General features: G+C 39.4%; 1 long non-coding RNA gene and 1 gene segment (V, D, J or C); one reads left to right on the top strand and one right to left on the bottom strand.

Annotated features, from left to right (window-relative positions):
* Positions 1-23,890: 23,890 nt before the first annotated feature.
* Positions 23,891-31,420, top strand: LOC135232599 (uncharacterized). The gene is made up of 3 exons (XR_010323136.1): positions 23,891-23,990; positions 26,000-26,169; positions 30,051-31,420. It is a non-coding gene; the product is annotated as an uncharacterized LOC135232599 (long non-coding RNA).
* Positions 31,421-33,247: 1,827 nt separating this feature from the next.
* LOC135232598 (T cell receptor alpha variable 8-2-like) lies at positions 33,248-41,052 on the bottom strand. The segment is given in 2 exon segments: positions 33,248-34,664; positions 34,779-41,052. Coding segments are annotated over 2 exon segments (321 nt in total).
* Positions 41,053-72,089: the final 31,037 nt, after the last annotated feature.

Below are 72,089 nucleotides of genomic sequence, written 5' to 3'. Positions count from 1 at the left end.
CACCCAGGGACTTTATGTGTATCCTTTTATTTAAGCTGTCACAAAAATCAGAACCAATAAGTTACAAGTGTATATATAGAGAGAGATTGACTTCAAGGGGTTGGCTCACATGATTGGGAAGGTGGGGGCTGGCAAGTCCAAAATCCATAGGTCAGATGACACAGTGGAGATTTCTGTACGCTTGCAACTCAGGATCCCTAGGTCAAGTGACAGGAAGAGTGCAGAGTGGAGAGAGAGGGAGAATTCTTCCAAACTAAGAATTTATAGCCTGGAGGCAGACCTCACCCTAAGGAACTCTTCTTTCCACTGACTGATTACATTACATTAGATAACTTTATGGAAGGTGATTACATTACTTTAAATTAGATTATACTATGGCACAGCAACTAGTCTTAGTATTAGGCCAAACCATTGAAAACAACAGCCTAGCCAAGCTGACACCTACAATTAAGCATTACAAGATCTTTTAATATTCTGTGTGATAAAATGGGAAGTACACACAAAGCCCATGTGAAGTATACTGAGTATGACGGTTGTCTTAAGGAAAAGCGTGGGTACAGTTGTTTGTGTCGCAAGCTGAACTACCCGCTTTCTCCTGGTACTCTACTTTCTACCTTAAAGCATGACTGACAGAAAAGCAGACTTGGGTGTTTGGTAGATAGTTTCTTGAAAATCAATGCTTCCAGATCAAGGAAAACAATTGACATTGGTTGCTGACAATGCTAAAATTAGAGCTTCCACAGGAAAATTGGAATTTTTGGAAAACTTGTATCCCCTAACATGGACTTGACACTTTCCCAGTTCTTAAAGATTTCCCTGAAAAATGGGTGTTGAGGAGAAACCCCGAGAGTACAGCCCCCCATCACCCTCATAGCTCAGGTTGAGATTCACCCTTCAGCCAAAGATTAGACAGGCCCATAAAATAAAATGAGACCAAATGGGCACACCAGCCCAGGGACAAGGACAAGAAGGCAGGAAGGGACAGGAAAGCTGGTAATAAAGAACCCAAGGTCGAGAAGTGATGAGTGTTGGCATGTCCTGTAGTTGGCAACCAATGTCACAAAACAATATGTGTATTAATTGTTTAATGAGAAACTAGTTTGCTTTATAAACCTTCATCTAAAATGCAATTTAAAAAATTAGAAGATTGGTGAAATAGTAAACTATTTATTTTGACAGTATTACAGATTCACGAGAAGATGATAAAAAAGATCATAGAGCTCTATGTACTGTGAGGACATCTTATATAACAGCCGTATGATATCAAAACCAGGAGATTGACGTTGATACAATAAGTTAACTAGAGTGCAGACCTTATTCAGTTTTTACCATCCATTTTTTACAAGCACTTCTGTGTGTGTGTGTGTGTGTGTGCAATTCTGTGTGTGTGTGTAATTTTATCTCATGTCTAGATTCTTGTTACCACCGCTGCAATCAAGATACAGATCTATTCCATCACCACAAAGAAATTCCCTCACGGTGTACCTTTATAATCACAACTCTCCCCCATCTCCGTCCCCAGCAACCATTAATTCTCCTCTATTGTTTTGTTGTTCTCAGAATATTATATAGATGGAATCATACCATATGTGTGCAATTGACTATTTTTTCTAAGAGTAATGCCCTTGAGACCCATCCAGGTTGTTGCATGTATCAATAGTTTGTTTCTTTTTATTGTTGAGTAGTATTCCATGGTATGAACTTACCAGTTTATACCATTCACTCATTAAAGAACATCTGGGTTGTTTCCAGTTTTTTACAATTATGAATAAAGCTGCTATAAACATGTGTGTACAGGATTTTATGTGAATATAAATTTCATTCCTCTGCAATGCACTGTGATAGGTGCCAAGATGAAAACAAGTGCAATGATTATGAAGGTGATGGGAATGTAGCTCCATAGGTCAGGAGGTGCTTAAAATATAAGAAACCATTTGAGTTGGAAATTAAGCAATGAGTAAAAAAACAATGAATAGGTATGGCAAAAAACCCCACAAAAAATACCCAAGAGTGTCATTGCTTGGCTATATAAGTGCGTGTTTAGTTTTTTCCAGAGTGATTATACTATTTTACATTCCAACCAACAATGTGTGAGATAACTAGTTTGTCCATATCTTTACCAATATTTTGTAAAATTACTATTTTTATTTTAGTTGTTCTAATGTGTTTACAATGATAGCTTTTTGCAGTTTTAATTTACATATTCCTAGTAGATAAAGATGTCCAACATCTTTTCATTTACTTATTCTCCACCTATATTTCTTCTTTGGTGAAATGTCTTTTTTTTTTTCTAGTGGGATTGTTTATTTGTTGCCATTGAGCTATGAGTTTCTTTTATGGATTCTGGATATAAGGCCTTTGTCAGATAAGTGGTTTGCAAATATTTTCTATCTGTAGGTTGCCTTTTCATCCTCTAGACAGGGTCTTTCACGGCACCAAAGGTTTTTATTTTGGTGAAGTCTAGCTTTTCTTTTTTGTTTTTCCTGTATGAATTGCCCTTTGGTGTTATGTCCAGAAACTCTTTGCCTTGCTTTAGGTATAAAAGGCTTTCTCCTACATTTTCTATTAAAAGTTTTATGTTTCATATTAGTAGTTTCTCAAAAGGGATAGGTTAAAGAGGAGGGTATTTACAAGGTTTTTTGTTTTTTTTTTCTGAAATAGTTTAAGGCGGATCTCTCAAGGTAGAGAACCAATTTAGACTGGGCAAAATTCATGACATAAGAGTTTAGGATTGGTGGATTCCATGTGGCAAAAGTCTTAAGATGAGTTCTAATGAAAAAACTAAGCAAGTCATTTGCCCAGATAGGCAAACTACCATCCTGATTAGGCAGCTATGTCCCCAGATGAACATACTGTTTGTTTAGATAAACTGACCTGTCACAATTTCCTGACGAACCTAGTAAAGTCACCTTGCCAGAGGTAGTCGCAAGTGCTCATAGGGAAGGATTTTTGCTTTTTTAAGTTTACCCTCCATGGGTTTATTTAACATGCTTTTACTGAGTATGTACTGTATGCTGCTTACTGTTAGAAGCTTAGGTTAGAACCAGAGAGAACACCTGATTCTGCTCTGAAGTAGACAGTCCACAGGGAAAGAGACAAGATAAAGGTTCCACGCACTATGATAGATGCCAGGATGAAAATAAACATATCGTACAGCAGTTATAAAGTGAATGGGAATGTAGCCCCAAAGGTCATGAGATGCTTAAAATATAAGAAACCACTTGAGCTAGAAATTTAACAATGAGTAGGTATCGTAGTTAACTAGTGCTGCTATAACAGAAATACCACAAGTGGATGACTGTAACAAGCAGAAATTTATTCCTTCACAGTTTAGGAGGCTAAAAGTCCAAATTCAGGGTGCCAGCTCCAGGGAAGGCTTTCTGTCTCTGTCAGCTGTGGGGGAAGGTCCTTGTCATCAATCTTCCCCTGGTCTGAGAGATTCTCGGAGCAGGGATCCTGCGTTCAAAGAGCATGCTCACTCTCGGCTCTTCTTTCTTGGTTGTAGGCAATCCCTCTCCTCTCGGCTCAATTCGGTCTTTCATATCTCAAAAGAGATTGACACAAGATGCACCCTAATCCTGTGGATTGAGTCCTGCCTCGTTAGTATAACTGCCTTTAATCCTTCCTCCTTAACATCATGAAGACCCATTAGACCCTTTGCCATGGAGTCAATTCACAGTGAGCTATACATGACAAAGTAAAAACTGCCCCATAGAGTTTCCAAGGAGCAGCTGGTGGATTTGAATGGCCAAGTTTTTGGGTAGCAGCCAAGCTCTTAACCACTGTACCACCAGAGTTAGTATTTACAACAGATAGGATTATCAGATCACAAAATGGAGGACAACCACACTATACTGGCAATCATGGCCTAGCCAAGTTCACACACATTTTGGGGGAACACAATTCAGTCTATAACAATAGATATGGCAATAAACCCCACAAAAATTCTTGCCACCTCAGTCAAGTTTCTAGGGGTTCAGTGCTGCAGGGAATATCAGGACATTCCCTCCAAAATGAAAGACACATTGCTGCACCTCACACCACCTATCCCCCCAAAAAAGGCATAATACTTGCTAGGTCTTTTTGGATTATGGAGGCAAGCTATGCCACATGTGGGTGTGTTACTTTGACCTATTGACAAAATCATCTGTAAAGTTACCAGTTTTGTGTGGGAATCAGAGAAAGAAGAGGCTCTGTAGCAAGTTTAGGCTTCAGTGAACTTGGGTCTTATGATTCATAACATCTGAATCGATACTGGAGGTTTCCATGGCAAATAGAGATGCTGTGTAGAGATTCTGGGAAACACCAATAGGGAAATCACAGTGTAGTCCTCTAGTATTTTGGAGAAAAATATATGCTCTTTTACTTCAATTAACTATTCTGCTTTTGAAAAACAACTTCCAGCTTGCCGATTGACCTTGGTGAGGAAGGAGTGTCTAATTTAGGGAAAACAAGTGACTGCGCAGTATGAACTTCCATCATGAACTGAATGTTGTCTGATCTATTAAGCCCTAAGTTTGGGCATGATCAGTAGCAATCTATCATGAAGTGGAAATGGTTTATAAGAGAATGAGCTCAGGAAGATTCAGAAGTAAGTTTCATGAGTAGGTGGATTTGATTCCTTTGACAACGATTTTTCTTGAACTGTCTTCTCTCCTTTAATCCATGCCTATGGCATCCTAGGGAATTTCTTACAACCAGTTGACTGAGGAGGAGAAACCTCAAGCCTGCTTTTCAAGTGAGTTTGCCCATTATGCTGGTACCACACAAAAGTAGCATTGCAGCCACATTGACTGACAGTGGTCAAGGAAAAATCCCCCAGTGGACAAAATATCGAGGGTACATTTGGTTGCTCACCTTGGCTGGAGTTCAGAACTACTGATCTACATTGATCCATAGGCAATGGCTAATGATTTGGCTAGGTGTTAAGAGACATGCAAGAAACAGGATTGGAAAGCTGGTGACAAGAAAATCTGGGGAAGAGTTATCTGAATGGACCTCTCAGAACGGGCACAGACTATGAAAGTAAATATGTCCTATGTGAATATACACCAAGGGCAAACCAGTGCAGTGGGAGCTCTTTGACATGGACAAAATGTCATACTCTATGGATGGGTCAACATCTTTCCTTTGGCACTCCCATGCTTACTCAATGAGCCCATGAACAAAAGTGGCCTTGGTGGGAGAGATAGAAGTTATGTGTCAGCTCAGGGGCTTGACGTCTCCCTTATCAAGGCTTATCTAGCTAATGGTACTGTGGAGAGCCTTATCTGCCAACTACAGAGGCTGACTCTAAGCCCCTGATATAATGCCATTTCCCAGGGGAATCAGTCAGACACACGGTGACAGATTGATTGCATTAGCCCTCTTTCATCATGAAGATGGCTGAGGTTTATGTTCTCTGTAATAAACACATATACTTGTATATGGATTTGCCTTCCTTGCTTCTAATTCTTCTGCCAGAGTCATCTTAATAAACTCACAGAATTGCTAATCCACCATGAAGACATTCCCCATAGCATTTTTCCTGATGAAGGAACTATTTTCATTACAAAAGATGTACAGCAGTGGTCACATACCCATGGAATTATCTAGTCTTACCACATACCTTATCACCTAGTAATGACTGGCCTATTAAAAAATGAAACGGCTTATTGAAGACTCAGTTATGGCGCCAGTTGGAAGAAAACACTCTGAAAAGATGAGAGCCTATCTTAGAAGATGCAGTATATGCTTTATGTCAGAGACCATTATATGGTGTTTTGTCCCCCATAGACAGAATGCATGGGTCTTAGAATCACAGAAGTGGACATAGAAGGGGATCCTCTCACTATTATAACCAGTGACGCACTGGCAGATTTTCTGTCTCCTGTCTTTGTAACTTTGAGCTGTGCTTATTTGTAGGTCTAGTTCTCCAAAAGGACGAATGCTTCCACCAGTGACATAACAGTGGTTTCACTGAATTGGAAGATGGGGGAGCCATGTGGCCATTTGCGCTTTTGATGTCACTGGACCAACAGGTAGAAAAAGAGGTTATTCTACTGGCTAGAGTAATTGCTATCAATTCCCAAGGAGGGGTTGTGTTGCTGCTACACAAAAGTTGTAGAGAAGAGGACTATGTCTGAAACCCCAGGGCACTTCCATACCCAGTAGGTGGCACAATGATTAAGCACTTGGCTGCTAACTGAAAATTTGGCAGTTCGAACCCACCAGCTGCTCTGTGGAAGAAAAGACCTGGCAATCTGCTCCTGTAAAGATTGTTATTGTTGTTGGGTGCTGTCAAGTCAGTTCTAACTCATGGTTACCTTAGGTACTACAGAACGAAGCACTGCCCAGTCCTGCGATTTTGACGTTCATTATTTCTTTTTTGTGTGAGCTTTATGGTTTGTATTATTATTATTATTGTACTTTAGGTGAGAGCTTGCAGCCCAAGTTGGTTTCTCACGCAAAAATTTATACACATATTGTTATGTGACACTAGTTGCAGTCCCTGTCATGTGACAGCACACTCCCCCTTTCCACCCTGGGTTTTCCATGTCCATTCAACCAGCTTCTGTCCCTTCCTGCCTTCTCATCCTGCCTCTGGATAGGAGCTGCCCATTTGGTCTCCTGTGTCTTCTTGAACTAAGAAGCACAGACTTAAGGAGTATTATTTTATGCTTTACAGTCCAGTCTAATCTTTGTCTGGAGAGTGAGCTTTGGGAATGATACTAGTTCTGAGTTAACAGAGCTTGGGCGGCAGGGGGAGGGGAGCTGGGGGGTATCCATGGCTTCAGGGGTTCATTCAGTCTCAGTCAGACCATTAAGTCTGGTCTTTTTACGTGAATTTGAGTTCCGCTCCACAATTTTAACCACTCATGCAGGGACTCTCTGTTGTGTTCCCTGTCAGGCCAGTCATTGGTTGTTGCCAGGCACCATCTAGTTCTTCCGGTCTCAGGCTGGTGGAGTCTTTGGTTTATGTGGCTCCTCTTGGGCTAATATTTACCTTGTGTCTTTGGTGTTCTTCATTCTCCTTTGCTCCAAGTGGGTTGGGACCAATTGATGCATCTTAGATGGCTGCTCGCAAGCTTTGAAGACCCCAGATGCCACTCACCAAAGTGGGATGCAGAACATTTTCTAAATAAACTTTGTTGTGCCAATTGACCTAGATGTCCCCTGAAACCATGGCTCCCATCCACCAGCTCCAGCTACTCTGTCCCTCAAAGTGTTTGGTTGTGTTCAGGAAACTTCTTAGCTTTTGCTTTAGTCCAGTTGTGCTGACTTTCCCTGTACTGTGTGTTGTCCTTCCCTTCACTAAGATGATTCTTGTCTACTATCTAGTTAGTGAATTCCCCTCTCCCTCCCTTCCCACCCTCATAACAATCAAAGAATGTTTTCTTCTGTGTTTAAAGCTTTTCTTGAGTTCTTATAATAGTGGTATCTTACAATATTTGTCCTTTTTTGACTGGCTAATTTCACTCAGCATAATGCTTTCCAGATTCATCCATGTTATGAGATGTTTCACGGATTCATCATTGTCCTTTCTCATTGCATAGTATTCCATTGTGTGAGTATACCATAATTTGTTAACCTTTCATCTGTTGATGGACACCTAGGTTGTTTCCATCTTTGTGCTATTGTGAACACAGCTGCAATGAACATGGGTGTGCATATATCTCTTCGGGTGACTGCTCTTATTTCTCTAGGATATATTAGTGCCAAATCAATTTCCAAAGTGGCTGTACCATTTTTCAATCCCACCAGGAGTGTGTAAGTGTTCTAGTCTCTCCATAACCTCTCCAATAGTTTTTATTTTTTGTATTAGCACCAACCTTGTTGGGGTGTGATGGTATGTCATTGTAGTTTTGAGTTGCATTTCTGTAATGGCTAATGATCATGAACATTTCCTCATGTATCCGTTAGCCACCTGAATGTCGTATTTGGTGAAGTGTCTGCTCATATCCTTTGCCCATTTTTTAATTGGGTTATTGGTCTTTTTGTTGTTGAGGCGTTGCCAGTATCTTGTAGATTTTAGAGACTAGGCCCTGATCGGATATGTTGTACCTAAAATTTTTTTCCCAGTCTGTAGGTTGTCTTTTTACTGTTTTGGTGAAGTCTTTGGATGAGCATAGGTGTTTGATTTTTAGGAGCTCCCAGGTGTCTACTTTCTCTTCTGTCATTTGTGCATTGTTAGTAATGTTTTGTATACTGTTTATGCCATGTATTAGGGCTCCTAATGTTGTCCCTATTTTTCTTCCGTGATCTTTATCATTTTAGATTTTATATCCAGGTCTTTGACTCATTTTGAGTTAGTTTTTGTACAGGTGTGAGGTACGGGTATTGTTTCTTTTTTTCCAGTTAGGTCAGCCGCATTTTAAAGAGACTGTCTTTTCCACATTTAGCTGACTTTGGGCCTTTATCAAGTATCAGCTGCTCTTAAGGGAATGAATTTACATCTAGATTCTCAATTCTGTAACATTGTCTATATAACTGTTGCTGTACCAGGCTGTTTTGACTACTGTGGCAGTATAATGGGTTCTAAAATCAGGTAGTGTGAGGCCTCCCACTTTTTTCTTCTTTTTCAGTAATGCTTTACTTATCTGGGCCTCTTCCCTTTCTATCGAAGTTGGTGATTTTTTTCTCTATCTCATTCAAAAATGTCTTTGGAGCTTGAATTGGGATTGCATTGTATTTGTAGAACGCTTTGGGTGGAATTGACATTTTCACAATGTTGAGTCTTCCTGTCCATGAGCATGGTATGTTTTTCCATTTATGTAGGTCTCTTTTGGTTTCTTGCAGTAGTGTCTTGTAGTTTTCTTTGTATAGGTCTTTTACATCTCTGGTTAGGTTTATTCCTAGGTATTTTATCTTCTTGGGGGCTATGGTAAATGGTATTGATTTGTTGATTTGCTTTTCGAATTTCTCTTTGTTGGTGTAGAGGAATTCACCTGATTTTTGCATGTTTATCTTGTATCCCGATATTTTACAGAAATCTTCCGTTAGGTTCACTAATTTTCTTGTGGATTCTTTGGGGCTTTTCTGTGTATTCTTCCTTACTAATTTGGATGCCCTTCATTTCTTTTTCTTGCCTTATTGCTCTGGTTAGGACTTTCAGCACAATGTTGAATAAGAGTGGTGATAAAGGGCATTCTTGTCTGGTTCCCGTTCTCAAGGGGAATGCTTGCAGTCTCTCTCCATTTAGGATAATGTTGGCTGTTGGCTTTGTATAAATGCCCTTTATTATGTTGAGGAATTTCCATTCTAATTCCTATTTTGCTGAGAATTTTTATCATGAATGAGTATTGGATGTCATCAAATGCCTTGTCCGGGTTGATTGATAGGATCATGTGGCTCTTATTTTTTGTTTTATTTATGTGATGGGTTACATTGATTGTTTCTCTAATGTTGAACCATCCCTGCATACTTTGTCATGATGAATTTTTATATATATATATATATATGTATATATATATATTGTTGGATTCTATTGGCTAGAATTTTATTGAGGATTTTTGCATCAATGTTTGTGAGGGATATCGGTCTGTAATTTTCTTTTTTTGTGGTGTCTTTTTTACCAGGTTTTGTATCAGGGTTATGCTGGCTTCATAGAATGAATTTGGAAGTATTCCACACTTTTCTGTTCTGAAATACCTTTTGTAGTACTGGTGTTAACTCTTCTCTGAAAGTTTGCTAGAATTGTCCAGTGAATCCTTCAGGGCCAGGGCTTTATTTTTGTTGGGAGTGTTTTTTGTTTGTTTTTTTTTTACCTCTTCAATCTCCTCTATTGTTGTTGGTTTATTTAGGTTTTTTTTTTTTTTTTTTCACCTTGGTTCATGTTAGTTTAGGTAGGCAGTGTGTTTCTAGAAATTTCTCCATTTCCTCTAGGTTTTCAGATATGTTGGAATACAATTTTTCATAGTATTCTGTTATGATTCTTTTAATTTTAGTTGAGTCTGTTGTGATATTGCCCATCTCATTTCTTATTCAGCTTATTTGCTTCATCTTCTGTTTTTCTTTTTTCAATTTGGCAAATGGTTTATCGAGTTTGTTGACCTTTTCAGAGAACCAGCTTTTGTTATTGTTGACTCGATTGTTTTCTATTCTCTATTACATTTATTTCTGGTCTAATTTTTAGTATTTCCTTTCTTCTGGTGACCATGGGCATCTTTTGCTGCTCTCTTTCTCTTTGTTCAGGTTGTAGGGTTAATGTTTTGATTTGGGGCCTTTCTTCTTTTTGGATGTGTGCATTTATTGCTATAAATTGACCTCTGAGCACTGCTTTTGCTGTGTCACAACGATTCTGGTAAGATATGTTTTCATTCTCCTTTGACTCTATGAATTTCTTTTTTCCATTCTTGATTTCTTCTTTAACCCAGTACTTTTTGTGGAAAATGTTTTTCGGTTTCCATGTGTTTTTTTCCTTACTTTTTTTCTGTTATTGATTTCTACTTTTATAGTTTTATAGTCAGAAAATAAGCTTTGTAACATTTCGATATTTTGGATTCTGTTAAGACTTGCTTTGTGGCCTAATGTGTGGTCTATTCTGGAGAGTGTTCCATGAGCACTGGAAAAGTAAGTATACTTGGCTGCTGTTGGATGGAGTGTTCCATAAATGTCTATGAGGTCAAGTTGGTTGACTGTGGCATGCAGATCGTCTGTGTTTTTTTTGTTGTTGTTGTTGAGCTTCTTCCTAGATGTTCTCTCCTCTACCAAAAGTGGTGTGTTGAAGTCTCCTACTAGTATTGTGAAGCTGTCTATTTCTCTTTTCAGTGCTGTTAGGGTTTGTTTCATGTATTTTGGAGTCCTGTTGTTGAGTGTGTAAATATTTTTTATGGTTATGTCCTCTTGGTGTATTGACCCTTTAATCATTATATAGAGTCTCCTGGGGTATTAACCCTTTAATCATTATATAGTGTCCTTCCTTACCCTTGTGGTGGATTTTGCTTTAAAAACTATTTTGTCAAAGCTTCATATTGCCACTCCTGTTCTTTTTTTATTGATTTTTGCTTGATATGTTTTTTTCCATCCTTTGAGTTTTTGTTTGTGTCTTTAAATCTAAGGCGTGTCTCTTATAGGCAGCATAAAGACAGATCAAGATTTTTATTCATTCTGCCACTTACTGTCTATTGGTGCATTTAGTCCATTTACATTCAGTGTAATTATTGATAGGTGTGAGTTTAGTGCCATCATTTCTATGTATTTTTTCTTTTTGTGGTGTTGACGGTTCTTTGTTCACTTAATTTTTCTTCTTTTTTGTTTTGATGGTATATTTGTTAGTTTCCTTTGTGGTTACATTAATATTTACCTCTATTTTTCTAAGTTTAAATCAATCTTTTATTTCTCAATATCGCCTTAACTTCCTCCTCATATGAAATTTCTGTGATTACACTATTTAGGCCCTCTTTTTTGTTTTAATGTTGTCATCTTTTACACATTGATGTCTCTGTTTCCTTATTTTCATTGTTTTAGCTCTGACTTATATTTGTGACTTCCCTCTCTGGGTTGATATCTGGTGGCTCTGTTGTGTGTTCTAGTCTTGGGTTCTTATCTCATATTATTGGTTCTCTAGTCTGAGGGCTCCCTTTAGCTTTTCTTATAATTTTGGTTTGGTTTTTACAAATTCCCTTAACTTCTGTTTATCTGGAAATCCCCTAATTTCACCTTTATATTTGAGAGACAGTTTTGCTGGCTATGTAGTTCTTGTCTGGCAATTTTTTTCCTTCAAGGCTTTATATATGTCATCCCATTACTTCAATTCTGCTCCTATGACTTTATAATGAGTTGTCCAATTCTGAAATTTTATTCTTAATCTTTTGTGTTTCTATTTGTTGCCTCTTTATGGAGTCTAGCAGCCTGTTAAATTTGTCATTTTGCTCTTGTATAAAAGAAATAGCTCTCCTAAATTCCTCTATTGCTTTGTCTTTGTGTTCCTTGGCTTGGTCTGAGTTTTGCCTGCTCTCCATCCTGATCCCTGGAAGAGCTCTGTATATTAATCTTTTGCATTCTACCTCTGGTAATTCTAAGACTTTCTTTTCCTACAGGAAGTTTCCTGTTTTTTTTTTTTTGTTTGTTTGTTTGTTTTGTTTTTGTTTTGCTTGCTTCCTGAAGCCAACATGGTCTGCCTCTTCATGTGATTTGACATCTACTATTTTCTCTGAGCCGTCAATAAGTTATTTTATTTATTGTATGTTTGCTTACTGTGTCCGAGCTTTTTGTTTTGTTTTCGTTTACCTAAATAGGGTGGGCGCGTGAGCTACGTTGGTTATTGGTGTCTTTGAAGTGCTCACATCCTGTTATCTGGTGGTTAGAGCTGCTATGAGGTATGTGAGCCCAGGAGTCCATTTTCTTTTCTCATGTGGATTCAGCTCAGGTGTCCCAGCCATCGGTCACTGAGCGTGTGGTGCAGGCTTTCACCTATAGTCCTAGACAGGCAGAGCTATGTAGGGGTGAGGGTGACTGGAGCAGGCACAGTTATCTGGCTACAGTAGGGAGTTATGTGCTGAGCAAGGTAGGGGACTGATAGCTGCCTGAGTACCTAGGTAGAAGGCATGTCCCTCTCCCCTACAGCCGGCAGGTGGGTGAGTTTTGCAGTGAGACTTCGGGCACCCAATGCAGTTGGCTGTAAGGACTGGGAGGCACCACCTATTCTTGGACTCCTGTTGTGGGTGGCTAGGTGGAATGGGTGAAGCTACCAGTCCTTAGGCCCCTGATGTGAGTGGGTTGAAGACCCTGCTTAATGGGTAGGGTGGTGTCAAAAGTTACAAATCTGCCATTGCCCCTTAGCTGTTGCAGTTGAAAACAGGCTTCAGGTATATACCCTGTTGTGCTATGCTAATGAGGGCCTGTTCTTTTGAATGGGTCCACACAGGCCTAGGTATGGGTGAAAGGTATTTGAAGTCCATGGATCCCTAATGTCTGTGCCTAGGCAAAGGGGCAATGCCTGCCCTGAGTTCTGGCTTAGGGGGCATGATGATTTTTTAAAGCCGCAAGACTGGTTTGGGCACGGTTAGACCTGAGCACCCAGCTTAGGGGAGCTGAAGGTTTCTTTTTTGTTTGTTTGTTTGTTCGTTCCCTCTGCAAAGCTAGGAGACTGACTTGGGCACAACAGGTCCCACTTCTGGCCTCAGGGGTGTGGCAACTGCTGAACACTGCCAGGTTAGCACCAGAGCTGAGCGGGGAGAGGGCAGGTAGGGGAAGAGTGGCACTTCTCCATTTCAGAAGGCCCAGAGGCGGAAGGTTATTTTGATCCTGCGTGGTAGGTTAGATGCTTGCACTTAACTTTTGCAGATCCAGTACTGAATCCTCCTGGTTCTGGAGGCTTATGCAGACTCTCCATCTTGGTAAAATGTGTCCCGAGCACTACTCCTTGCCTCAGCCAATCCAGCCTGCAGGGTATGGGCTAGCTCAAGTCTGGCACTTCTTTACTTCTTCTGAACTGTCTCTCCTTTACCCTACTGCTTGGTCAAACTCTTCAACTTCATCATGTTCAGGGCTCCCAGATTGTCATATGTAATTGATTCACTTGTTTTTTTTGGTGGGGGGGGCCTTTGTTGTAAGAGGGACCACAGGAAGCTTCTGACTATTCCTCCATCTTCTTCCTGCCTCCTGACTTCCATTATTTCTGATGAGAACTCAGGCATCATTCTAAATGTTGTTTCCCAGAATACAATGTATCATCTTTGGCTGTGGCCAAGAATTTTTCTCACTTGAATATACAATCTGAATATGGATTTTCTATCCATACCTGCAATTCTCCTTCCCAAAACACATTTGGTGAACTTACAGACTTCCTATTCAGCTACATGATAATCCACATAGCATTGCTCCTGATCAAGGAGCTTATTTTATAGCAAATCAAGCGTAGCAGTGAGTAGAGGTGATTTCTGAGAGCAAAGGGATCATAGAACACATGACAATGTGCAGAACCAAGGACTATAATAGCCATGAACATTTCACCTTCATTTGATATCAGCATATTTGTGTACATATTAGCCATTTTTTTACTCCCTCTCCCATTTGCCTACCTGTAAAAGTAACATAAAATGTGCTAATAAAAGCTAATGTTATATCTCAGCAGTTAAGCTACAGGAGATCAAAAGGGAACTATGACTGCACTAGAGGAGGAAAGAACATCAGCCAAAGACGGATAAACAGATTTTGTAAACTCTTTGGAGGAGTTAGCATGTTTTTGATTGAATAACTTGTAGTTGTATCATGTTAGGGGAAAGCCTGATTTTTATTGTCTTTATTTGGAAGTTAAGTGTTGTTAAAAGAGATGCATATGATAAAAGAAATTCCATGGTGGCATGAAATGTACTGTGGTAGCTTTGTACCGTGCCCACTTAATTAAGCTGAAAATACATTTCCAAGAATTTGCTTTCCTATATAGTCTGGATTAGGGTGGACCACAAGAGAAATCTGTCCAAGATTCGGGAGGCAAGAGTAGGAGGCAATCATATTTCTTATACACTGCAGGTTGATGCAGGGCTCAGGGCACTGTGGCAGCTCACATATGTGGTCACTCATCTCTGCTAGGTCATCTTGTTGGTGACTCACAACTTCACCCAATCTCCTCCTTCAGTTTCTCTTTGTCCTGGGCCAAGTGTATGGCATGACAGCAAATGTGACTAGCTTCTCCCAAATATCACCAGCCACTAGGAGACTAAAGGAAGTGAGAGACAGACAAGTTTCAGTTTGACCTTCTGGGTTCCAATTGTCTTCATGGGTTCCAATTTGTCCTCACAAGCCGTAGTTCGCCCATGCTCTTGTTCACATGCAGCTTTCCTTCTCAAATGTTGGTCTAGGTGACCTATAGTAACTTCAGGCTTAATACCAGATGCAAAGAAAACAGCTTTGCCTAGACTCCTCCACCAGCTCCAGCAGTTGCATCAGGTGTAATCCTTAGAATTAACCTCTTATTCTATATCACTCATGGTGGCTCTACTTCTCTGGTTGTGCCCCATCTGACAAAAACCCTGAGGAAAGGGCTAAGGAAGTGATCCTCGTGGCTACTCCAGATAGAAAGACCCAGTCTTGTTCTGTGAATGTCTTGAAGTGAAACTGCCACTTCATTAAGTTAATATAGGGCAATTTTTTTTCAAGGTTAGACAACCTGACACATGTTCTGTCTGACCTATTTTTAGTCAAAAATTCAAGATTGAGAATGTATATGAAGAATGTTACTCTGGACACCTGTTTCCAAGTGAGCTTTAGGGAACTTTTATTTAGAATGAAATCCTCTGATCTGGACCACATATGAAGCCACCACAGTCACTACCATTTCTTGTCTGGGATCTGCAGGTGCGCATTTCCGCCCCGACCCTGCAGCAGCGAGAGCTCTGTTATTGAGCCCTGGGGTTTTTGTTCAGCTTTCACTGTCACTTCAAACACTGTGGGTTCCCGGAGAGCACAGAAGTACTTTGCTGAATCTTCCAGCTGTAAGGTTGAAATGGTGAGGCTGATAGATTTATCTTTTTTTTGGAAATCTAGAGAATAGCGACCATCCTTTGAGTTCGGCTTAGAAGAATACTGAAGAATAAGGAAAATGATCTCACCACTGGGAAGTTGCTTGTACCAGAAAATATAGTAATTCGTCTCACTTGTTTCATAGAGACACCCCAGAGTGACGGCTGCCCCCTCCTCTGTGGATATAGCTGGCTGGACTTGGGTAACTTTCTGGGCCACAATGGATCCTGTGGGAAAAATCAGAGGACAGAATTGATCCTGTGGTGTAGTGAATAAAATATTGTAACAATTAGACTAATTGAGGACCCAAACACAAACCAAATTGACATTTTAGTATACTTGCTTTTCTCCAATTCCCTGTTCTGCCTCAATCCATGCAAAGTACCATATGCTGTGTGCAATCTTTTCATCCTTAACATTCTTCCCCACGTTTGGAACCTTCCTTACCAGAGTAGATCAAGGCCAGGAGTACCCACAGTGGTCTGGAGAGTAGCATGTGGCATGTATTCCTCTACACAAATGTGTTTTGTTCCACTTGGAGCTCAGAGTTCAGTATCTCAAGTGGCGCACAGTGTATATAAGTAGTTCCTGGGCTCTGATGCTACTCCCCCAAACAGGAAGCAGGATTTCTTATGTGCACAGACCACATTGCCTATGCACAGATGAGAAGGAAATCTGGCTCACCCTGAACATTGACTTTGCTTTCTTGTCTTTCCTTGGTAATTAAATTAGGCAATACCTGATAATGGACTTGAAGAAAAACAAGTCCTATTGAGCGTTGGAGCTGAGGGGAACTGAAGATTGATTCAATTGTTTACATGGATTATTCAGTGGAACGATTTGGGGAACTCATTCAAAACAGAATTTAATATGGGCCGTGGACTTTCTTTGTAATCTACTTACTATTCATTTGTTTTGCCTATACTTTTCTCCAACCAGAATCCAAAAAAAAAAGAAAAAAACCTCACAGATTCTTGGCTTTGTCAGTGTAAAGCGATTCTATCCGATACAATTACCTTATTTTAGGCAAATAACCGGTGCCTTCTACCTTTGTTTGCCAAAGGATCCCTCCGTCCTCAAGGTATTTTCCTAAACCCCAGCCACTAAGGTCAATTTTATTTGCATGTTATTGTTAAACAAGTTAGCATAGCACACTTTCGAAAATACCTCCTGTGCACTGATGAAATGCCTTGCGGACCGGGTTGCGGGAGCGAGAGGGGAGGTAGAGGTTGGCAAAGAAACAAAGAAGGCAGCATTGTTTGCCTAAGAATACAGCACTGCACCTCTTTCTCCTGCCTTCCTGAGTTCCAGGGCTTTACTGAAGTGGTACAATAAATAAAGCTACTTCGAGTCAAATGGTATAAACTCAGTCTTTCTGACTTGCAGAATCTATTCAGTCGTTTATGTTTTTGTAACATTGTAACAGGAATAATATATTACTCTTTCAAAATATGACATTTAGTTTTACTTATTAGATTCTGAAGAGCATCAACACATTGACTTCTGTTGCCTCCACATTAGACTTGTTCTTATCAGATCATGTGTTCTAGAATTACCCTGGTATCACATTTTCTATCCCGTTGAAGCAAAGTGTTCAGTCTCACTTGTTAAATTCTGTGGCTCAGGATTTTATTTGTAAAATAAAGTCACAACAAGCATACCAGATCTCTCTGTGGCCCCATGCTAGAATCCACTCATACAGAATGAGATCTCTATAGGCTCAAGCACTTAGTACCACAGAAGTTGGTGGCTGAACTTTTGTGTATTGTTAGGTTGTGTGGAATGCAGCTGTCAATCTTCCGTTTGGTTTCACTATTTTAATGGCTTGATTAATATACAGGGATCAAAGGACAAATAAAACCATCCTCCTTGCTGTTGGATCCATTCAGACCCTGTGTGTTACAGAGCAGAACTGCTCCATAGGATTTTTTTAGATGTAATCTCAATGGAAGCAGATTATGGCACCTCTGTGTGCATTTGAACCATTGACCTTTAGGTTAATAGTCAAGTGTAAGCCTGTTTGGGCCACTTGGGGACCTAAGAGGCAAATAGACAACTAGAAAAGAAAATCTAGACCACGTCTCGAAAATAATGCCAGTTCTTTGATGCATGTGCAAAATAACATATCAAATGAATGGTGCAAGGAAGAGAGCCTCTAGCTATTTGAGACACCTACTCCTCTGCCCCATTCCACCTCTGTGTACTGACAGGCAGCTGGCTCTCTGGTTTGTGATTATTTCTGCCTAAGCAGATGGAGACCACGAATACCCACAGCATCCAGGGGATCAGCAGGAAGGCAGGGCTTCCCCTTCTTGAAGTGGTCCCACTCTGTGTTCCTGACAGGGCAGGTGCAGAGCCTCCAAAATGTGGTTACGGGTGAACCACGTACGAATGTGTTATGACACACAGGTTGGGAAGTTTGGCTTATCTTAAACATGGTTTTGCCTCTCCTTGTGGTAACCACTATACTGAGAAGACTCCATGCATTAAAAATTTTTTTTTTACCTTTATAGAGATGTATCAAAAAAAAATACACTATATTTGTATTTTGACATTTCTCATAAATTGTGTCATGTGTTTTTGTTGTTGTTGTTAGCTGTCACCTGGCCGGTTCCAACTCATGGCAACCCTATGCACAACAAAACAAACCACTGCCCAGTCCTGTGCCATCCTCACAACTGTTGCTATAATTGAGCCCATTGTTGCAGCCACTGTGTCAATCCATCTCATTGAGGTTCTTCCTCTTTTTTGCTGACCCTCTATTTTACCAAGCATGACTGGTCCGTCCAGGGACTGATCCCTCCTGATAATATGTCCAAAGTATGTGAGACATAGTCTTGCCATCCTTGCTTCTAAGGAGCATTCTGGCGACACTTCTTCCAAGAAAGATTTGCTCGTTCTTTTGGCAGTCCATGGTATATTCAAAATTCTTTGTCAACACCACAATTCAAAGGCATCAATTCTTCTTCAGTCTTCCTTATTCCTTGTTCAGCTTCCGCATGTATATGAGACAATTGAAAACACCATGGCTTGAGTCAGGCACACCTTAGTCCTCAAGGTGACATCTTTGCTTTTCAAAGCTTTAAAGAGGTCTTTTGCAGCAGGTGTGCCCAATGCAATGAGTCTTTGGATCTCCTGACTGCCACTTCCATGGGTGTTGATAGTGGATCCAAATAAAATGAAATCCTTGACAACCTCAACCTTTTCTCCATTAATCATGATGCTGCTTATCGTTCCAGTTTTGAGGATTTTTGTTTTCTTTATGTTGAGGTGTAACTCATACTGAAGGCCGTGGTCTTTGATCTTCATCAGTAAGAGCTTCAAGACCTCTTCACATTCAGCAAGCAAGGTTGTGTCATCTGCATAACGCAGGTTGTTAATGAGTCTTCCACCAATCCTGATACCACATTCTTCTTTATACGGTCTAGCTTCTTGGATTATTTGCTCAGTATACAGATTGAATAGGTATGGTAAAATGATACAACCCTGACCCACACCTTTTTTGATGTAAACCATGCAGTATCCCCTTGTTCTTTCGAACAACTGCCTATTTATCCATGTACAAGTTCTTCACGAGCATAATTAAGTGTTCCAGAATTCCCATTCTCTGCAACATTATCCATAATTTGTTATGATCCACACAGTCGAATACCTTTGCATGGTCAAAAAAACAGATAAATTTCTTTCTGGTAGTCTCTGCTTTCGATCAGGATCCAACTGACATCAGCAATAATATCCCTGGTTCCACATCCTCTTCTGAATTTGGCTTGAATTTCTGGCAGTTCCCTGTCGATATACTGCTGCAGCCGCTTTTGAATGATCTTTAGCAAAATTTTGCTTGCATGTCATATCAATGATATAGTTTGATAATTTCCACATTCAGTTGGTTCACCTTTCTTGGGAATAGGCATAAATATGGATCTTTTCCAGTCAGTTGGCCAGGAAGCTGTCTTCCATATTTCTTGGCATAGATGAGTGAGCACCTCCAGCACTACATCTGTTTGTTGGAACATGTCAATTGGTATTTTGTCAATTCCCAGAGCCTTGTTTTTTGCCAGTGCTTTTTTGTTTTCTCAGATCAGCTTGGGCGTTTTCCTTCAGTACCATCAGTTCCTGACCATGTGTTACCTTCAGAAAGGGCTGAATGTCTACCAGTTCTTTTTGGTATAGTGACTTGGTGTATTCCTTCCATCTTCTTTTAATGCTTCCTGTGCTGTTTAATATTTTCCCTGTAGAATCCTTTGGTATTGCAACTTCAGGCTTGAATTATTTCTTCAGTTCTTTCAGCTTGAGGAATTCTGATCATGTCATATGGTGTGTATCATTTTCCAGTTGCTCTTTACAGTCAACGTTTTATTTTTAAGGTTCGTCTAAAAAATACATATAAACCTACTTCTTTTCACTGTTAGTCACTAGATTGTGTTCTTCTTTTTTGAATAAATTACTTCCATTCCATTATTGAGTGATTATAATTATTATTGTTAAAAGTGTTGCAGTGAACATCTTTGTAAATGTCTGCTTGTTCATATATTTGAACTTCTTCAATGTAGATATCAGGAATTCGAGTTGCTGGATTTTCAGCTACGTATTTTTTCTTCTTTTGTAGTTGAGGCAAACTGTTCTCCAAATAGTTGTTTTTCTCCATCTGAAAAAGTATGAGTCCCCATCTCCTTATATCCCAGCCAATACTTAATGTTATCAGACTTTATAAACTTTGCTGATCACATCAAAGAGAAATAGTAACTTCTTCCCATTTTATTTCCTCTGATTACTAGGGAGTTTGATGTTTTACATGATCACTGGCCATCCCTATCTCCTCTTCTTTGAATTGCCTTCTGTTTTTATGTGTCTTTATTATTTTATTTTTCCTTTATTGATTTGTAATAGTTCCCTGTTGTTGTTGTTGTTAGGTGCTGTCGAGTCATTTCCGACTGATAGCGACCCTATGCTCTGGGGGCATTTTGATCTATGAATTGATGAGAGGATGGAAATTTTGCAAGGAATTTAGAAGATATAGGGCCATGACCATCTAATACTGCAGCATTTTTGGTAACTATCACCCTGAGTTTGAACAAGTATTTAATATTTTCTTCACACTTTATCTTCATGAGTGAAATATGAAGAATCAACTTAGCTTTTAGTGTTAACACAGGCAAGATAGAGAGGCAGAAATTAAGGTTAAATTCAGAAACATCCCTAAAAATAGGGGTGGTCTGTGCCATATATGGAGCGTTGGTGGTGCAGTGGTTAAGATTTCAGCTGCTAACCAAAAGGTGGGCAGTTGGAATCCACCAGTCACTCCTTGGGAACACTATGGAGCAGTTCTACTCTGGCCTACGGGATTGTTATGAGTGGGAATCGACTCTATGCCAACAGATTTTTGTGCCATAAATAATACAATTTAAAAAATGTAAAGAGCACTTTTTTTTTCCTGAAGTACAAACAGAATTGTATTCTATCTATATTTGATCCCATATCAAATCCAAGCAAATAAAAACACCACCACAGCCCAACAAGAGACAATATAAGAGATTGTTGCTGTTGTTACGTGCCCTCAAGTTGGTTCTGACTCATAGCAACTCTATGCACAAAAGAACGAAACACTGCCCGATCCTGTGACATCCTCACAATTGTTGCTATGCTTGAGCCCATTATTGCAGCCACTGTGTCAATCCATCTCACTGAGGATCTTCCTCTTTTCCGCTGACTCTCTACTCTACCAGGCATAATGTCTTGCCATCCTTGCTTCTAAGGAGCATTCTGGTTGTACTTCTTCTAAGACAGATTTGCTCCTTCTTTTGGCAGTCCATGGTATATTCAATATTCTTCACCAGCACTTCTTCATCGACGCCACAATTCAAAGGCAGGAATTCTTCATTCTTCTTATTCATCGCCTGGCTTTCACATGCTTATGAGGGGATGGAAACACCATGGCTTGGGTCAGGTGCACCTTAGTCCTCAAGGTGCTTTTCAACACTTTAAAGAGGCCTTTTGCAGCTGATTGGCCCAATTCAATGCATCTTTTAATTTCTTGACTACTGCTTGCATGGGTGTTGATTTAAGGAAGAGATTATATTCTTTAACCTACACGACAATCCCATTCTCCTTCAATCTTCCAAAGGAATTTTTTTTTATTATTTTTATTATTGTTTGCTTTGGGTTTTGTTATGTTTTCTTTTTTATTTAATTATTTATGCACATCTTCCATATACATTTACTGAGTTCCTACTATATGGGCAGTACTTGGATCTCACTTATGAATGCAACAGTTCCAATCTTCAGTCAGCCTAGTCCCAACACTCACGTACAGCCAGATAACATGTACCAAAGAGATCTGTGTATATATACAAAGAAAAGGGTAATGAACTCTACTTCTGAAGTTGGCCTTAAATAATGGATAGATTTATCAGCTACAAGAGTGAGACAAGGAAATCCATGCACAGATTGTGGTTGGAGGTTGGACTGTGTATGGGTGGAAACAACACGAGTTTATATTACAGAAGCTTGTGTGGCCCTGACTTTGCAGGACGGCATGTATCATTCAAAGATGAACTGAACTCCAAAGTCATTTTTTTTCTACTCTATTGGACTAGAATAAACACAGATGTTGTTTAGGAAAATGGATCAATGGCCAACCAATATAAATTGAAGCAACGCGGGAGATAATATTTTGTAAATTAGATTCTTTTAAAGATAATCTGGGGCTACTTGATGAATACATATATATGAGACAAATTTTAATCTTCTCTGAAGCAGCTTTGCCCCTTTGTGGCCATATAGGGAGGTTACACTGAGCAATTTCCTACAGCTTCTGAGAAGTTCAGTACCTATTGCAACTACTCAGTTCTGGCATTGTAACATGAAAAAAGCTATTGAAAACATGCAAACAAGCGAGCTTGACTGTGTTCCAATAAAATTTTATTTACAAAAATTTGTGGCAGATTGGATTTGGCTCACGATATAGAGTATCTCTTCATGTGCTTATTAGTCATATATCTCACTTTGTGAAAAATCTACTAAAATACTTTGCCCATTTTTAATTGGATCATTTGTCTTCTTTCATTAAGTTTTAAGAGTTCTTTATGTATGAGATACGCAATTCATTTGAATGATATATGTATTTCCAATATTTTCACTTATTTGGTGGCTGGTCTTTTTGTTCTCTTAAAGATATCTAAGACCTCTGCACCAAAAAGTTCAAAACAGAACTGACAGAAATGTTAAAAAGCTTAATCAATGGAAAGATATACCACGTTCATGAGTTAGAAGACTCAGTAGTTCTAAGATGGCCATTCTCCCCAAATTCCTCCATAAAATCAATTCAATCCTACTCAAAATTCAGCAGGGTTTTTTGGTAGAAAATAACAAATTGATTCTAAAATTTATATGGAAATGCAAAAGATCTACAATAACCAAAGCCATTTTTTAAAGAAACAAAATTGGAAGATTCACCCTACTTGATTTTAAGGCTTATTATAAAGAACAATAAACTAGACAGTTTGGTACTGGTGAAAATAGACATATAGATCAATGGAACAAAACAAAGATTACAAAAATAAGCTTGAAAATACATGTTTAATTTTGAAATTTTCAACAAAGACGACAGGCAATTCAATGGGGGAAAACGTATTTTCAGGAACTGGTGATGTATCGGCTAGATATCTGTATAGATAAAAATGATCATTGACCATTACCTGAACTGCAAATGGATTATAGACTTAAATGTAAAACCTAAAACTATAAAACTTTTAGAAGAAAATTTTTGCAAAAGTAAGATAGGCAAAGTTTTCTTAGAACAGGGATAACATGAAGCATAAAAGAAAAAAATTAATAAACTGGGCTTCATAAAAATAAATGCAGAGTGATACTTCTCAAACATAAATTCAGTAAATATAACTTCTCTACTCAAAATCCTCCAACAGCTTTATTTCACTTACAACAAAAGCCAAAGTCTTTACAATGTTCTAAAAGCCCCTATACATTCGGGCCTCCTTTGATTGTATCCTCTGCTACTCTCTGTCTTAATCACTCCATCTATGACGGCGACGTTACTTTTCCTCCAACATGTTAACACACTTCTCCTTCAGGAACTTCAACTTGTTATTCCCTCTGCCTAGAATAGATTTGCCTCAGATATTTTCTAACTTGCTTCCTCTCCTCTCTCTGGTGTTTGCTAATTTGCCACCCTCTCGGTATGGTCTTGCCTCTCTCCTCTCTATAAAATTACAAACAATAGTGCCTACAAATACCCTGGACTTGTGATGCTGGGCAGAGCTGGAAGAAAGCAGGCTGCACCTAGAGGCAGGGTTAGAGAGAAGGCAATGGGGACAACGATTGATCAGCTGACCAGTTACAATGTCAGTGTTTCACAATGAGGTAGAGATGAGAACTTGCGATAATACTTGCACCTCGGAAACATCGGAAACATGGCTTTATCCCTGCCACATGGGGATCAATTACTTACCACCAAGGGAGATTAGAGGATGCGGAAGACATTACAAAGGGCCCCAGCTGCCTCCTTTTTATAAAGGTGATTTAAAGCAAAGGTAAGAAACACTCAGTCCCTTCCTCTAAAAATATTATTGGTTAAATGCTGACTAAATTTTCAGATATTTAAACCCTGAACAATTCAGGATGGGATAAGACAGAAATGTCTAATGCGAAGTTATAGATTTCTAGCATGGGGATAACATTTTGTTATTTTCTGTACCGATATAGAGTGTACATTTTTTACATTGGGTGCTGTGTTAATACTTAATTAAAGAAGTAAGCTAACACAAATGTTATACTTGGAACAGTGCTTAAGATTTTTATTTGAAACAGTCTAAAATTTCTAGAATTAAAATGAGTGTAATTTCAAAATAGTTCTCCTTCGTGTCATTATTTTTATGAGTTAAAATTTAATTATTCTGATACCCACTTCTTAACACCATCATCTATATCAAAGTACTTAGTTTCCCTTTGAAAACGGGAATGTCATTTGTCTTCCTTGTCCAGGGAATTCCGAATAGACCTTCCTCTGAAATTTGATGTTAACTTTGGTGTTCCAAACCTAAAAAAAATAGTTATCTGATGAGTATTAAAGTTGTGTCCCCTGCACCAATCTAGTCACTTTAATCTTATTAAGAGAATATTCTGTGTTTCTCTGTAACACTACATGTATAGAGTGAAAGGCATAGCTTTAAGACAATACGTAGTAATTTCACAGTTCCTCAAAATCTAGCCATCGTTGTGTAATAAACACTTCCTAAAAACTAGAACAGGATAGAAAGACAGGCAAGAGAGGTAAAATTTGTCAAAAAAAAAAAAAAAAAAGAATAAGAGAAGCAAAACAGGTCAAATTGGAAAATGAAATACTTGAACGAACCTTCTAGCCGAGAGCAAGTAACTGGGGACTTACAATAAAATATGTGCATGTTATTTTTGACCTCTAGTATCATCTATTCAGTCATTTAGGTGAAGGTATAATTAATCACCTAAAAGTTGTATGCTGGAAGAACTTGGTATACGATGTGAAATAAGAAATATTTCTAGTACAGTAATTTTTTCAAATGGCATGTTCTTGATGCAGTGAAGACTATCATTGCTGTGTGACACACAACCACCCTAAAAATAATCTACGACTGCTTTGCAAAAGCTGGCTTTGGAACCAGCAGATCCAGAGTAGCAAACAGAATGACTCTGACTGGAATGAGCTGCAAAAAGCAATGTATTTTTCCATGCTCATAAATGTTGATTATGCTGTAAGTTCTGATAGCACACCAACCACTTTTGCTGATGGTGAATTTCAAACTAGAACAGACATCTTTGATGCTAGAACTGTGGAAATTTGTAGGAGATAAACAGTAAGAAAAGAAGTTCAAGTTCAAAATGTCCCCCAAGAAAATATACACTGACAGCAGCCAAAGGATGAGACCACTACTCAATATCTGAAAAAAAAAAGACAAAGCTGAATTTATTATCTACAATAGCAAAAGAGAGCTAGGCAGTTCAGATGCAGTCTTGCTGAGCACAACAGATGTGATCTTTTATTGGGCTTTTGGGAATTGTGGAATTCATGGATTGGCAAACTTTCAGAGTTGTAAATGATTTGACATTGTCTGTAGAATAATGGTCACTAGCATGAAGTTGTTGTTGGCTGGTTTGTACTCGGAGGTGTTTTCAATGCACTGAGTCTACTCCTGATTGTCTGACTTTCAGAAGCCAGGGGCTGACACTGATTGGCTGGCTTGCAAACTCAGATGTTCGCTGAAGGGAGTTGATGTTGATCAATTAAGTAGGTGTAAAACAGGTTCTGATGGCTACAGAATAATCTATCTCTTCTTAAGCGTGTGGGAAGAATTTTATTTCCAGGTCCCCTGCCCCTACCTTTTGGTCCTCTTTCAATCAATGCTATGGGAGAGACTTTCAAGAACTCCCCAGGTCTTCCTCCAATGTTTGTAACTTTCCTTGCAGAAGAAATTTGGCCTGTGGAGGTACAATTTCTAATTTACACATGGACCAGCGTGAGTTTATCTGATTGTTGTCTTGGATTACTTGTTGAATCATTTTTCAGCACAGCAGCTTCACAGAAGCATGTAAGACCCCACATAACCACACAACAAATAGAAAAACTAGAAGTATGATAGAAAGTGACTGACTGGAAGACACTTTGCCACCATGACCCAAGATTTTCCAGATCTGATTAAGAAAACAAGCTCCAATGATTTTCTGAGTGCATTTCAGGTAACTAGGTTGTTTCTATCTACCTGCCTATATTCCTACCTATTTTTCTTAAACTGTTTTTACTCAGGTGTAGTATTAATGTGTAGGGTCAGCAAGAAGTGTTAGCAATGGCTTGGACCTGACTGATCTAAGGAAATATAGGCTATTGTATTTCAACTCGATGGCACTGGGTATTACACATAGCTCCTTGGGTTAAGGAATTTTAACTGGTTTTTCATTCCCCCAGAGTTTTGAATATATTATTTATGAAGTCAAGCAATGTGAAGACATAATTTGTGATGTTCACTTCTAGTTTTCAAATGCTTATGGACGGTGTCACTATCCTTAAGAGTCTTTACTGAGAGAAGATTTTAACCCCTTAGACTCTTTGTAAGGATATGTAGATAGGACTGCTGGGATTAAAGAGCAAGAGGTCTGAAGAAAACTCAGGGAGCCAACACTGGGCCAGGAGAGGAACTTGGAGATTTGAGTAAGAAATGTTCTTTACCATTGAGGAAGCAGAAACCTCTGGGTTTGAAAAATGGATGGTGCCGGCGGGAGGAGGTACACAGCAGTGGCTAGAAAAAGGTGCACACTGAGAAGTTTTACTTGAATAATAGCGTAGCAGTCCAACCTACAGAAGAATGAGTTCAAACAATAAAAGTTACAGTGGATGTACTAGACTTTGATGATGTAGCACTCATATTCTTTCAGAAACTTCTTACTGGTTCTCTGTGCCCATCCCCCAGATTTTCTGTGCTTTGCTGCTGATGGCATAGCTAATAACTGACCTCTGTGGATGTACTGGAGCCCTGGTAGCACAGTGGTTAAGCATTTGTTTGCCAACCAGAAGGTCAGAAATTCAAATTCACCAGCCACTCTTTGGAAACTCTATGAGGCGGTTCTACTCTGTCCTATAGATCACTAGAGTCAGACTCTACTCGACAGCAATGGATTTTGTTTTGGTTTTTTGGTGGATGTTCTAAAGCCCAGACCCTTTGCCTCAAGGTGGACAAACTGCAGTAGGATTTATGCTTTAGAATTCCCCACAGAATCAGGCTGACAGAATGTTGGGAACATCACCTAAAAGCTGATCCTTGATAATTTCCCCTTCCCTTTTTGGGAATATACATTCTCATCTCAGTCTGCCTCTGGGGAACTTAAGACAGTGAGTATGTAAATACAGTTAGTTTACTATGGCTCCTGAGTAATGCAAACAGTTAAGCACTTGACTACTAACCAAAGAGTTGAAGGTTAGAACCACCCAGAGACGCCTAGAAAGAAAGGCCTGATGAGCTGCTTCTGAAAGTCACAGCTCGAACACCCTGTGAAGCACAGGAGCTGTAATACCTGGGGTCACTCTGAGTCAGAATTGACTCTTCAGCAACCGGTTTGGTTTTTTGGTTTTAGTTTGTTCACTATGTTCATTGCTTAAAAAAACAGCAGTATGTATCATTATTATTACATTTGCAATAGTCATGATATATCTATAGCACTAAAGATATTTTCGGTTACAGAGCCAAAACTTAAAAGAAATGAGTCTTAGTCTTCATTTATTTTTGGTAATGCCTCTAAACACAACTAGTGATCCATGTAAGAAAAGACATGGTGCTCCTATTTTCCACCATTAATACTCTCATAGTTGTTGTATGATGGTGATATATGATATGTTGAAATAATTATATATGTTAGGCTAAGGACAACACGACAGCTTTTTTTCCTCAATGGCAAAAGTAAGTTAATACCAAAGAAAAGCTAAACTTTTGATTTTCTTCTGTCTAGACATTTTCTGAAAAAACCCACCTTGCTAGTGCAGTGGTTAAGCACTTGGTTGCTAACGCAAAGGTGGCCAGTTTGAGCCCACCAGCTTCTCTGTGGGAGAAAGATGTGGCAGTCTGCTTCTGTAAAGATTACAGCCTTAGAAACCCTATGGGGAAGTCCTACTTTGTTCTGTAGGGTTGCTATGAGTTGGAATTGACTTGAGAGCAACAGGTTTGGTTTTGGGTTTAGACCTCTACTATTGTGTTGCTAACATAAATGGGACTCTGTGACTTCCAAAATGATGGCATGAGAAGATCATGGATGCCCCTCCCAGCAAAACATCATAACTGGTAAAAATTATAAAAAACAATCAAATTCTCTGGAAATTGTTCTAAGAGTAAGAGTACACAGCAAATGGAAAAATACTTATTAAAAAAAAAAAAAAAACCTACCGAATCTCTGTAAGAACAGAAAGAGTATGTGGCATTTGAACCATGCCGTGCTCTCCCTCATCAGCTTGGAATGATGGAAGCTCTACTCTGGACAGGTGCAGCCAAGAACACATGGCTCCCTCTCCCCCAGCTCCCATTTGAGTTTGTAGCCTATATAGATGTAATAGGAATAACAATAATAGCAGAAAAAAGGAAAAAGAGGAACAGAACTAAATAGATGTAATATTTCTATCTCACTGAAATTAAGTTAGTATAAATCTGAAGCAGATCCTGATAATTTAAGATGTTTACTGTAAGCCCTAAAGCAACCACTGCCCTGTGCTTAGGAAAATAAATAATACAATAAAAAATAATTAAAGGAATTAAAATATTACAGTAGAAAAGACTTAATGCAAAAGAAAGCAACAAAGGAAGTGAACAGGAGTAAAAAACATGTGAAAAATATAGAAAACCAAAAGTAAAATGGCAGATAAAAATCCAACTATATCAATAATAACGTTAAGTGTGAACGGATTAAAAAAAAATCAAAAGGCAGAGATAATCAGACTGATTAAAATAACAAGATTCAACTATATGATGTCTACAGGAGACACACTTTAGTTCAAAGATACAAATAGTTTAAAAGTAAAAGATGGAAAAAGATATACAAAAACAACCGTAAGAAAGCTGGAGTTGCTGTGCTAACATTAGACAAAATAGACTTTAGAACAAAAAATTTTGCTAGAGATAAAGGGGGACATTTTCAAATAATAAAAGGGTCAGTTCATCAGGAATTATAGCAATTATTAACATATACATACCTAGCAACAGACCTCAGAATACCTAAAACATAAACTGACTGATTTGAGTGGAGAAATATGTAATTCAACAACAAGAGTTGAAGGCTTCAATAGCTCACTTTCAGGAATGGATAGAACAACAAGGCAGAGATCAACAAAGAAATAGAAGATAGGATAGACCATATGCTAGGCCATAAAACAAACATGAAGAACATAAATGGGACTTAGCTGAATGGAACTTACATTATAAAGTTTGTTTCCACAGCTGTTTATCAATCTATGAACATTTGGCAAATATTTTTCTCCTTTTCCTTGCTGCACTGTTATATGGGATGCAAGGATTGTCCCTTAATCCTTGGGACATTTTGTGGTGAGGCAGACCTGAATGTGCTTGAAACACCCAACTAAGCTGGAACATTGTCTAAAAACACCCCCGTTCGGTTGATTTTTTTTTTTTTTTCTTTTTCTTTCTTCCACCTTTTACCCTTTGGCAGATCAGCATACTGTAGCTTAAGTATTTATCATTATTCTGTCTTCTGGCCAACTAATTTCCTAGTTGCAAGTTAGAAGTAAAGGAGGAGGTATAGGTTGAGAAGGGAAGATAAAGATCAAGTGTCCTAATCCTGTAGGGTCAAAAGGTATCCTTGGTTAAACTCCACCAATGGAGTTAGAAACATTAAGCTGTGCAACGCTGCTGTGGTGGCCTTGTGACATGCCCACGGCTGCGGGAGGAGCTGGGCCAGGCTGAGGGTTTGTGTACAAGCTGCAGGTGCAGGGGGAGCACTATGACTCACAGCACAGAAATAAATGGCTGAGTCTGTGGTCTGGGAAGAGGAAATGTATAACGAACTGTGGCGTTCTTTAGTGACTGTCCTGGCACTTAATCTTCCATCCTGCTTTGTCCCTGTAGGAACGTAGAACAGGGTGGTGAGGCGTCCGCCAGAATTTTGATGAAACCACTGCACAGTGTCCGAAGAAAAAGAAAAATTGCACGTCATCGTACAGCTGGCTCCCTCCTGGAGGCTCAGGACTGAAGGACTCTGCTCTACCTGCTGCCCTGTCACACCTGATCAGAAACAGAAAAACAGTCCCTTGTAACATCCCTGTAGACTATGAGGAAGAGAGAAAGAAGATAGAAAGCCTGGAAGACTTCTGAACTCCTTTCCCTCCCTCCCCTCAACAATACTGCAGGTACAAAATGCTTTCAGATTCCCACCTGGGACAGCCCCAACTTACAGCAAACCTGGGCACACAGAAATCCCGGCAGAGTGCTCAATCGCCTCTTCATGATGTTTTGCCTTGTTGCTTGGGACATTTTCACCATAACATATATTACAATAACCCCTGGGCTGGTGAGTATCATGACTTGGTTGTGGAACTGTTCCTGCTCTTGCAACCAATCAGCTCCACACTATAAACCTCCCTCTGCCCCCTCAGGCCCAGGCAATACTGAGTTCCTTCAGGTGGCTCAGGAACAGGAAGCCCCACCTCCAGCCTCAACCTAACCAAGTGGGGTGGAGAGTGATAGAGTGAGACAGGAAAAAGAAAGGTCATTTTTCTATTACTTGAAGGACATTTTCTGGTAATCCTAGATGTGGTAAGGAGCATGAGAGTTTGCATGAGAAGGGGAGAGACCCCCTCAGGGGGAAAACATGCTTCATCTATGCTAATTACAGACTTGGGAGCATCACAGAATCCACATTTTTAAACCCAAAAAACAAGCATAAAAGAATTTTACTGACCTACAAATTAACTTATTTGATAATTCATACTAGTCATATAAAGTAATAAAAGTATTAATTCCATGTATTATATATTTCATGAGTTCTTATTTTTGGAATATGTGAAATATATGGAAATATTTATGTATATGTGTATTTGAATTATATAGGGTTCCTATGCAGCAGAATCAACTCAGTGCCAACAGGTTTGGTTTTGGGTTTTGGTATATTTGAACTGTATGTTCGAATTCATATGTATATGAACTGGGACTTTTTTTCAATAACCAAGACTTCTGGCAAATATTGTTATAAGAAATTACCCTCAATAAGAATGTAAATTGTAAGGAAAAAATAGAACAATTCAGATATCATTTCTACATCTTCCTCTCCTTGACATAGTTTTCTGATTTTTATCAGTAAAAACTTCCTGGGTACCACACACAGTCCTGTTAATCTTTTTTTCTAATTCCTCTGTATCCCATTTTCCGTTTTTCCCCTCTCATTACTTTTCTATTTCCATATCCTCCCTTTTTCTTACCTCTCTCCTTTTTTTTTTTTTTTTCTTCTAGATACAGGATATGGGCCAAAGGGATATTAAAGAAAAAAACATCATTCAATAATTTACAAATCATTTTCAACCTGCAAAATGAAAGTTCTGATTTTTCCCTGATAACCAAATTGCCAACAAAAATGAGAAAACCCAGTACCTATTCTTTAGACCTAAGTAATCTCCATATGATTACTCCATTTGGTCCAGTTATCTTTCCTGATAGGTGTAGATAAAGATAACGATAACAATGTAAATACAGATATACACATCACAGCTATAAACTTCTAGTTTTTGGATCAAGTAAGAAATCTGTAAATCAATCTTTGATCTTGTTTTAATAGCAGGACTACTAATTGAAAGTACTATTCAGCAAAAAGCAGGTTTTATATGTGCTGATAGCAATTTAGTTTGTCCTCACACCCAATTATTCCCCTCTTTTTGATATTATTAGCCCCATCTCCACACTCAGAGAATTTCTCAAATCTTTTAACAGCTGTTCACTACTAGGTCTTCCAGGGTAGTCCTTCAGTTTAAGAGAAGCTTATACCAAACAAACAAACCTAAAAACCGTTGACATCCCAAGTCAATTTCGACTCAAAGTGACCCTATAGGGCCGAGTAGAACTGCCCTATGGGGTTTACAAGGAGAAGCTTGTAGATTCAAACTGCCTACCTTTTTGGCACAGTGGTTAAGAGCTTGGCTGCTGACCAAAAGGTAGGCAGTTGAAATCCACCAGCTGCTCCTGGGAAACCCCATAGCAGTTCTATTCTGTCGGAATCCACTTGGTGGCAATGGGTTTGGTTTAATGGGCTAAAACATTTAGACAGGAACACTTCTTACCCAGCAGGCATGGATAGCTCAGCCCAGCTGTCCTCTTCTAGGGCTGTGCCTGTGGAGTGACTTGAAGCTACGGAGGTGTCCACAAGGAGAAAGAGTACCTTGAATAGGACCATAATTCCCCAGCGTGCCTTTTTATGATAATAGACATGAGTTAGAATTTACTGGATGACAATGGTTTTTTTTTTTTTTTTTTTAATGATGCATTCTTACCTATAACTTAAAAAAAATGAGCCTTCCAAAGCTTTTCAATGCAGTTTAGTCAATATATTTAAGACTGTCTTAGATCTAGGAAATAAAAAATAAAAGAGCTTGTGATATAGTGGGGGAGACAAATATCTCCATAAATGTAATAACTCCTCAAAGATGCCATTAAAAAAGCATGCCATAAACACCGCCTGAGCCAGACAATAACAACTACTTCAAGCTTATATTACAGGAGACTGGTCAATGAAGGAAGTGATATGTATGCCTTCTATGGAAGTGACAGGAGCCCTACTAGTGAGAGCTCAGCTGTTAACCCAAAGGTCGGCAGTTCAAATCCACCAGCCACTCTTTGGAAACCCTATAGGGCAGTTCTACTGTGTCGTATAAGGTAGCGAAAAGTAGGGATGGGCGATCTTTGAAAAGTGACTATTTTTAATATAAGAGACAGAGAAGATCAGCAAACAAGTAGACAAAACCATCCTCAGACACAGATAAAAGGGTCCTTGCCCTGACCCCCATATCTTACAGGGCCACCCAATTACACACACACACAGACACATAAATGTTGAAGAATATAAGGATGTCTCCGTCTCTCAGGTTCAGGCATAATCCATATCCTGAAACAACCATTTTTGCGACCAACACTTCTCAGCTTTGAGGAAAATGCTCCTTCACATACCTTGACCCTTGTCTTGAAACTGAATTTGAATATCAAAAAATTTTGGTTGTGCTGCTGCTGAGATAGGAGGAAGATTCTGATTTGGAACCTGGGGGGATTTCAGGGGCAAAAATACTTACGGAAAAGACAAATTCATGAACTAGGTCAATCTTTTCCTCAGATGGCTCGAATGCAACAGATTCCTGCATAATAGGGTCCAGGTTCCAGGAGTGCTGACGATCCATTTTCTTGCCTCTTTTATGTACTCATCTGTGGTTCAGAAGGGCACCCACAACTCAGCACAGTGTGCACAGCAGTTGCTCACGATAGCTGAAACACTTTGTATATCAAGCAACATTACTCTTCAAATTGTATATATTTATTCTCTGCTGAACCTGCAATACACAGTGACATTGATTCTTTAGCAATTACAGTGTCATGGAAACTAAAACTGAATAGTTCTCTTTTTGCAAAAAATACCTACAGTTCAATTAAGTTTTAAGATATTTAAATAAAAATTGAGCCTTATTTAAATAAGCTTTATTGAAATAGTTCATTATTAATTATTCCTATCTTGCTTTTTTAGTCTTAATAGATATTTTAAATGAATTTAAAAAATAACTCCTTGAAAATCTATATGAAAATAATTTTAGTTTGTACTCTTGCCCCAAGCCCAGTGAATAATAATAATTCTCTGTAGATGGATTTCGAGATAAAAGAGATGGAAAATGAGGATTCCTGAAACCCTGGGTAGTGACAACAGTTAATGTGCTGAGCTACTAACTGAAAGGTTGGAGGTTTTAGTCCACCCAGAGACACCTCAGAAGAAAGGCCTGCAGAACTACTTCCAAAAAGTCAGGCATTGATAACTCTATGGAGCACAGTTCTGCTCTGGCACACACGGGGCAGCCATGTGTCAGAACTGGTTTGCTTTATCTCAACTGACATAATAGCCTCAGTGCATCTCACTTCATCATTGTCTCAAATAACACAGAAGCAAGTGAAAATCCTATAGTCACCTGCCTTCTAGAATCTTGACCTCTAGGATACTAACGCTGTACCTCAGATAACTTCTGAGTCCTCCTTTTGCAAAACAGCAAATAAATCCAAGATATTCAAAGAAACTAAACACTTCCCCAGATTCTGCTTCCTCTGAACTATTTGCCTTCACAGAACATGCTGAGACCCTGAGTCTTTTAAGCTACAATGCCTCAGGTAGTTTGTGTTCAGTTCACCCTGCAGCCCCAGCCACTCTGTCACTCAGAGTACAGAAGTACTAAGCCGAGTCTCTCCAATGATCTGATGGCTTCCTCAGGTGAAAGGAGTTTTCCATCTTCCTAAATTCAGCCTCGAAATCTTTGATGCCTGACACAAGCATGTTTCCTGACGTGTACTTCAGGAGAACTTGGAGGTCTTCGTTAGGGGATCGGACGTACCAAAAGAGAGTCGGTGGAACAGAAGATGAGTAGTTGCACCTCAGCATCAGAGGGGCTCCTTCAGAGACAGGGACATGGATGTCAGCCTGGGTCACCGCCTGGGCTCCAGTTCCTCCTGCAACATCAACGATGTGTCAGTGAATTCAGATAAGACAAACAGCCTCTATTCACAGTCAAACCAGAGCAGTGGTCCATTTGTGGGCAAGGGGTAAAATGGAATGATACTCACTTGGGGACAGGAGAACCCCAAGCATCAAGATGAGCACCAAGGTCATGGCCAAGCAGTGAGAAAGCAGCCCCCTTCTGTGAGATTCCTCGCAAACAAATATCAAATGCTCAGTCGGGGCACCTCCTTAAGCTGTGGGGAAAGAAGGCTTTTATGAGGCTATCCTGACCCTTTATAGAAAAGCCATTTCCAATGTATGCAACATTGCCCTCCAGGGGCCAAATAGAGAGCTAAGGAGAAATTCAGAAATTTTGCAAACCGTCTCCCACCTCCTTCTTGCCTTTCTAGGGTTGAATTTCAAAGAATCAGGATCATGTACTTAGGAGAAATTAGGTTTTCTAGGCCTTGAAACTTATAAAATGAGATCTTTTAAAAAAAAAAACACACATGATTATGAATTAAAAAATGTGCAAAAAAGACAATAATGTTTTGGAATGAGAAATAAAATCAAAACAAATTACACATTTTTAAAAACAAATAACTCAAAAATCATAAAATCCAGAAAAACTGTAATTTTTCATCATCATCAGCAGCAGCTGGTCATGAGCTCTCCCACTTCATCAGCTGGTAATGAACTTCCCTACAACGGAGGATCAGTGGAAACCTTGTGGGGAGCCTGGGCTTCCACCACTACCAGGAGTAATGAGGTGCCCATTGCCCTGTACCCAGGGTGATGTCAGAGGATGCCTAGTTACAGTCATCATCATTCAGTAGTAGCAAGGCCACCCCTACCACAGTGTCAGGGAAGGCCATGTGGGGAGACAGAACTTCAATACCCTTTCTCCGGCAACAGTAGTAAGAAGTTCACCCCTCCAGTGTCAACTAAGGCTGAATGGAGAACCTGGGTTTCTACCCACCTGGCAGTAAGTTGGCAGCACCACGTCTTCTCCTTTCAGGAAAAAACACCTAAAACAAAAAGTTAAGCAAGATGCACAGTCTCATAACATACATCACACCAAGAACCAGAAAATCGCAACTTGAATGATGAGAAGACAATCAACAGACTCCAAAAGCAAGATGACAAAGATGTTAGAATTATCTGACAATGATTTTAAAGCAGCCATCAAAATATGCTTCAATGAGCAATTATAAACATGTTTGAAGCAAATTAAAAAAGGAAAATAGAAAGTGTAAGTAAAGAATCTGAAGATATAAAGAGGAACTGAATGGAAATGAAAATACAACATCAAAATTTGCGGGACATACCTAGAACAGCACTGAGATGAAAATACATTAGAATAACGAAGCTGTATTTATTTTTATTTTTTAATTTTTATTTAAACTCAAAAGTACAGTGAATGGGCTCAACTCTACATAGCAAAATTTCCTACAGAAGGTAGGTGAAATCAATAATTCTCAGATGAGTGAAAACTAGAATTTATAGCCAGCAAATCTAACCTAAAATAATGTCTAAAGAAAGTTCTCTAAACAGAAAAGAAATTATAAAAGAAGTGTCCTGGAGATTTTTATCTTAAGAGTAAAGTGTTGTTCAGTTTTGTCATGCATAAGCTCACTTATTTATTGCAAGGCAGTCACATCAAGGCATACAGGTAAGACCTCAAGACATGCATTTAGCATTGGGGAATCAGAATTAACAATTACAATGTTAGTTTACATGTTAGAGACCAAATCTTTAGACTTCAGGCTTTTACCTTTAACAAGTGGTCTCAGGGAGGAGGCTTGACCAGCCCTCCAACTCAGAGGAGGTTAGGGTCTGAGGTCAGTTGTGACCAGCAGCATCTCAGCAGGCTTCTCAGTCTTCAGTTGGAGAGTCAGAGAGAACTTTTGCTTCTGTCTTCTCCAAATCTCCACAGATTTATGTACCTTGTGTGCTGTCATATTCAACTCTAATTGGTATGTTTTATTGTCAGTGAAGAGCATTGTAGGACATATTTATGTTTTATTCATTTATATTGTTTTATTGCCCAATAGGGAATTGTTGTATGACATATTTATGTTCTTGTTTACTACATGTTTTGAGGCTAAATTGGCTAATTAAATATTATCAGAATTATTTAGTGACTGTCATGGATTGAGCTGTGTCCCCCCATAATAAGTGTCAGCTTGGTTAAGTTATGATTCCCAGTATTGTGTAATTGTCTACCTTTTTCCCATCTGATATGATTTCCCTATGTGTTGTAATCCTATCACTATGATGTAATGAGATGCACTAGTGGCAGTTATATTGATGAGATCTACAAGACCAGATAGTGTCTTAAGCCTATCTCTTTAGAGATGTAAAAAGAGAGAAGCAAGTAGAAAGACATGGGGAGCTTATACCACCAAGAAAGCAGCGCCAGGAGCAGAGTGCTTCCTGTAGACTTGAGATTCCTGTGCTGAGATGCTCCCAGACCAAGGGAAAACTGATGACAAGGACCTTCTTCCAGAGCTGACAGAGAGAAAGTCTACCCCTGGAGCAGGAACCCTGATTCAGACTTCTAGCCTACTGGACTGTGAAGGAATAAACTTCTCTTTATTAAAGCCATCCACTTGTGGTATTTCTGTTATAGTAACACTACATGACTAGGACAGTGACACATTCATGTTTTGCTAACTTATAGAGATTTGGTTAATGTTACATTCTGATATCCCAGAGTGAATGTATACAGCCTAATTTCAGAAACTTATTTACCACCTACTTCACGTACTTTCATTATCTTATTTTGAAGGTTAGAGCAACTTTCTAATGACATATTTACTGGTTAAAGAGCATTACAGAAATATATATGTTTCTAATTCTAAGTTCTCTATTTAGAACTTTACATTATAAGTGATTTATAGAAAGGTGTTTAAAAGCATTATAAAAACATCCTAACAGTATAAAAAACATTACAGAAGTACAAATAATAATAACTTACACGCTTGTGTTTTAAGAACATTAAAGAGTCAGATGTGATTTGAGAGCATACAGAAAGCATACATAGCAAGAAGGAGCCTGGGAACATCAGAAAGGAAGAATGCAGTAAGCAAAAAAAGATATAGTAAATACTGTCAGCTTTCATTTTCTTCTTGAGTTTTCTAAATTATATTTGACAGATTAAGCAAGAATTGTAACACTGATGAGGTTCTAAATGTCCGTAGAGAAAATATTACAGAAAATTATAATTCAGGAAGGACAAGTGGGTTCAAAGGGAAATAATGTTTCTACGCATCATTTAAACTGGTGGAATAACTCCAGTAGACTGTGCTAAGTTATGTGTATATAACATAAATCCTAGAACAACAGCTAAAAAAGCTACACAAACAGATACATTCCAAACACTAGAAATAAACTGAAGTGGAATTCTAGAAAATGTTGATAACCTATAGGAATTCAGTGGGAAAAAAAAAAATCTATCAACTGACAGAATCCAACTGACATTTATAGAATACTCCACTCAATAACAGCAGAACACAAGTTCTTTTCAAGTGCTCACAGAACATATAACAAAAGAGACCATATTCTGGGTTATAAAACCAACCTTAACAAATTTAATTTAGAAGACTTGAAATCATAAAGAGAGTGTTTTCTGACCACAGTGAAATCAAAATAGAAACACTAAGAAAACATAGCAGGAAAATCCTCCAACACTTGAAATCTAAACAACACATTTCTAAATACTCCAAGGACAAAATAAATCTCCAAGGAAATGAAAACATACATTGAACTGAATGGAACTGAAAATACAACACATCAAAATTTGCAGGCCACATCTAGAATAGCACTGAGAGGAAAATGTGTAGCACTAAATACATACATTAGAAAAGAGGAAAAGTCTCAACCCAGTAATGTAAGCTTCCACCAAAGAACCTAGGAAAAGAAGAGAAAAATAAACCCAAAGAAAGAATTAAAAGGGAAATAGTAAAAACAAAAGCAAAAATCAGTAAAATCAAAACAGAAAAATAACAGAAGTAATCAATAAAACAAAAGAGCTGTTTCTTTAAAAGGACTTTGTTTAAAATTGGCAAACTTCTAGCAAGACAGACAAAGAAAAACGACTCATATTACCAATATCAGGTATCAAAAATGTAGGTATCAATATGCAGACATCAAAAAGGATAATAAGGGAATACTTCGAACAGCTCTACACACTAAAATTCAACAACTTAGTTAAAAAGGACTAATTCCTTGAAAAACACAAACTACAACCGTTCCCCCAATATGAAATAGATAATCTGAATATCCTGTGCCTTGGTTTCCTGGTGTTGCTGTAACAGAAATACCCCAAGTAGGTGACTTTTAAAAACAGAAATTTATTTTCTCACAGTTCTGGAGGTTCAAAGTCCAAATCAGTGTCTCAGTCATGCCAATTCCTTCCTATAGGTAGTCGTGGATGTTCTTTCATTCCTTAATTTTTAGATGATCCTCACATGGCGCCTGTCTTCCTCTGTGTGTGTGTGTGTGTGTATCTATGCTCCTCTTTATATAATTCAGAAGTGATAAGATTTAGGATCTACCCTACACTGGTATGACCTCGACAGTTCAGTTAATTACATTGTATTAGATTGCATTATGGAAAATGATTATATCATGTTAGATTATATTATGGAAGGTTAGAAGTAAAGTCATTACATTATACTACATTCACAGGTGTAGGGGTTAGGCTTTGAACACATATTTTGGGGGGACATGATTTAAAAAAAATTTTTTTTTTCTTTAGATAAAAATTTACAGAACAAACTACCTTCTCATTAAGTGGTTAGTACATGTATTGTTTTATGACATTGATTAACAACCCACAACATGTCAAAGCTCTCCCTTCTCAATCTTGGGTTGCCTATTACCAGTTTTCCTGTCCTCTTCTGCTTCTAGTCCTTGCCCCTGGGCTGATGTGCCCTTTTACTCTTGTTTTTTGGGCCTGTAGTCTTTGACTGAAGGGCGAACCTCAGGAGTGGCTTCATTACTGAGCCAAAAAGGTGTCCGGAGGCCATAGTCTTGGGATTTCTCCAGTTTCTGACAGGCCAGTAAGTCTGGTCTTTCTTTGTGAATTAGAATTTGGTTCTACATTTTTCTCCATCTCTGTCCAGGACCCTCTATTGTGATCCTGTCAGGCACTTGGTGGTGGTAGCCAGGCAGCACCCATTTGTGCTGCACTCAGTCTGGTGAAGATCGTGGTAGTTGTGGTCCATTAGTCCTTTGGACTAATCTTTCCCTTGTGTCTTTAGTTTTCTTCATTCTCCTGAAGGGGTGAGACCAGTAGAATATCTTAGATGGCCACTCACAGGCTTTGAAGACCCCAGAGGCTACTCACCAAGGTAGAATATAGAATATTTTCTTTATAAACTCTGTTACGCTTTTTAAGCTAGATGGGGGGACACAATTTAACACGTATCATTCCACCCTTTGGACCCCCAAGTTAATGTCATTCTTATGTGCAAAACACATTTACCATTCATATCATCCTCTAAAATCTTAACCCATTCCAGCACCAAATCCAAAACCTCATCTTCTAGATCATCTAAATTAAGGATGGGTGAGACTCTGGTTGTGTTACATCCCCTGGGGCAAAAATTCTTTTCCTTCAGTGGACCTGTGAAATCTAGAATACGAGTGGAACAGACAGAGTAGACATTTCCATTCCAAATGGAAGAAATTAGAGGGAAAAGAGGGGTCATGGGTATCAAGCAAGTCCAAAACCGAGCACAGCAAATTTCATTAGATCTCAAGGCTTAACTGAAAAATAATCCTGTCTTCCAGGTACATCTGAGCAACGGCTCCACCTCCAACTCTGGGCATTGGCCACACTCTCCAGAACCTAGACAGAAGACTCCGGGCACTGGGTGGAGGCCCCACCTTCCAGACCCAGTGGGAGGGCAATCCTACTCCTTTGGCTTTGGGTAGCTCATTCTCCTGGTCCACATGAGTGGTGACTCCAACCCCTTGGCCCCAAGTCGCTCCATTCTCCTGGCCCAGGTTTTCGAAAATGCATATAAACAATTAGAATTGACACTGTGAGGTTTATTGCCCCACTCCATTCTCCTACTTTTGAGTTGGAACAACTTGATTTTGATCATCATACATTCCTCCAAGTGATATGCAAGCAATACATATTTTTCACAGAGATTTTACTAAAAAGGAAAAAATATATAAGTTGGTATATATAAGAGATGGCCTCACCTCCTCAACTTTGGGCAATGGCGCCATTCTCTTGGCCAAAAAGAATCAGATGATCATATTAATCAATTTAAAAAAAATTGTCAAGAGGCAGAGCCAAGATGGCAGAATAGAAAGACGCTGCCGTTGAGCCCTCTTTACAACGAAGACCCGAAAAAACAAGTGAAACGAGTATATTAGTGACAATCTGGGAGCCCTGAGCATCAAAGGCAAGCTTAGACAATGAACTGAGGGGCAGGGGAAGGAAGAGACCATTCAGAAGCGGAGAGGCGTTGCCAGACCTAAATCACAGGGAGCCCTCAGGGACCATTCCCGGAGCGGCAGCGGCGGCAGTGGGCTGGTAGTAGCGTTTGGCCACAGTTTCCTCAGGGAGAAGCAGCCAGCCACACAGCCCACTCACACCTCCGAAACCTGAGGAGAAGGGCACTCTCGGCAAAAGCTAAGTGCTTGCGTATATTTTCACCTCGTCTGCCCCCCTACACCCAAACTGGCTTCAGCGGCTGAATCCCTAGGCCTGGTGAGCACCTGCAGCCATCCTCCCAGCCTTGGGGAAGGAATAAATTTGCAACTGGGGGAAAAGATAATTTGCTGGCTCCATTAACTGAGGGAGCTCAGGACAAAAGTGGCTCCTGTCCAGGCATAAACCGTCCATGGAACTTTAGCACCTTTCCCTTCTGCAGGGACCTGTGTGGGCCTATTTTGGGAGAATAGGCCCTTGTTTGCAAACTCCAACCATTTCAGTGGTGCAGTAGAGTGGTGGGTGTTTCACATTCGACACTGCTTTGCCTACTAAACAAGGTCCTCACCTTCCCACAACAGGGACCTAAGGGCTGGTGGCTCCACTTGGGTCACCCAGCCACCCGTGTCAGGGGTCCAGGGATAAGTGGTACCTCCCAGTCCTTACAACAAAAACTTTGGGTGCCCATCATCCCTCTGCAGAGCCCACCCACCAGGACGCTCTAGGGAACTGAGGCGTGTTTTCCTCAGAGAAACTTGGGGTCTGATTCTCTTCCCCCTGCCTTGTTCAGAGCATAACCCCCTGCTACAACCAGATACGGGTATATACACCAATCACCTCTGCTCCTCTAAGACTGTAGGACAGAGCCTGTACCACACACTTGATATCAGCTACCTGGAAACCTGAGCTGAATTCATACAAGAAAACTGAATGGACTCCTAGACTGATATACCTGATAACAGCTCTAGCCAGCTGGGAACAGGACACCAGAGCTCCAAAGGTGAAAATAATCAACCTAGCTCACTAGGGGTATACCAAAACAAAACAAAGCAAGCAGCTATGACACAGTAAGCAAGCGTAAACTAATACACTAACTTATAGATGGCTTGGAGACAACAGCCAATATCAAGTCATATAAAGAAACAGATCATGATCACCTCAACGGGCTCTCAAAACAAAGAATCCAGGGATAGTCTAGATGAAAGTGAGTTCCTGGAAATACCAGATGCAGAATACAAAATTTTAATATACAGAACACTTCAAGACACCAGGAAGGAAATGAGGCAATATGCAGAACGAGCCAACGAACACAAAGATAAAGCAACTGAAGAAATCAGAAAGATTATTCAGGAACATAATGAAAAGTTTAATAAGCTGGAAAAAATCCATAGACAGACACCAATCAGAAATTCAGAAGATTAACAATAAAATTACAGAAGTAGATAACTCAGTAGAAGGTTAGAAGAGCAGAATTGAGCAAGTAGAAGCTAGAATTTCTAAACTTGAAGATAAATCACTTGGCACTAATATATTTGAAGAAAAATCTGATAAAAAATTAAAACAAGTGAAGAAACCTTAAGAATCATGTGGGACTTTATCAAGAGAAATAACCTATGAGTGATTGGAATAACAGAACAGGGAGGGATAACAGGAAACACAGAGAAAATTGTTGAGGATTTATTGGCTGAAAACTTCCCCGATATCATGAAAGATAAGAAGATATCTATCCAAGATGCTCATTGAACTCCACTTAAGGTAGATCTTAAAAGAAAGTCACCAAGACATATTATAATCGAGCTTGCCAAATTCAAAGATAAACAGACAATTATAAGAGCAACAAGGGATAAAAGAAAAGTCACCTACAAGTGAGAGCCAATAAAAATAAGCTCGGCCTTCTTGGCAGAAACCATGTAGGCAAGAAGGGAATGAGATGGCATATTTAAAAAATTGAAGGAAAAAATTTCCTGCCGAGAATCATATATCCATCAAAACCGTCTCTTAAACATGAAGGTGAAATTAAGACATTTCTGGATAAACACAAGTTGAGGGAATTTGTAAAAACCAAACCAAAACTACAAGAAATATTAAAGGAAGTTCTTTGGTTAGAAAATCAATAATATCATATATAGACCCAGGACTAGAACACTGGGCAGAGCAACCAGAAGTCAACCCAGACAGGGAAAACAAAAAAAAAAAAAAAAGCAAGATTAAAAAAAAAAAAATCCCAACACAGGGTAACGGCGATGTTATTATATAAAAGAAGACAACTTTGAAATAATAAAGCGGGATTAAGAAATGTCATCATACTCCTTCCATATGGAGAGGAAGATACGGTGATACAAAGAAATAAAAATATGGGTAAATAATAAGGTAACCACAAAGGAGACAAACTATCCTACTCATCAAAATAAAATACAAGGGAAAAATACAGGCTCAGGAGAAACAAAATCAACAACAAATATAAGGAAAGGACAAGATACAAAAAAAAATCTACCCAGCACATAAAATCAAGTGGGAAAAAGAAGCTGTCAACACACAAAAAAAGACATCAAAACGATAGCACTAAATTCATACCTATCCATAATTACCCTGAATATAAAAGGACTAAATGCACCAATAAAGAGACAGAGAGTGGCAGAATGGATTAAAAAACAAGATCCGTCTATATGTTGCCTACAAGAGACACATCTTAGACTTAGAGACACAAACAAACTAAAACTCAAAGGATGGAAAGAAGATATGAAGCAAACAACAATCAAAAAAGAGCGGGAGTGGCAATATTAATTTCTGACAAAATAGACTTTAAAGTTAAATCCATCAGAAAGGATAGGGAAGGACACTATATAATGATTAAAGGGACAATACACCAAGAAGATATAACCATATTAAATATTGATGCACCCAATGACAGGGCTGCACATACATAAAACGAACTCTATCAGCATCGAAAAGTGAGATAGACAGCTCCACAATAATAGCAGGAAACTTCAACACACCACTTTTGGTGAAGGACAGGACATCCAGAAAGAAACTCAATAAAGACTCGGAAGATCTTAATGCCATAATCAAACAACTTGACCTCATAGACATATACAGAACACTCCACCCAACAGCAACCAACTACGCTTTCTTTTCTAGTGCACACGGAACATTCTCTAGAATAGACCACATCTGAGGTCATAAAGTGAGCCTTAGCAGAACCCAAAACATTGAAATATTACAAAGCATCTTCTCTGACCGTAAGGCCATAAAAGTGGAAATCAATAACAGAAAAAGCAGGGAAAAGAAATCAAACACTTGGAAACTGAACAATACCCTGCTCAAAAAAGACTGGATTATGAATGATATTAAGGATGGAATAAAGAAATTCAGAGAATCCAATGAGAATGAAAACACTTCCTATCAGAACCTTTGGGACACACCAAAAGTGGTGCTCAGAGGTCAATTTATATCAATAAATGCACACATCCAGAAAGAAAAAAGGGCCAAAATCAAAGAACTATCCCTACAACTTGAACAAACAGAAAGAGAGCAACAAAAGAAACCCACAGGCACCAGAAGAAAACAAATAATAAAAATTAGAGCTGAACTACATGAAATAGAAAACAGAAAAACAATTGAAAGAATTAACAAGAGCAAAAACTGTTTTTTTTGAAAAACTCAACAAAATTGATAAGCCATTGCCCAAACTGACAAAAGAAAAACAGGAGAGGAAACAAATAACCTGAATAAGAAATGAGATGGGAGATATTACAATAGACCCAACTGAAATTAAAAGAATCATATCAGATTACTATGAAAAACTATACTCAAACAAATTTGAAAATTTAGAAGAAATGGATGAATTCCTAGAAACACACTACCTACCTAAATAAACACAAACAGAGGTAGAACAACTAAATAGACCCATAAACAAAAAAAAAGAAGAGGGAGGGGGGCCAAGATGGCAGACTAGATAGACGCTACCTCGGATACCTCTTGCAACAAAGACTTGGAAAAACAAGTGAATCGATCACATACATGACAATCTAGGAACCCTGAAAAACAAACACAGATTTAAAGAGTTGACCTGAATGACAGAGACAGAGAACGACCAAATACGGGGAAGCAGCGACTGTTTTCAGAGCCTGGAGCCAGCGTCCCAGTCAGGTAACCTTGGCTCCGGGATTAGGTCTGGGCCCTGGGGAGCTGAACACAAAATCTTGTGATGGCGCAAACAAGGGGCACAGCCCTACCCCCCTGAAATGACCCTGGGAGGGGTCCCGGCTGGTCCGCATGGGCAGTGTGGCCACGCGGCTTGTGGGAGAAGTCCCCGGGAGGCAGTGACTGGTTTTGGAGCCGGGAGTGCAGCGTCCCAGCCAGGGAACCTTGACGCTGGGCTTTGGATTGGCAGCGGAGGATCTGACGGCGGCTTCAGCGGACCAGACCCTTGGGGGCAATCTCCACATAGCCAGCACACATAGGCGACATGCCCCTCGGGAATCTCAGATAAAATAGTCATTCCAAGCAAGATAAGCAACTTTGGCTATATCCGGGGTGCTGCTCTCCTGTTTCTCTGAACCCTCCCCCACACTTCCCAGGCGGCTTCATTAACATTGGAATTCCCTGAGCCAGACGGAGAACAGCTCTGGCTCTGCGGCTTTGCTTTTCCCTTTTTTTTTTTTTTTTTGGTCTTTTCCTAACCCATTCTTCCGGCCTGAGAGAAGGAACCACAAAAAACCCAGGGACCAAAAATCCATCCCTAATTGGACTAAAAACACAGAACCAGCTACAGCCAAGCATATATGATCCAAATCTCGGACTTTCATCCTTACAGGGAACAAGCTGGCGGTTATAATCCAAAGGCAGTTCTGATAGGGATCTGACTGCATTTTTTTTTTTAGCAGATTTTCTGGAAAAACAAGTTTCCCAGGGCTGATATCTCTGCTTATTCAACAGAGCCCTAACTGACCCACAACAGGGAACTGAGGGCTGAAGCTCCCGCTAGACCACCTAGCCTCTTGCCTTAGGTGTCTAAGGAGGGTGACAACTAACAATCAGTAGAGGTACTTGCATTGGGAGCCTAAGGTACAGCTGCAGAGCCCTCCCACCAAGGTGCTTTAGGAATAGAGACACACCTACCTCACTGACACTTGGGGGGAGCCTGTCAGCATCCTGCCCCCCGGGAGTGTGAACCCCAGCTTCTAATAGAATCTGGTGCACACAACTATCACCACTACTTCTCGAGGTGGATAGATGTTAGGGTGCAGCACACACTTGATGACCCAAAATCAGATTCTACTCAAGAATAGTGAAGACTCAGGCATATATATCTGGCAACAGCCCAAACCAGCTGGTAATAGGTCATAAGTAAGTCAAGGGCTACAACAAACAAGACAGCACAATCTAGTAGCCCATCCATGTATATAGAAAGAAAACAAAACAAGATAAGACTCAGTGAGCAATTATAGAATAAACCAGTACTATATCTTTTTTATATCTTAGTGATGGCTCTGAGACAGCAGTCGATATCCAACCACATAAAGAAGCAGACCATGACAGCTTCTACAACCCCCCAAACAAAAGAATCAAAATCTTTCCCAAATGAAGATACAATCTGGAATTATCTGATACAGAATATAAAAAACTAATTGACAGAATGCTTCAAGACATCAGAGATGACCTCAGAATTGAAATAAGGCAAACTGCAGAAAATGCCAAGGTACACACTGATAAAACTGTTGAAGAACTCAAAAAGATTATTCACGAACATAGTGGAAAAATTAATAACTTGCAAGAATGCATAGAGAGACAGCATGTAGAAATCCAAAAGATTAACAATAAAATACAGAATTAGACAATGCAATAGCAAGTCAGAGGAGCAGATTCGAGCCATTAGAATGCAGAGTGGGAAATCTGAAGGACCAGGGAATTAACACCAACATAAAAAAAAAAAAAATTTTTTTTTTTTTTTACATAGCTGAGAAAAAATCAGATAAACGAACTAAAAAAAATGAAGAAACCCTAAGAATCATGTGGGACTCTATCAAGAAGGATAACTTGCATGTGATTGGAGTCCCAGAACAGGGAGGGAGGACAGAAAACACAGAGAAAATAGTTGAAGATCTGCTGACAGAAAACTTCCCTGACATCATGAAAGACAAAAGCGTATCTATCCAAGATGCTCATCGAACCCCATTTAAGATCGATCCAAAAAGAAAAACACCAAGACATACTCTCATCAAACTTGCCAAAACCAAAGATAAACAGAAAATTTTAAAAGCAGCCAGGGAGAAAAGAAAGGTCTCCTTCAAGGGAGAATCAATAAGAATAAGTTCAGACTACTCAGCAGAAACCATGCAGGCAAGAAGGCACTGGGATGACATATACAGAGCACTGAAGGAGAAAAACTGCCAGCCAAGGATCATATATCCAGCAAAACTCTCTCTCAAATATGAAGGCAAAATTAAGATATTTACAGACAAACACAAGCTTAGAGAACTTGCAAAAACCAAACCAAAGCTACAAGAAATACTAAAGGAAATTGTTTGGTCAGAAAACCAATAATATCAGATACCAGCACAACACAAGGTCACAGAACAGAACATCCTGATATCAACTCAGATAGGGAAATCACAAAAACAAATTAAGATTAATTAAAAAAAATGCTCAAAACAGGGAATCACTGAAGTCAATATGTAAAAGATCACAATAATCAAAAAGAGGGACTAAATACAGGTGGCATAGAACTGCCATATGGGGAGTGATACTAGGCGATATAGGACAAAACAAGTTAGGTTTTTACTTAGAAAAATAGGGGTAAATATTAAGGTAACCACAAAGAGGTATAACAACTCCATAACTCAGGATAAAAGCCAATAAAAACGTAACGACTCAACAAACATAAAGTCAAATACTATGAAAATGAGGATCTCATAATTTACAAAGAAAAACGTCTCAGCACAAAAAAGTAAGTGGAAAAATGAAATGGTCAACAACACACATAAAAAGGCATCAAAATGACAACACTAAACAGTTACTTATCTATAATTACGCTGAATGTAAATGGATTAAATGCACCAATAAAGAGACAGAGAGTCTTGGACTGGATAAAGAAACACGATCTGTCTACATGCTGCCTACAAGAGACACACCTTAGACTTAGAGACACAAACAAACTAAAACTCAAAGGATGGAAAAAAATATATCAAGAAAACAATAAGCAAAAAAGAAGAGGAGTAGCAATATTAATTTCTGACAAAATAGACTTTAAACTTAAATCCACCACAAAGGATAAAGAAGAACACTACATAATGTTAAAAGGGACAATTGACCAGGAAGATATAACCATATTAAACATTTATGCACCCAATGACAGGGTTGCAAGATATATAAATCAAATTTTAACAGAACTGAAAAGTGAGATAGACACCTCCACAATTATAGTAGGAGACTTCAACACACCACTTTCGGAGAAGGACAGGACATCCAGTAAGAAGCTCAATAGAGACACAGAAGACCTAATTACAACAATCAACCAACTTGACCTCATTGACTTATACCGAACTCTCCACCCAACTGCTGCAAAGTATACTTTTTTTTCTAGTGCACATGGAACATTCTCTAGAAAAGACCACATATTAGGTCATAAAACAAACCTTTGCAGAATCCGAAACATAAAAATATTACAAAGCATCTTCTCAGAACACAAGGCAATAAAAGTAAAAATCAATAACAGAAAAACTAGGGAGAAGAAATCAAATACTTGGAAACTGAACGATACCCTCCTGAAAAAAGACTGGGTTATAGAAGACATCAAGGAGGGAATAAGGAAATTCATACAATGCAACGAGAATAAAAATACTTCCTATCAAAACCTCTGGGACACAGCAAAAGCAGTGCTCAGAAGCCAATTTCTATCGATAAATGCACACATACAAAAAGAAGAAAGAGCCAAAACCAGAGAATTGTCCCTACAACTTGAACAAATAGAAAGTGAGCAACAAAAGAATCCATCAGGCACCAGAAGAAAACAAATAATAAAAATTAGAGCTGAACTAAATGAATTAGAGAACAGAAAAATAATTGAGAGAATTAACAAAGCCAAAAGCTGGTTCTTTGAAAACATGAACAAAATTGATAAACCATTGGCTAGACTGACTAAAGAAATACAGGAAAGAAAACAAATAACCCGAATAAGAAACGAGAAGGGCCACATCACAACAGACCCAACTGAAATTAAGAGAACCATATCAGATTATTACGAAAAACTGTACTCTAACAGATTTGCAAACCTAGAAGAAATGGATGAATTCCTGGAAAAACACAACATATCTAAACTAACACAATCAGAAGTAGAACAACTAAATAGACCCATAACAAAAAAAGAAGATTGAAACGGTAATCAAAAAACTCCCAACAAAAAAAAGCCCTGGCCCGGATGGCTATACTGCAGAGTTCTACCAAACTTTCAGAAAAGAGATAACAACACTACGACTAAAGGTATTTCAAAGCATAGAAAATGACAGAATACTACCCAACTCATTCTATGAAGCCACCATCTCCCTGATACCAAAACCAGGTAAAGACATTACAAAAAAAGAAAATTACAGACCTATATCCCTCATGAACATAGATGCAAAAATCCTCAACAAAATTCTAGCCAATAGAATTCAACAACATATCAAAAAAAATAATTCACCACGACCAAGTGGGATTTATACCAGGTATGCAAGGCTGGTTTAATATTAGAAAAACCATTAATGTAATCCACCATATAAATAAAACAAAAGACAAAAACCACATGATCTTATCAATTGATGCAGAAAAGGCATTTGACAAAGTCCAACACCCATTTATGATAAAAACTCCCACCAAAATAGGAATTGAAGGAAAACTCCTAAACATAATAAAGGGCATACAAAGCCAACAAGGCACTAGTTTTTTTTTTTTTTTATACAAAGCCAACAGCCAACATCACTCTAAATGGACAGAGCCTGAAAGCATTTCCCTGGAGAACGGGAACCAGACAAGGATGCCCTTTATCACCGCTCCTCTTCAACATTGTGCTAGAAGTCCTAGCCAGAGCAATTAGGCTAGAAAAAGAAATAAAGGGCATCCGGATTGGCAAAGAGCAAGTAAAATTATCTCTATTTGCAGATGACATGATCTTCTACACAGAAAACCCTAAGCAATCCTCCAGAAAACTACTCAAACTAGTAGAAGAGTTTGGCAGAGTCTCAGGTTATAAGATAAACATATAAAAATCACTTGGATTCCTCTACATCAACAAAAAGAACATCGAAGAGGAAATAACCAAATCAATACCATTCACAGTAGCCCCCAAGAAGATAAAATACTTAGGAATAAATCTTACCAAAGATGTAAAAGACCTATACAAAGAAAACTACAAAGCTCTACTACAAGAAATTCAAAAGGACATACTTAAGTGGAAAAACATACCTTGCTCATGGATAGGAAGACTTAACATAGTAAAAATGTCTAGTCTACCAAAAGCCATCTATACATACAATGCACTTCCGATTCAAATTCCAATGTCATATTTTAAGGGGATAGAGAAACAAATCACCAACTTCATATGGAAGGGAAAGAAGCCTCGGATAAGCAAAGCATTACTAAAAAAGAAGAAGAAAGTGGGAGGCCTCACTCTACCTGATTTCAGAACCTATTATACAGCCACAGTAGTCAAAACAGCCTGGTACTGGTACAACAACAGACACATAGACCAGTGGAACAGAATTGAGTACCCAGATATAAATCCATCCACATATGAGCAGCTGATATTTGACAAAGGCCCAGTGTCAGTTAATTGGGGAAAAGATAGTCCTTTTAACAAATGGTGCTGGCATAACTGGATATCCATTTGCAAAAAAATGAAACAGGACCCATACCTCACACCATGCACAAAAACTAACTCCAAATGGATCCAAGACCTAAACATAAAGACTAAAACGATAAAGATCATGGAAGAAAAAATAGGGACAACCCTAGGAGCCCTAATACAAGGCATAACCAGAATACAAAACATTACCAAAAATGATGAAGAGAAACCAGATAACTGGGAGCTCCTAAAAATCAAACACCTATGCTCATCTAAACACTTCACCAAAAGAGTAAAAAGACCACCTACAGATTGGGAAAGAATTTTCAGCTATGACATCTCCGACTAGCACCTGATCTCTAAAATCTATATGATTCTGTTAAAACTCAACCACACAAAGACAAACAACCCAATCAAGAAGTGGGCAAAAGATATGAACACACATTTCACTAAAGAAGATATTCAGGCAGCTAACAGATACATGAGAAAATGCTCTCGGTCATTAGCCATTAGAGAAATGCAAATTAAAACTACGATGAGATTCCATCTCACTCCAACAAGGCTGGCATTAATCCAAAAAACACAAAATGATAAATGTATAGAGGCTGCGGAGAGATTGGAATTCTTATACACTGCTGGTGGAAATGTAAAATGGTACAACCACTTTGGAAATCAATTTGGCGCTTCCTTAAAAAGCTAGAAATAGAACTACTATACAACCCAGAAATCCCACTCCTCAGAATATACCCTAGAGAAATAAGAGCCTTCACACAAACAGATATATGCACACCCATGTTTATTGCCGCTCTGTTTACAATAGCAAAAAGCTGGAAGCAACCAAGGTGTCCATCAACGGATGAATGGTAAAATAAATTGTGGTATATTCACACAATGGAATACTACGCATGGATAAAGAACAGTGACGAATCTGTGAAACATTTCGTAACATGGAGGAACCTGGAAGGCATTACACTGAGTGAAATTAGTCAGAGGCAAAAGGACAAATATTGTATAAGACCACTATTATAAGATCTTGAGAAATAGTATAAACTGAGAAGAACACTTACTTTTGTGGTTATGAGGGGGGGAGGGATGGAGGGTAGGAGAGGATTTTTTTTTTACTGATTAGTTAGTAGATAAGAACTACTTTAGGTGAAGGGAAGGACAATACTCAATACATGGAAGGTCAGCTCAACTGGACTGGACCAAAAGCAAAGAAGTTTCCGGGATAACCTGAATGCTTCAAAGGTCAGCGGAGCAAGGGCGGGAGTTTGGAGACCATGGTTTAAGGGGACTTCTAAGTCAATTGGCAAAATAATTCTATTATGAAAACATTCTCCATCCCACTTTGAAGTGTGGTGTCTGGGGTCTTAAATGCTAACAAGCGGCCATCTAAGATGCATCAATTGGTCTCAACCCACCTGGAGCAAAGGAGAATGAAGAACATCAAGGTCACACGATAACTAAGAGCCCAAGAGACAGAAAGGGCCACATGAACCAGAGACCTACATCATCCTGAGACCAGAAGAACTAGTTGGTGCCCGGCCACAATCGATGAGCACCACAGAGAACCCCTGAGGGAGCAGGAGATCAGTGGGATGCAGACCACAAATTCTCATAAAAAGACCAGACTTAATGGTCTGACTGAGACTAAAGGAATCCCAGGGGTCATGGTTCCCAAACCTTCTGTAGGCCCAGGACAGGAACCATTCCCGAAGACAACTCATCAGACATGGAAGGGACTGGACAGTGGGTAGGAGAGAGATGCTGATGAAAAGTGAGCTAATTATATCAGATGGACACTTGAGACTGTGTTGGCATCACCTGTCTGGAGGGGGGATGGGAGGATAGAGTGAGTTGGAAGCTGGCAAAATTTTCACGAAAGGAGAGACTGGAAGGGCTGACTCATTAGGGGGAGAGTAAGTGGGAGTACGGAGTAAGGTGTATATAAACTTATATGTGACAGTCTGACTTGATTGGTAAACGTTCACTTGAAGCTCAATAAAAGTTAATAAAAAAAAAAGAACATTTCAAGACCTATCCTGAATGCAACACCATCAGTGTTAGGATAACATCTATACATCTATAATGAAACAAATCAAAATGACTATTATTCAAACTTACACACCAGTGACTAAGGCCAAAGGTGAAGAAATTGAAGATTTTTATCAACTTCGCCCTCTGAAATTGATCAAACGTGCAATCAAGATGCACTGATAATTACTAGTGATTGGAACGAGAAAGTTGGAAACAAAGAAGAAGGATCAGTATTAGAAAATATGGCCTCGGTGATAGAAATGACGCCAGAGAGCACATGGTAGAATTTTGCAAGGTCAATGACTTCCTCATTTCAAATAAACTTTCTTCAACAACATAAATGGCGACTATACCCATGGACCTCACCAGATGGAATACATAGGAATTGAATCAACTACATCTGTGGAAAGAGACAATGCAAAAGCTCAATACCATCAGTCAGAACAAGGCCAGGGGTCGACTGTGGAACAGACCATGGGTTGCTCATATGCAAGTTGAAGTTGAAGGTGAGGACAATGACAGCAAGTCTACGAGAGCCAGAGTACAAACTTGAGTATATCCCACCTGAATTTAGAGACCATCTCAAGAATAAATTTGACCCATTCAACACTAACGACCGAAGGCCAGACCAGCTGTGGAATGACACCAAGGACATCATACATGAAGAAAGCAAGAGGTCACTAAAAAGACAGGAAAGAAAGAAAAGACCAAAACGGATGTCAGAAGAGACTCTGAAACATGCTCTTGAACATAGAGAAGCTAAAGCAAAAGAAGAGATGATGACATAAAAGAGCTGAACAAAGACGGGCTCCAGAAGACAAAGTAAAGTATTATGACAAAATGTGCACAGGCCTGGAGTTAGAAAACCAAAAAGAAAGAACAGGTTCAGCACTTCTCGAGTTGAAAGAGCTAAAGAAAATATTCAAGCCTCAAGTTGCAGTATTGAAGGATTCTACGGGGAAAATATTAAACAATGCAGGAAGCATCTAAAGAAGATTGTAGGAATATACAGAGGCATGGTACCAAAAAGAATTGGTCGACTTTCAACCATTTCAGGACCTAGCATATGATCAAGAACCAATGGTACTGAATGAAGAAGTCCAAGCTGCCCTGAAAAAAAAAAAGGCACTGGCAAAAAACAAGTCTCCAGGAACTGATGGAAAGCCAATTGAGATGTTTCAGCAAACAGATGCAGCAGTGGAGGTGCTCACTCATCTACATGAAGAAATTTGGAAGACAGCTCCCTGGCTAACCAACTGGAAGAAATTCGTTGCAAAGGACGGTGATCCAACAGAATTTAGAAATTATCAAATGATATCATTAATATCACTCACAAGTAAAATTTTGCTGAAGATCATTCAAATCAGTTGCAGCAGTACATCGACAGGGAACTGCCAATAATTCAAGCTAGATTCAGAAGAGTACATGGAACAAGGGATATCATTGCTGATGTCGGAAGGATCATGGCTGAAAGTAGAGGATACCAGAAAGATGCTTATCTATGTTTTATGGACTATGCAAAGATATTTGACTGTGTGGATCTTAACAAATTATGGATAACCTTCAAACATTAGATATTCCAGAAAATTAATTTTGCTTATGAGTAACCTGTACATAGGCCAAGAAGCAGCTGTTCAAACAGAACAAGAGGATAGTGTGTGGTTTAATGTCAAGACAGGTGTGTGTCAGGGTTGTATCCTTTCACCATCCTTGCTCAATCGTGTGCTGAGCAAATAGTCTGAGAAACTGGACTCTATGAAGGACGGGACATCAGGATTGGAGGAAGACTCATTAACAAACTGCAATATGCAGATGACACAACTTTGCTTGCTGGAACTGAAGAGCTCTTGAAGCAGTTACTGATGAAGATCAGTGGCTAAAGCCTTCAGTATGGACTACACCTCAACATAAAGAAAACAAAAATCCTCACAACTGGACCAATAAGCAGTATCAAGATACGCAGAGAAAACACTGAAGTTGTAAAGGACTTCATTTTGCTCGGACCCACAATCAATGCCCATGGAAGTAGCTGTCAAGAAATCCAAGGTCACGTTGCATTGGGCAAATTGCTGCAAAGACCTTTTTAAAATGTTATAAAGCTAAGCTGTCATTTTAAGGACTAGGGTGTGCCTGACCCAAGCCATGGTGTTTTCAATCTCCTCGCATGCATACAAAAGCCAGGCAATGAATAAGAGAGACAAAAGAATAGATGCATTTGAATTATGATGTTAGCGAGGAATGTTGAATGTACCATGGACTTCTACAAGAATGAACAAACCTGTCTCAAAAGAAATACACCAAAAGCTCCTTAGAAGCAAGGATGGCAACAGTTCATCTCACTTACTTTGGACGCGTTATGAGAAGGGACTAGTCTCTGGAGAAGGACATCATGCTTGGTAAGGCTGAGGGTCAGGAAAAAAGAGCAAGACCCTCACTGAGATGGATTGACACAGTGGCTGAAACAATGGGCTCAAGTATAACAACGATTGTGAGGACAGTGAAAGACCGGGCAGTGTTTATTGCACATGGGGTCGCTATGAGTCAGAACCAACTGGATGACACCTAATAACAGCATCAGTAATTCACTCCTTTTTATTGCTAAATAATCTCATTGTATGCATTACCATAATTCCTTATGCAATCTCACGTTGATGTACATTTAGGTTGTTTCTAGTATGTGTCACACATGAATGAGGCTAATAGAAACATTTTTGTACTGGTCTTTTGTAGGCTTCTCTTTTCACTTCTCTTAGGTAAATACCTAGTAGGCTTGCTGGGCCATAGCAGTTTCTCAGAGTGATTGTACCAGGCTTCTGCTGTGCTCAGGGTTTGTGCTCAGCTCCCCCTGCAGTTCTTCTCACTGTGTCTGTCATGACACAGTAGTAGAGGGCTGAGTCTGATATTTGGATTGAGCGTTTCTGCAGGTGAAAGGAGTTCTCTCTCTTAACAAGATTGGCCTGAAAACCTTGATTCTCTGTTTCTGTTGAGCTCTTCAGCAAGAGTTGAGGAGCTTTGTTGAGATACTGGACATACCAAAAAAGACTTGTTGTATAGCTGCTCTGGTAAGTGCAGTTCAGGATCGTAGGTGCCCCCTCAGAGAGGGTAACTGGGCCTTCTGTCTGGGTCACTGAGTCTCCATTGGTCCCTCCTAAAGAATAATTACTTCATTAGATTGGAAGGAGAGTTACACAGAAAAAGTTTTCAGTTAGGGAAGGAAGCTAAAGGCTAACATGATTGTAGGAAAATGAAAATGTTACTTACCGAATAGTAAGAAGATGGCAAGAATTGAGATGGTGGACAGCATGTTGGTTGAGAGGTAAAAGAAAAGAAGAAAATGATCCTTATTCCCTGGCTACACCAAATCCAATAGGGAGACTCTAGTGAGATTCATATGAACTCTCCATTCAGAAGCTAAGGAGCCCTTTGTAGTCTGCCTCCAGGCTACAAATAAGATAGGCCTGTCAAACCAACACCAAAAAAAAAAAAACACCAAGCCAACGCAAATGTGCTTAGAATCTGAAGGAAGCAGCGCCCTCTTGTGGTTTTCCTTCAAATTGCACCGCAGCCACAGGGCTCCTAAAAGGATTGAAGGTTTGCTTCACAGACTCACAACTGTACTTGTGCAGATATTCAGTAATTATTTTCATCATTTTCTCCCATGGTGCAGAGATCTATAACTTTCCAAATAATCCCTGGCACAAATTTTCAGTGGAATACTTCACTATTTTCTCCGTGTATCATGATATTGCTTATTGGTTCACTTGTGAGGTTTTTTGTTTTCTTTATGTTGAGGTATAGTCCATACTGAAGGCTGTAGTCATTGATCTTCATCAGTAAGTGCTTCAATAGTTTATATGTTCCCATGGTTCCCATGGGTCAGGGAAGGATCCCTTTGCCTGGAATGTCCTCCCTCTCTTCTTTCCTCAAGCCCTTTACCTGAATTACCTCCGTTTATCCCCCACGACTCAATCAACACATCATCTCATTGAGGAAACCTTGTTTAATGCAGTTCTTCTTAAATAATCTGTGCCGAAAGGCTAGTGTTGTTGTTGTTTTCTAATCCCTCATGAATGGATACATTTGTGTTGTTGTTAGTTGCCATTGAGCCAATTCTGACTCATGGAGATTCCATGTACTATGGAGTTGAACTGCTCCGTAGGGTTTTATTTATTTTTTTGATTTAGCTTCATGACTTTTATTCATTTTTAAAATAGAATTTCAAGGCTTATCAAGAAGTAATCTAGTCCATCATAAGAAGGTCCTTTGGTTCATTTCAGAACGTGCCCTATTACTGTGTGTTTACTTTTGGAGAAAAATCAACAGAGTTTAAGAGCGGAGAAACTGATACTCTGTTCTCTTTCTCCACAGGTTTTCTTGCTGTAATCTTAATGGTCTCCACATGTCTGTCAGTTTGTCATACTGTGGGGGCTTGCGTGTTGCTGTGATGCTGGAAGCTATGCCACCAGTGTTCAGACACCAGCAGGGTAACCCATGGAGGACAGGTTTCAGCTTAGCTTCCAGACTAAGACAGACTAGGAAGAAGGACCTGGCAGTCTACTTCTGAAAAGCATTAGCCAGTGAAAACCTTATGAATAACAGCAGAACATTGCCTGATATAGTGCTGGAAGATGAGCCCCCCAGGTTGGCAGGCACTCAAAAGATGACTGGGGAAGAGCTGTCTCCTCAAAGTAGAGTCGAACTTAATGACGTGGATGGAGTAAAGTTTTCCGGAACTTCATTTGCTGATGTGGCACGACTCAAAATGAGAAGAAACCGCTGCACACATCCATTAATAATTGGAACTTGGAATGTACGAAGTATGAATCTAGGAAAATTGGAAATCCTCAAAAATGGAATGGAATGCATAAACATCGATATCCTAGGCATTAGTGAGCTGAAATGGACTGCTATTGGCCATTTTGAATCACACAATCATAGAGCCTACTATGCTGGGAATGACAACTTGAAGAGGAATGGTGTTGCATTCATTGTCACAAAGAATGTTTCAAAATCTATCCTGAAGGACAACGCTGTCAGTGATAGGATAATATCCATACGTCTACAAGGAAGATCAGTTAATATGACTATTGTTCAAATCTACACACCAAACACTAAGGCCAAAGATGAAGAAACAGAAGATTTTTATCAGCTGCTACAGTCTGAAATTGATCGAATCAAGATTTGTTGATAATTACTGGAGATACGTAAAGCGAAAATTGGAAACAAAGAAGAAGGATCAGTATTTGGAAAATATAGCCTTGGTGATAGAAACAATGCCGTAGATCCAATGCTACAATTTTGCAAGACCAATGACTTCTTCATTGCAAATACCTTCTTTCAGCAACATAAACGGCGAGTATACACATGGACCTCACCAGATGGAACACACAGAAATCAAATTGACTACATCTGTGGAAAGAGACAATGGTAAAGGTCAATATCATCAGTCAGAACAGGGCCAGGGGCCGACTGTGGAACAGACCATCAATTGCTTATAGGCAAGTTCAAGCTGAAAATGAAGAAAATCAGAGCAAGTTCATAAGAGCCAAAATATGACCTTGAGTACATCCCACCTGAATTTAGAGACCATCTGAAGAATAGATTTGACGCATTGAACACTAGTGACCAAACACCAGACAAGTTGTGGAATGACATCAAGAACATCATCCATGAAGAAAGCAAGAAGTCATTGAAAAGACAGGAAAGAAAGAAAAGACCAAGACGGATGTCAGAGGAGACTCTGAAACTTGCTCTCAAACGTCGAGCAGCTAAAGCAAAAGGAAGAATTAATGAAGTAAAAGAACTGAACAGAAGATTTCAAAGGGCTTCTCAAGAAGACAAAGTAAAATATTATGACATGTGCAAAGAGCTGGAGATGGAAAACCAAAAGGGAAGAACATGCTTAGCGTTTCTCAAGCTGAAAGATCTGAAGAAAAAATTCAATCCCCGAGTTGCAATAGTGAAGGATTCTATGGGGAAAATATTAAATGATGCAGGAAGCATCAAAAGAAGATGGAAGGAATACACAGAGTCATTATACCAAAAAGAATTAGTTCATGTTCAGCCATTTCAAAAGGTGGCATATGATCAGGAACAGGTGGTACTGAAGGAAGAAGTCCAAGCTGCTCTGAAGGCATTGGTGAAAAAGAAGGCTCCAGGAATTAATGGTATATCAATTGGGATATTTCAACAAACAGATGCAGCCCTGGAGGTGCTCACTCGTCTATGCTAAGAAATATGGAAGACAGCTTCCTGGGCAACTGACTGGAAGAGATCCATATTTATGCCTATTTCCAAGAAAGATGATCCAATCGAATGTGGAAATTATAGAACAATATCATTAATATCACATGCAAGCAAAATTTTGCTGAAGATCATTCAAAAACGGCTGCAGCACTGTATCAACAGGGAACTGTCAGAAATTCAGGCCAGTTTCAGAAGAGGACGTGGAACCAGGAATATCATTGCTGATGTGAGATGGATCCTGGCTGAAAGCAGAGAATACCAGAAGGATGTTTACCTGTGTTTTATTGACTATGCAAAGGCGTTCGACTGTGCAGATCATAACAAATTATGGATAACATTGTGAAGGATGGGAATTCCAGAACACTTAATTGTGCTCATGAGGAACCTTTACATAGACCAAGAGGCAATTGTTCGGACAGAACAAGGGGATACTGATTGGTTTAAAGTCAGGAAAAGTGTGCTTCAGGGTTATATTCTTTCACCATACCTATTCAATCTGTATGCTGAGCAAATAATACGAGAAGCTGGCCTTTATGAAGAAGACTGGAGCATCGGGATTGGAGAAAGACTCATTAACAGCCTGTGTTATGCAGATGACACAACCTTACTTGCTGAAAGTGAAGAGGACTTGAAGCACTTACTAATGAAGATCAAAGACCACAGCCTTCAGTATGGATTGCACCTCAACATAAAAAAAACAAAAATTCTCACAAGTGGACCAATGAGCAAAATCACAATAAAAGGAGAAAAGATTGAAGTTGTCAAGGATTTCATTTTACTAGGATCCACAATCAAGAGCTGTGGAAGAAGTAGTTGAGAAATCAAAAAACGCATTGCATTGGATAAATCTGCTGCAAAGGACCTCTTTAAAGTGTTGAAGAGCAAAGACATCACCTTGAAGACTAAGGTGTACCTGACCCAGGGGTGGCCCAAGCCATGGTATTTTCAATGGCATCATATGCATGTGAAAGCTAGACAATGAATAAGGAAGACCGAAGAAGAATTGACACCTTTGAATTGTGGTGTTGAGAAGAATATTGAATATACCATGGGCTGCCAAAAGAATGAACAAATCTGTCTTGCAAGAAGTACAGCCAGAATGCTCCTTAGAAGCAAGGATGGCGAGACTGTGTCTTACATACTTTGGACACATTGTCAGAAGGGATCAGTCCCTGGAGAAGGACATCATGTTTGCCGGGTACAGGGTAGGTGGAAAAGAGGAAGACCCTCAACGAGGTGGATTGACACAGTGGCTGCAACAATGAGCTCAAGCATAACAATGATTGTGAGGATGGCTCCGGACCAGGCAGAGTTTCGTTCTGTTGTGCATAGGGTCTCTATGAGTCAGAAATGATTTGACAGCACCTAACAACAATCTTAATGGCATTGGATCTCCAGGCCTTTTCTTCCATGGTACTGCTAGGAGGGTCAAATCTCCAACCTTTAGGTTAGCAGTCAAGTGCAAACCATTTGAACTACCTATGGAGGGACATTATATAAATAATAATTATCATTAATTCTGTCTCTACAGGGTCATTATGAGTCAGAATCTACTCGAAAGCAATGGGTTTGGTTTTTTGTGTGTGTGCTGTGTCAAGATGCCATGCTATGTATTTGTGCTAAAATTGTATGTATTGGAGTCCCTGGTTGGCCCAAACGGTTAAGCACTCAACTACTAGCCAAAAGGTTGGCAGTTCTAACCCACCCAGAGGTGCCTCAGACAACTGTCCTGGCAATCTACTTCTGAAAGATCACAGCCTTAAAAATCCTATGGAGCGGTTCTATTCTGCACACGTGAGGTCACCGTGAGTTAGAGTTGCTAACAACGACAATAAAAAACATACATATGTATATATAATTAATATATATGCATACATAATTTTATTTTAATTCTGACCTGAACCCTATGAGGTAGATTCTGTTATCCCTGTTTTACAGACGAGGAAACTGAGGCTAGACAGATTAAAAAACATGTCCAAAGTCATAATGCAAGGGAGATGATGAATTTTAATTTATCCATTTTCTATTTTTAGTTTTGTTAAGAACAATTTCAAATATATTCAAATATATGAACAATGAAGCTCCATATACCTACCCATCACCCAGTTTCATCATTTATCAACTCTTAATAAATTAGTTTCATTTATACCCTGACCTGTATTTCATCTATACCCCCACCAACATTGATCCATGCCATGCTCTATAGAAAAATCTTTCATATTTTAGCACATTTCCTTGATCATTTTAGTATCTATCTCCAAAAGTTGACTTTTGAAAACACAACTACAATGCTTTTATCATATCTAAAAATTGACAATAATTCCATTAAGTATCTAATGTGTGTCCAAATTGCCAATTTTCTCATTTATCTTACAGTTTGTTTGATTTCGAATCCCCCTAATGGCTGCACATCGTAATTGGTCAATCTGTCCTTTACATCTCAGTTTTGTTGCTTGTAGTTTATTGTTGAAGAAATCAAGTTTTTTTTTTCTACAGAGATTTTCATACTATGAATTTTGCTTGTTACAATCTTGTGATGGACTTAATATGTTCTTCTCTCCTTTTGACTTCTTATAAATTTTTTATTGTGTCTAGAGGGCAGTATCTCTTTTAATCTAGTAAACAAGAAAAAAATGTTTTTACACTTCCTTTGAAAGTGGTGTGCAACGTGGAAAATGCACCATACTTCAAGGGACACTGATGGGATAATTTTTCTCTTTTTCAAAGACAAGAAATCTTCAGTTATGAAATCAGGTGGGAGCGTTTTAAAGGAGCCAGCTTGGAGGGCCCTGGGCTGTAGAACCTGCCTCTCATTGGCTGGAAGTAGATGGGGGTGAAGTACAGTACAGCAGTGGACACAGGTGCCAGATGGGCTGAACAGGGGCCAGCCAGACAAGCAACTCTTATGCATACTAAGTAGTGCTAAGTGAAGTGGGTCAAGGGACTAGGTTCTGAGCTTCTTTGTATTGCACATAATATGTACCTAATATCTACCTATATCTTTTCTTTTAAAGAAATATTAATGACAGTGGGCCAGGATGCCTCCTTGAGAGTGCTATTGTTTTGACTTTCTGTTCTTGTATTCAAAAGGCCTCACCCACTAGATCACATTGCAAAGAAGCAGCCCCTAGGGTTATGACAGGTCTGCATACAGAGTTTCTATGGCATGCAGTTCTTTCTATTAGTTTTTTTTTTTTTTTAAATTGAGTCAGACCCTGGCCTGGGGATACTTGAGCAACCTTACAATGGAGATATTGTTTACAACATCGGAAGATCTGTGATGTGGGCTATTAAAAAAACTAAACCCACTGCCCTCGAATCGATTCTGACTCAGGGTGACTATCTTAGTCATATAGAGCTGCTATAACAGAAATACCACAAGTGGATGGCTTCAACAAACAGAAGTTTATTCTCTCACAGTTTAGTAAGCTAGAAGCCCAACTTCAAGGTGTCAGCTCCAGAGCAAGACCTTGTCTTCTCTGTTACTTCTAGTGGAAGGTCCTTGTCAACTATCTTCCCTTGGTCTAAGAACCTCAAGTCAAAACATGCGCTGTGCTCCCAGGGCTGCTTTCTTGGTGGTAGTAGATTCCCATGTCTCTAGGCTCACTTCTCTCTTTTATATCTCAAAAGAGATTCACCTAAAACACAACCTAATCTTCTAGATTGAGTCCTGCCTCATTCACATAACTGCCACTAATCCTACCTCATTAACATCATAGAGGTAGGATTCACAACACACAGGAAAATCACATCAGATAACAAAACTGTGGACAATCACACAATACTGGGAACTATGAACCAGCCAAGTTGACACACATTTTGGGGGGACACAATTCAATCATAACAGTGACTAATTTCAGAGAACACCTGAAGAGGGAGAGGACTGTAAGAAAGCAGCAGGGGCTAGAACCTGATGTTGGCCGTTAGCAATCTCCTTATTCACAGGGGCTGGATTAGCCTCAGCTGTCCTGATTGCTCTGAACCCTTCACGTCCCCAGCTTCCCACCCAGAGGTGCCCTGTATTATGGCTCTTTGTGCACTGGCCTCTCCATATTTAATAAGCTTGTAGTTTGAGTTGGATGGGATTCAGGGCTAAAGGGACAAAATTCCAATCTTTGGATAACCTTGCAGGACCCCCAATTAACTTGAGAGAAGCCTTGGGTTTGCAACATCACTTTCCTTCCTCTCTCTCCTACACAATTCCTTTTCACTGAGGGGCACTGAGACCCAGAGTGACATGACACATCATTGGGTTTGCACCTTTTTTTTTTTTAAACACTTGTTTAACCACACTCATTTTCACTATGCTTTTGTCATCTACATGTGTTTACATTTGCAGCCCATATCTAGATAAACTCTCTGATATTGAATGAACCTCACCCAGCTACAATGTTCTCAGTCCCTCTAGGGTCAGATGAATTGCCTTCATTTTACTAAGCACATTTGGCCCCCCTAAACAAAAACAAACAATCCCATTGCCATGAATCCATTCTGACTCTTAGTGACCCTAAACGACAGAGTAGAACTGCCCCATAGGGTTTTCAAGGAGTGGCTGGTGTATTCGAATTGCTGACCTCTTGGTTAGCAGCCGAATGCTTACCCACTGGCGCCACCAGGGCTTCAAATCAAATCCATTGCCTTGAAGTCAACTCTGACTCATAGCGACCCAAATAATTTGGCATCCCTATGACTAGAGTGTCTGGCTCCCAAACACCTTAGAGTTTCATAAGAAGGGCTGTGTCCCCTGCAGATCCAGCCAGCTATTCAAGGCTCAACATGACCTCACGTTTCTAAAAGGCCATCTTCTACAGTTCCTGATTGTCCCAAACCGAGGAAAGGGAATGTGCCTTGTGAAAGAACCCATACATCAAATCCAAATAAAAACTCTTTTGCCTGAGTAAAATGAGTCAGTACCTCCTTTCTCTCTCTGTCTCATAGCTGAGTAGAGTAATGACTCCTATGTGTTGAAAGTAGCTGGGTTCCTAAGTTACTCTTCTCACTCTCTGCTCCATTTGCCTTCCTGTCATCACTGGTACATTATCATGCAGTGCGTGGAACACAAGGTTTAATTTCTATGACAGCTAATAGAGATTGACCAAATGAGTAGAGAAAGCCAGTAAGTGTTAGGGACTCAAAAAGGACAACAGATGAAGTGCTCTTGTTAGGCTTGTAAAATTACGGAAAGGACTGTTCAACTGTTCAATAGCAACTGCCTAACTAAATCTCTTCATTGTACACAGGAGGAAGCACAAGTTCACAGAAGTTAAGCAACTTGTTTAAGGTCAACAGTTTTTAAAATAAACTCTAAAACGTTAGTTTATTATTCTTTCTGCCTATTATGCTATACAGGCAGTCCCCAGGTTATAAACTAGATCCGTCCCGGTCTGTCTTTAAGTCTAATTTGTAGGTAAGTTGGAATAGGTACATAGTTCTTATTTAGCGTCAATTAGTCAAATATTTGCCTTAGTGTATAATATATACTTTACCTTTCTACGCATATAAAACACTTAAGAAACACTTTCAAACCAAGCAATGTTTCCATGAGTGTCACAAAGCAGTGTGTGTATTCATTATTCCAAACCATTGCGTTTAACTCAAAATTTTAATATAATAGGCTTTACAGCAATCTTTTCTTAAGTACGAGTTGTCTGTAAGCTGGATGTTCGTAATTCAGGGACTGTCTGTACTAGATTTCATTGTAACTCACTAGAATATGATCTCCATTAAAACAGGAATCATGTCTGTCTTGATAACTACTGTTCTGTGATGACTAACAAATAAGCTATACTTGAGTTTCTCAAACTGGTATACGTAGCCTTCATACATGAAATCATGGGGAGAAAAACAGGTATAGTTTCAAGACATGTCAATTCAGATTTGTTTTTTGTGCAGATTAGTTTATGCATTAAAAAAACAAATAATTTAAATTTTTACTTTTAGGTTAATTCACATTGTGGAATGAATGGTAAATTCACGTAAATTTTTAAAATAAAATGAGAATGTGTCAAAGTCATTACATGCTCATAACAGAACTTTGACCTATACCCCAGAGGGTCTAGTTTTGCTAGATCTTCCAATTTTTATAGATACCTTTATTATAAATGTGATGACTGAGTTTTAAATGTTGAAAACTAACGCAGAGGTTTGTAAGAACAAAGCATATCCTTGTACCTGAGTGCCTGTTTCACCTGTTGTAACACTTGAGAAAAAATATACTCACTGATTGGGACCAGATAGATGTTGGTGGCCATGGTGACCATCATTCTGGCCCTGGCTGCTTTTCAGGTTCAAACTGGCCAGAGCCCAGAAGGAAAAGGTTGAATGAAGGCAAGAGACTTGATAGGTTAGTACAAATTCTCTCCACCTCACGTATCCCTCTGTGGGCAGCTTCTAAATGAGAGCAATATATTTAGGTATAGAATTACAAAAAAAAAAAAAATCATAATCATGTCATGAAGAGACAGGAGCCAAGGGTTAGGAGTGGAATAATATGATGAATATTTAAAATCTAATCTTCTGAACGAGAAGTTATTAGTATGATCACAGAAATAAATCTCAATTAAATTAAATATTCTACCTCACTGAATAATGATAACTCTTTTGAGAAAAATCAATGGAAGGCAATTTTATCTTACAAGTTGATGAAAGCATATGGCATGATAATGAATACATAAATGAATGAATGATTCTGAAATTTTGACAACTCCTCAATAGAATCACTCATTTGGTTTGAAAACAATTAGATCATTTCTCACCTCGACAAACCTTAATACGTTTTGTCATTGCCGTTTTATTTATTTATTTATTTTCAAGGTCTACCTGTGCTGTTTCAAAGTATTCTAATGAATAGAAGATAGTATGCTTTTAATGAGTGGTATGTCTAGACATTCTATAAGAATTGAACTGAGGTTCCCCCACCTGTGCTGACACAGCCCCTGCCTCCTCCCGTCTATGACAGTCTTGCCCCAGGAGCCCTCCCTCCTATTGAGGTTTCTGTAGGGCTCCTGCAGGTGCCCATCTCACTGTGGAATCTTTCAGAGCACAGAAATACACAGCTGAGTCCCTGAGCTGTGAGGCTGTGATGGTGAGGCTGATGAATCTGGCTTCTTTCTGGAAGTTCAGAGAATACCGACCCTCTGTTGCATTCTGCTTATTATAAGACTCTTGACGAACCAGGAAAATCATTTCCCCACTTGGGGGTTGTTTGTACCAAAATAAAGCATAATCAATATCTTGGGTTTTATACACACAGTCCAAGGTCACAGCCATCTTCTCCACAACAGAAGTTGCTGGCTGGTCTTGAGTTACCTCCTGGGCCATGGTGGATCCTATAGGATAGAGAAAAGAAGTAGAGCGATCCCTTATTTGTAACCATGAGGGTGTAAGGGAGGAACTGGGTTAGGACCCAGGGCTTTGCTTCCCCTGCCCATTGCCCCACCCTCCTAAACCCTATTAGACAATGACAACCTCCCTCTCCTACAAACTTGGGAGCTGAGAGGAGCCTGAGTCCTGTGTTTGTGGCATCCTTACCAAGACAGATGGAGGCTATGACTGCCCTCAGCAGGCTGGGGAGAAGCATGTTGGTAGCTCTTCTTTTCGAGAAATGTCCAGTGTCCTCTCTCAAATCCAGACCTTAATGCTGCAGCCTGTGCTTGAGAGAGTATGGACAGGTACTAGGCTGTGTGATGCTTCTGCCCCCAAACAGGAAATACAGTTTCCAGGTATGACAGCTTGCCTGTGTCTTGTCACATGCTTCCCATGTAGGGAGGGGATTCTAGACTTTCCTGAGCCTCTGTTTTGTCTCATTATGACTTACTGGACCATGACTTTGCCTACAAATAACATGAGTAAAATTGAATCATGTTCAGTCAATTCTTTTTTGATGTAAAGTGTAAGGCTTTTGTGGAACACACTGTATTATGAACTGCACTGAGTATGTGGGATCACGGTTAGGCACCTTTTGGTCTTCTGTATGTGTTCTTTTCTCCAGGGAGAATCAAGGTGAAAAATAACCACAGAGTTTTGACTTTAACAGGAAGATAAAATTTTACTGTGAATCATTACACACTCTTGTTCCTATGTTACTTGTCATGAATCCAGTGAAAGGTACACAAGATATTTTCGTTATTAATAAATGATATCACATCATGCCTCCTGAACTGCATCATCCATGAAGCCTGTATCGGTGTCAAGCGTTGTTTTTGTTAGATACCATCGAGTCAGCTCCAACTCATAGCAGCCCTGTGTACAACAGAATGAAATGCTGCCAGGCCCTGTGCCATAATCACAACCATTGCTATGGTTGAGTCCATTGTTGCAGACACTGTGTCAATATCAAGAAGCAGCAGGGAAAAAAGGACATAAATGTGTGTGGGTGGGTGTGTACACACATAGACATGTTTATGTAAACAAAATAAATTCAGAAAATTTAGCTCAATACCCAAGAACAGAAATTTCTGTTATAACTCAATATATGTGTTCCTGAAAATCTGGCTTTTCCAAAGCACACAATTTTGTGGTAAATTGGAATAGAGAAAAAGAAATCAAAATAAATACAACTTTGTAACCAGAAAAAAAAACAATAGAAATTCTATTAAAAATACTAACATAGTTCAATCTTCACTAGCATTTATCCCTCACGTCATAGTCAGTAAACTCCTTGCAGTTTTAAACATTGGAACTTGTGTTTCACCCCTCTAGACATATAGGTCCATGAGGGCTTTAGTTTCCAATAAGACTAGGTTTATCAAAATTTAAAAGGTTATTGTTCTACAGAAATCAATATTTTAACACTGAAGGGGGAGTATCTTCACGGTCTGTTATCTGCACTTTCAACTTCATCAGGTAGCTTAATCTTGAAAAGTTTAGAAATTCTTGAAGCTACTGAAGCAAACACTATTTACACTAAAGCTGAGACCTTTTTTATTTTTATTTTTTATAATGAGAAATGTGTGCCTGATAGTTCTTTGGTTTGTCACAAACTAGTAACATCTTTGGAAAATTCACAGTGAACCAAGTGAATTTCCACATTGTATGGACATCATAACTGTATTCATTAACTGTGTGAAAACTAACTTGGGTTAGAGAGATACGCATTGTAGCAGAACAGAAAATGTTGTGTCCTATACTCTCAATGAATAAATATATTGACCATACCAAGTATTCTAGTTTGTATTTGGGGGAAAATATAGTCTCCATTTCTACGGCAAATACACACGTTTCCTACTTTCAGTCACTGTAGCTCAGCTGTGGCTCCCAGAATAGCCAGGCTATTGAGATGGAGTTCATCTGTGGTGAAATGGATCACTTTTGTGTCATCTTTCTTACCATGATCTTCTAACTTCCACCAGATGATTACGTGGTACCATGCTAAAGAGGTACATGGAACCCCAACATGGAAATTGGTCAGCTTTGCCATCATGCTAGGCTTAAAAGAGAGTCAATTCCAGAACAGAAGGAGAATCCAACCACCACCAAGAAAGAAGAGCCAAGAGCAGAGTATGCTCTTTGGACCCAGGATTCCTGTGCTGAGAAGCTCCTGGAACCAGGAGGCTGAAAGAGACAGAGAGAGCTGTAACACTGAAGACAGTGAGATGTGGCAGCAGGAGAGACCAGCAGGAGAAACTGACAGGGGATGATGTGGTGGCCTCCTGGCCCACAGAACGAGAAATCCAAGTGCCTTTGGGCAGGAGGCTTGCTAGCAGAGTACAGTGCCCCTTGGCACTTGGGGGAGCTATAGCTGAGGGCTTTAGGGCCAAAACTTACTGGAGGAGTAGGGTGCCTCATTGTACTTACCCAAAGAGCTAAAAGAGCTTTGTACACTTGCCTGACCAGGTCAGAGGCCAGGGCCGGAGAGAGGTATGCCTATGAGCACAGCTGAAAAGAGGCTGTCCTGATAGAAGAACCGTGTCCTGAACATTCCTGAACCTAAATTGTAACCTGTTAAAAAAGAAAAAAAAAAAATTGTTACTTCCTACTAAACCACGTTATAGTGTGTATTGTCTCTGAGTTCTGTGTGGCCATTTCGATGAATTATCGAGGCCACCAGAGAAGTAAAGGGCACCAAGGGAGGGACGGTTGGAATCAGAATTGGCAAAGATGGTGGAGAGAGGAGGCATGACTGACCTCTGCCTCACAGGAATCATCCATAGACTGTTGATCTTGATTCTCCTTCCCACTTGTGAAGTTAGAGGAGGTCAGACGCTGTCCCCACACCATTTACTCAAAAATGTAATAGAGTTAAAAATAACAGAACTTCTATACAAGACATGTTTATAACAGCGTTATTCGAAATATCCAAAAAGTGGAAACAATCCAAAAATCCATAACTGATAAATGAATAAATAAAATGTGGAACGCCTATACAATGGAATATTATTCAGTCTAAGAAGGAATGAAGTTCTGATATGTATGCTACATCAGGGAAACTTGAAAACATTACACTAAGTGAAAGAAGCCAGACACAAAAGGCCACAGATTATGTGATTCCATTTTTATGAAAACTGCAGAATAAGCATAGACACAGAAAGTAGATTTGCGGCTGCCAGCGACTAGAGTGAGGAATGGGGAGTGATTGCTCTTGGCTACATGGTTTCTTTTGAGGGTGGCGATAAAAATGTCCTGGAGATAGGAGGTGGTGATGGTTGCACAACTCTATGAATATACTAAAAACCACGGGATCGTATACTCTAAATGGTCAGACTTGTGGTATATGAATTATATCTCAATAAAGCTGTTATTAAAAAAAATAGAGTTTAAAATACTTAAACTAATATAGGTAGTGAATGACTCAAGTGCTGAGGGGGAAAGGGAATCTGGGGGCAAGAAAACCTGCCAATATCTAGACAAACTGAAACCATTATAATATTTCCATCTTAAAGATGAAGATGAGGAAGATACCCTATGGGATCCCAGAGACAGACTTACAATGAAGCAAGTCAGGCTTATATTTTAGGACCCCTGTTAGCAGTTCTGGAAACCCTGGTAGAGTAGTGGTTAAGAGCTATGGCTGCTAACCAAAAGGTTGGCAGTTTGATTCCACCAGGTGCTCTTTGGAAACTCTATGGGGCAGTTCCACTCTGTCCTATAGGGTCACTGTGAGTCAGAATCGACTTGACTGCAATGGTTTGGGTTTTTTTTATTAGCAGCTCTGCTCTGTCCTATAGGGTCGCTGTGAGTTGGAACTGACTTTTTGACAATGGGTTTGGGTTTATTAGCACAGAGTAGGAAAAAGATGTGGTTGGCTGCTTCCCCAAAGATTACAGTCTTGGAAATCCTATATGGCAGCTCTACTCTGTCCTGTAGGGATACCAGGAGTTGAAATTGACATTAATAGTTTTGATTTGGTTTTCGTTTTTGTTTTTTAAATTAGAATTTGCCTGGGCTTTTTCCAAGGAAGACCATGGTATGAACTCCAGCAATTTGAATTTATCATTTCATTTTCTTTTTCTTAAAGGGGAGTTCCTAAAACCATAAAAGTTTCAGGTCCTATAAAACCTGCATCTCTACTTACCAAGCTTACAAAATAACGCAAGGTGGATAAAGAACAAACAAAGCTCACAGGATTCTTGGTGAGCTACATCCCCTGAGTACCACAGGGAAAGGCCCAATTACTGTGTCCTGTGCCCCTTTGGTGTTGATAAGGAATGGATTTTTTATCCTTTTAGGGGTCCCGGCCAACAAGAGTCCACGTCCACTCTCCTTTTCTTACAAACGGACACCTGAGTCCTTCTTTGGCTGCTGAATTTGACACACTTCAGAAGGAACACAGGTATAAAGGCAATGATAAAAATAATAGGTTACATTATTGTTAGTAGCCATTGAGTCATCTCTGACTCATGGCGATGAAAAGCAAAACATAAGGAAACACTGCCTAGTCCTGTGGCATCTTAATGATCGTTGGCATGTTTGAGTTCATCGTTGCAGCCATTGTGTAGTGTCTTCCAGCTAAGGGGGCTCATCTTCCAGCAGTATATCGGGCAATATTCTGTTGTGATACATACGGTTTTCACTGGCTAATTTTCAGAAGGTCCCGGGCTTTTCTTCCTACTCTTAGTCTGGAAGTTCTGCTGGGACCTTCCACCATGGGTGACCCTGCTGTTATTTGAAATACTGGTGACCTAACTTCCAAGCATCATAGCAACACACAAGCTACCATAGTATGACCAACTGACAGATGGGCAGTGGAAGGTTACACAATTATAGTCATGTCTGGAATTTACTTCCAGAATCCAGAATTTCTTGATTCCAGAATCTAGATCCTTATCCAAATTTAAAACAAAGAGCTGCTGTGGTGGCGGGAAGATCAGCATGGGGGTAAATCAGCATAATGTGAGCAAGACATGCTGTAGACAGAGACTTTACTGATTGGGCTGTTTTGACACTGCAGTGCCTTTGATAAAAGGAAAATCTCTCGTCAGAAAGCTCTCATTATAGAACTTACTGAAAGAGCAACATTTCTAGAGCAGCCACAAGGGAAGGAAAAGTTGAGAGAAAAGAGAATAAAGCCCCAGTTGCTGGAAATGGAGTTTCTGCAGTCGAAACTCAACATGACATGCAATCCTGATCCAAATTGCAAAAACAAGGGGCTAGATGCAAAGTTATACATTAGTCCATGAACTGTCGTCCCTGGAAGTCTTTATTAGTAAGGTACCAAGTTTTGCAGCATGTACCAACTGAAAGGTCGTAGCAGAGTTAATGTCATTTCCCAGAAATATCTGACCTCTAGGGGAGAGAGGTGCCATCTGGGCTGAATGGACAGGCATTTCTGAAGAACAGGGCTTGAGTTTCTCTTTACAGTACCCCTCCTCAATTATTCTCTGTAGAGTAATCCAAAAATTCCAAGGTTCCTTGCTCTGCAGCATCAGAGCTGCAAGTATT

This window comes from Loxodonta africana, chromosome 10 (genome assembly GCF_030014295.1).
Source record: "Loxodonta africana isolate mLoxAfr1 chromosome 10, mLoxAfr1.hap2, whole genome shotgun sequence".
Classification (NCBI taxonomy): domain Eukaryota; kingdom Metazoa; phylum Chordata; class Mammalia; order Proboscidea; family Elephantidae; genus Loxodonta; species Loxodonta africana.
Note: the sequence above shows the minus strand (reverse complement) of the source record. Positions and strands in the feature narration are given on the sequence as shown.